Genomic DNA, 72089 nt, shown 5'->3' with positions numbered 1-72089 from the left:
TTTTTCTCTAGGTTATGGTTATGCAGTACTGACTGATATTCTTTCTTGACCTGGAGTTTACCGAGTACAATAGGGATCATCCTGGAGAAAATCAGCCCATTGAAATAAAATTATCAAATTCTCCTAGGCCAAGCTCAAAGTATGCCTGGTTCTTGGCATATGACTCCCATTACCCGACAGGCACAGAATAAAGCATGTTAGGAAAAGTAAAGGGAGACATTAAGAGAAAAGGGCAGAGCCAGGACAGACCCTCTGTGAGCATAGAAGTTTTGTACTCACTCAATGTTGCCTTTTTATCTTCCATAGCACCCCCACGGTCTGTCCAGGTCAGTGATAAACATCGATGCTGAATGATGTCCACTGAATGTTGGCTATTCTTAAACATAGACATTAGTGCCAATTTCTGAATGCTTTCTGAATATTTCTGAAGGCAGGAAGCTTGTGAAGTGTCTCTTTGGAGTAGGAACACCCAGCAGAAAAAATTACTGCTTTTCCCTACATCATTCTATAATATTTCAAAAAAAAAGCTTAAGTAAGACTTAATTAAGGGGAATAAAGGGACCATCTTTGCACTTGAAACATAAGAAAACATCAAAGAGGACCCCAACATTATCTCGCTGCCAGCTGAGAAAGCACAGAGCACTGGAACGTGGTCCTACAGGCATGCTGGACAGCTCCAGAGCAGATGGCACACTTCACAGGAATGGATGGGTGAGTCTGAAGATGACTGAGTCCTGCAAAGGGCCACAATGCCAGCTAAGCAGGCTGGAATTAGATTCCCCATCAATGATCACCCCTCAGGGGGCTTCCATCAATACTCAAAACATAATGCCTTATAGATACCATCTTGATCAGGATCATCACCACCATAGAGGTGCAACTGCTCACATCACAATTACAAACATACAAGAAAGGATCAGCTAACATACTGGGCTCACAAAACTACCCCATTTCTGACCCCACCCAACTCTTGAGTAGCACACATCAGGAAGCAGGTTGGCTACTGCTGAGATGTCCTCACTATTCCCCTGGCCTCCTCTCCACAAGTTCATCTTGTGGAGACAGAGGAAACCTTGAATTATGTGCACAATTGAATTTTTTAATGGACTGGACTTTCTTTAAATAATCATAGGTAAAATTATGTGGTTGTACCAAGATATCATTAAAATGGCTCAGAAGAAAACATGTTTTCAGTTGATAGCAGTTTTGGAAAAATTAAAATCATTTCATGTTTAGATCAAAATAGTAAAATGTATACATATATTGCTATACCTGTTTCTGGGACTTCTAGTCAATCTCATTAAATTATCCCTTTATTAATATCAGAGAACCAGCCTACTTGAATCATTGTAGCTTTATTATGTGACAAAATATGTGCATTTTCACCACCATTAATGTTCTTTTGAAATACATTTCAGGCCAGAGGACCTCAAAGTGTGGTTCCTAGATCAGCAGCATCAGCTTTACCTGGGAATGTGTTAGAAATGCAAATTCTTGTGTCCTGCCTCCCACACCTGCTGAAATAGAAATTCTGGGAGTGGTACTTCGCAATCTGTGCTTTGTCATGCCCTCCAGGAGATTCTGATGCCCACTCGGTTATGAGGATCACTGTTCTTGGCTATTTTTCTGCTTGTTTTGGCTGTTTCCTATTTGTTTATTCATTTGCATTTGTATTAATGATAATACCATTTTGTATTATCTTAGGAGAGGCTGGGTTATACTGCAATAACAAATAAGCCTCAAGTGTCAGTGGCTTAAAATAGCTCAGGTTTATTTCTTCTTCAAGCTTCCTGCTCACTGGGGACTGGAAGGGGACCTGCTAATCATTAGGGACATAGAGACCTAGAGTGTTGGAGAACCTATGATCTCTGGTTTTGTTGGTTGTCTTGGCAGATCTAAAAATCCAACAACTTCAGTAACTCCACAGAATGGAAAGAGATCAAGACAGTCATAATAAGAAGAGGTGGATCTTCATGTCAGTAGAGCTCTTAGAACAAATAATATACCTGCCTTTCTATCTGCAGTATAGCTCAAAGCAACCATCTATTCAATATGTATGTGTCTACAGAACCCAATATAGTATTATGCTTCCAAGTCTTGTTTATCACAGATTCCTCAGTGTGGCATCATGATTCTCAAACGGAAGTGTTATGGCAGATATATTGCTTTTGGCGCTGAAATTTAACCATAATTCCATAATTCACTTCTAGCCATATTTCTAATTTTGCAGCATGTACATTTATAGACATGCTACTACAGAGTAATTAGTTACTAGTGGGCTTTAGATACCTGCCAATATCGATAAAACAGGCCAGACCTGGCCATCCATTGAATCAGTCCCCTTGGCATCAGCTTCTAAGCTTCTCATATGGCATAAAACCCTGTGACTCAGGAGAAAAGGATATAGTGGGAATTCTAATTTTCAGTTGATAGCAGTTTTAGAAAAATTAAAACCATTTCATGTTTAGATTAAAATGGTAAAACATATACATATATTGCTATATCTGGTGCTGGGCCTTCTAGTCAATCTCATTAAATTATCCCTTTATTGATATCAGAGAACCAGCCTACTTGAATCATTGCAGCTTTATTATATGACAAAATATGTGCATTTTCACCACCATTAATGTTCTTTTGAAATACATTTCAGGCCAAAGGTGCTCAAAGTGTGGTTCCTAGATCTGCAGCATGAGCTCTGATTTGAACTTATTAAATGTCATGTGCAATTACCACTTGGCTTTCTTGTCTGGACAAAACACTTAATAAAAATGGCATTTCAGAGACTTGGTTTAGATAGGGGGGACTAGGATGAGACAGATAACACACTCAAAGGCAAGACATATGTTAAGGTAAAAGTACATACTTCATGGTAGAGTGTTGGGAAATGTTGTGAAGGGCAAATTAGAAGGAGGGAAACAAATTATAATCAGCTCTTTGATTCTTTATCTTGGGATTGAATCTTGAATTGTTTCTACTCTATTTCTAAAAGTTTGAAACTCAATAATAATTTTCATAGTAGAGAAGACTTTAATGTTATCCAGAAAAACAAACAAACAAATATTGGAAATCAGGCAGAAAATGTGGATGACACAATCCTTCAATAATATATGGAAGTCCCCCAAGAATTGACTGGGGAAATGAGGCTGAAAAGGGGAGTCTACCATCCCAAGAGAGAATTTTACATTGCACATATTCTTTAGAAAACCAGACCCACTGAAGGCAAACTCTAAAGTAAAATATGGATAGAGTGCACTGAATTAATTATCCTCTAAGGCCTTAGTTAAGAATTGTGCTAAAGGGACAATTCAGTGTATAGCTAGATGGCCGTGGAGGGATTGTGTATCCCTTTGGTAGGAGTCCTACTCTGCAGAGATTGGTGGTTTGAAAACACATATGTCTGGAAATTAATTGGTTAATTATCAAATTAGAGGTACTGAATTCTTGAGAACAATTATGGTAAGGTGATTAAATGTATGAACTTTGCAACCATCCTACTAGGGTTCAAATCTTGGCTCCATCATTACTGGCCTCTTGAGCATGGCATAAAAGTGCCCTCCGCCCTTCTGAGCCATGGATGGGTTTTTATCTAAAGCAAAGTCTGTTACATAATAACTACATATTATTAATATTGTTATTCTCAAGGATGGGAAAAAGATAAAGGCATGAGAAGTGAGGAAGAAACCACTGCCCAAAACTACATGTAACATGAAAATACAGCAAATACAACTAATCCTGAAAGAGGGACCCAAAGACTGCAGAACAGATGGCCTACATCAGGCTGTGGGTAAAATTGCAATATTTCCAGAATCTCTCACCTGGCTTTAGGGCATCTGCACATTGATAGGTGTTTCCAAGGGGTGGAGAAAATTAGTCTATCTACATATCAATAGGTAATTACCAGGGCATAAAGTGGTTTATCTGGACCAGAGAGGTTAGGTGAAGCTCTCTTCAGTTGCAGCCTGGTCAAGAAAGAGACGGGATGACTGCTTGTAAGAAATAAACAGGTTTCTTAACTTTATTTCCCCTCTGACTGATTTTGATTTTAGTAGTATTATGACCCAGGATTTTCTGCACAGAGTTGCAAGGGCAAAAGGGAAGACCTCACAGAAAAGGGTAAAGTAGCAAAGCCATGATCCAGCAAGACCCAAGCCCTCCACACACCCCAGCTCGCAGGTGGGAAGAAGAGAAGTTGAGCAGGGAGGGAGTAGAAATCCAGGGATACTAAACACCCTGCCCTGGAGACCTGCTCTGGGAGCACAAATCCACATTACATGGTGTTCTGGAGATTAGTGGGTTTGGAAAGTAAAGATGGGCAAAATATTCAGAGAGAATGAGACTCAAGCTGCTGTGGAGAATAGGTATGCACAACTGGCCCCTCCAGGACAAAAGAAAGGTGGGCACTTTAAAAGACTTACTAACAGCGAGAGGGGTGCTAAAGGGGCAAAGATTCCACAGAGTTCACTGCTCGGGAGAAAGGACAGGAAGACAAAATTGTCCCAGCACACTCAGCTAAGCAGGTTGGGAACTTTAAGGAGCTTCAGATGCTCCATCCCCTGGCTGGCAATACAGCCCCAAGACACCCCAATAACATATGCAGCCTGCCACTCCTTCCTTGCAATAGGCACTAGTCTCTCACAACTGAGGCTCCACCCATCATGCCAGACAGCTGGAGGGTTGCCCTGGCTATGGCATCAATAGGAGCATAACAAAGAGGCTCCTCCCTACATGCCCATCACACAGAATCTGGCAGAAGAGGCAGGCATTACAGCCAAGAAACAGGAAACAGCTCTTCTAGGCAGGTGCCAGTTCTGCTTGCCTGCAACCCCCACCATGGCTACAGGTGCTCAGCAGCTCCAGAGAGTAGAGCTTCTGTGCACTAGAGGGTGCCACCTACATGAAGTTAGGAACCACTAGAGAACTGAAACGGCAAAAAATTTTGTAGAAACAAAATGCAGAAGAAGACGCCAGAAAAAGGGCTAAGTGAAACTAAAATCACCATTCTTCCTGATAAAGATTTCAAAATAAAAATCATAAACATGCTCACAGAGATACAGAAAAATATTCATGATCTCAGTGAGGACTCCCAGAAAGAGATAGAAACATTGAAAAATAAAGTATCTGAAATGAACATACAATGAAGGGATTTAAAAGTGGATTAGATGAAGTTGAGGAGACAGTAAATTAAATAGAAATTAGAGAAAAGGAAAACAAAGAAGCTGAGGCACACAGAGGAAAACATATCTCTAGGAATGAAAGAATGATAGGAGAACCATGTGACCAATCCAAATGGAACACTATTTGCATTATAGGGGTACCAGAAGAAGAAGAAGAGAGAAAAAAGGATAGAAAGTCTCTTTGAGGAAATAATTGCTAAAAAATTCCCCAATCTAGGGAAGTAAATAGTCTCTCACACCCTGGAAGTACAAAGATATCCCAACAGAAGAGGTGCAAGGAAGGCAACACTAAGACATATAATAATTAAAATGGCAAAGATCAAGGACAAGGAGAGCGTATTTAAAGCAGCGAGAGAAAGAAAAAAGATCCCATATAAAGGGAAGTTCATCAGGCTATCATCAGAGACCTTACAGCTTAGAGGGGGATGGCATGATATATTTAATGCAATAAAACAGAATGTCCTCCAACCAAGAATAGTCTACCCAGCATGATTATCATTTACATTTGAAGCAGGGATTAAACAATTTCTAGATAAGCAGAAGTTGAAGTAATTTGCCTCCCACAAACCATCTTTACGGTGTATTTTAAAGGGACCACTAAAAATGGAAGAGCTCAAAAGACTAAATAGCTGTCACCAGAGAAAATAAAAACACAATAAAGGAATTAGACCAATTAATTACTAAGCAAATGCAAAATTAAATCAACTACCCACAAAGTCAAAGTTTACACAAAGAGTACAGAACATGACACCTAATACATACAGAGTGTTGGAGGAATAAGAATGGAGAAAAAATACCTCTTGATTGTGTTTGAAATAGCATACTAAGTGAGTTAAGTTAGACTGTTAGATAGTAAAGAAGCTACCCTTGAACCTTTGGCAACCATGAATCTAAAGCATGCAATGGCAATAAGTACATATCTACCGATAATCACCCTAAATGTAAATGGTCTGAATGCACAATAAAAAAAAATAGAGTTTCAGAATGCATAAAAAAGCAAGACCCATCTATATGATCTATATGCTGCCTACAGGAGACTCACGTCAAACCCAAAGACCTACACAGACTAAAAGTGAAGGGATAGATAAAGATATTTCATGCAAATAATAGGTAGGAAAAAAAGAACAAGTAGCAGTACTTATATCAGACAAAATAGATTTCAAAACAAAGAAAATAATGAGACAAATAAAGAGAATATATAATGATAAAGAGGTCAGTCCAACAAGAGGATATAACCATTATAAATATCTATGCACTAATATAGGAGCACCTAAATATGTGAAATAAATACAACAGAATAAAAGGGGGAAACCGAATGCAGTGTATTCATTTTAGGAGACTTCAACACACCACTTACTCCAAAGGACAGATCAACCAGACAGAAAATAAGTAAGGAGACAGAGGCACTGAACAAAGCATTAGAACAGATGGATCTAACAGATATCTACAGAACACTCTACCCAGAGAAGCAGGATACACATTCTTCTCGTGTATATGCAATGTTTTCCAGAAGATATCACATACTAGGCCATAAAAAGAGCCTTAATAAATTCAGAAGGACTGAAATTGTGCCAAACAGCTTCTCAGACCACAAAGGTATGAAACTAGAAATAAATTATGCAAAACCACCCAAAAAATCCTACAAATACATGGAGCTTAACAACATGCTCCTACATAATCAATGGATCAATGACCAAATAAAAGCAGAGATCAAGCAATTTTTGAAGACAAATGAAAACATCACCTCAACACCCCAGAACCTGTGGGTGCAGCAAAAGCAGTCCTAAGAGGAAAGCATATTGCAATATAGGCTTACCTCAAGAAAGAAGAACAATCCGAAATGAACAGTCTAAATTAACAATAAGTGGAAATAGAAAAAGAAGAACAGATGCAGCCCAGAGTCAGTACAAGGAGGGACATAATAAAGATCAGAGCAAAAATAAATAAAACTGAGAAAAATAAAACAATAGAAAGAATCAATGAAACTGGGGGCTTGTTCTTTGAGAAAATAAACACAATAGATAAACCCCTAGCCAGACTTATCAAGAAAAAAGAGAGTCTACATACAAACAGATTCAGAAATGAGAAAAGAAAAATCACTATAGACATCACAGAAATACAAAGAATTATGAGAGAATACTATGAAAAAGTATATGCTAACAAATTGGATAACCTAGAAGAAATAGACAACTCTCTAGAAAAATAAACCTTCCAAAACTGACCTGGGAAGAAACATAAAATCTCACAGATGAATTACTAGCAATGAAATTGAACTGGTAATCAAAAAACTACCCAAGAACAAATCCCATACCAGATGGTTTCACTGCTGAATTTTATCAAACATTTAATGAAGACCTAATACGAATCTTCCTTAAAATTTTCCAAAAAGTAGAAGAGGAAGGAATAGTCCCAAACTCATTCTATGGGGCCAGCATCACTCTAATACCAAAATCAGGCAAAGACACCACACAAAAAAAGAAAACTACAGACCAATATCCCCGATGAACAGATGCAAAAATACTCAACAAAATATCAGCAAACCAAAATCAAAATACATCAGAAAGATCATCTATCATGATCAAGTGGGATGTATTCCAGAGATGGAAGGATGGTACAATATTCAAAAGTCCATCAACATTATATACCATATCAACAAAAAAGAACAAAAACCCCATGCCATAGATGCTGAAAAAGCATTTGACAAAATTCAACATTTATTCAATGTTAAACTTCTCAACAAAATGGGTGTAGAGGGCAAATACCTCAACATAATAAAGGCCATATATGACAAACCCACAGCCAACATCATATTTAACAGTGAGAAGCTGAAAGCTTTTCCTTGAAGATCAGGAACAAAACAAGGATGCCCATTCTCTCTGCTTTTATTCAACATAGCACTGGAGGTCCTAGCCATGACAAGCAGACAACACAAAGAGATAAAAGGCATCCAGGTTGGTAATGAAGAAGTTAAACTGTCCCTGTTTGCAGATGACATGTTATTGTACCTATAAAAACCCTAAAGAATGCACCCCAAATTACTATAACTAATAACTGAATTTGGCAAAGTTGCAGGATGCAAAATTAAAACACAGAAATCTGTTGCATTCCTATATACTACCAATGAACTAGCAGATAGAGAAATAAGGAAAACAATTCCATTTACAATTGCATCAAGAAGAATAAAATACTTAGGAATAAACCTAACTGAGGTGGTGAAAGAAGACCTATACTCTGAAAACTACAAGACACTCCTGAGAGAAATTAAAGACACAAAAATAGAAATACATCCCATGCTCATGATAGGAAGAATTAAAATTGTCAAAATGGCCATCCTGCCTAAAGCAGTCTACAGATTCAATGCAATCTCTATCAAAATATCAATGGTATTCTTCCATGAACTAGAGAAAATAGATCTAAAATTCATATGGAACCACAAAAGACCCCAAATAGCCAAAGCAATCCTGAGAAGCAAGAATAAAGCTGGGGGGATTATGCTCCCAAACTTCAAGCTATACTACAAGCCACAGTAATCAAAACAATTTGGTACTGGCACAAGAACAGACCCATAGATCAATGGAACAGAATAGAGAGCCCAGATATAAACCCGCACATATATGGCTAATTAATATATGATACAGGAGCCATGGACATACAGTGTAGGAAATGACAACCTCTTCAACAACTGGTGTTGGCAAAACTGAATAGCTACATGTAAGGGTGTAAAACTGGATTATTGTCTAACTCCATACACAAAAGTAAACTCGAAATGGATCAAAGACTTGAATGTAAGTCATGAAACTATAAAACTCTTAGAAGAAAAAATAGGCAAAAATATCTTGAATATGAACATGAACTTTTTCCTAAACACATCTCCTTGGGCAAGGGAAACAAAAGCAAAAATGAACAAGTTGGACTATATCAAACTAAAAAGCTTCTGTGCAACAAAGAACACCATCAGCAGAACAAAAGGCATCCTACAGTATAGGAGAATATATTCATAAACAACTTACCTGATTAGAGGTTAATATCCAAATATATAAATAGCCCACATGCCTCAATACCCAAAAAACAAATAACCCGTTTAAAAAATGGGTGGAGGATATGAACAGACACTTCTCCAAGGAAAAATTCAGATGGCCAACAGGCACATGAAAAGATCTTCCACATCATTATCAGGAAAATGCAAATTAAAACCACAATGAGATATCACCTCACACCAGTAAGGATGGCCAACATCCAAAAGACAGACAACAACAAATGCTGGCGAGGATCCAGAGAAAGGGGAATCCTCCTACACTGTTGTTTGGAATGTAAATTAGTTCTACCATTGTGGAAAGTAACATAGAGGTTCCTCAAAAAACTAAGCATAGAAATATTGTTTGACCCAGTAATTCCATTCCTAGGAATTTATCCAAAGAAAGGAGGTTAGCTGATTCAAAAAGACCTATGCACCCCGATGTCTGTCTTACCATTATTTACAATATGGAAGTAACCAAAGCATCCATCAGTAGATGAATGGATAAAGAAGAGGTGGTAAATATACACAATGGAATATTATTCATCCATAAAAAAGAAAAGAAGTCCCACCATTTGCAACAACATGGATGGGACTAGAGGCTATTATGCTCAGTGAAATCAGCCAGACAGAGAAAGATTAGTACCAAATGATTACACTCATTTGTGGAGTATAAAACAAAGCAAAACTGAGAAGCAGCAGACTCAGACTCCAAGAAGGGACTAGCGGTTACCAAAGGGAAGGTCTTGGGGAAGGTGGGTGGGGAGGGATCAATGGTACCTTAATCAAAATTACCTTTTTCTCTTCCACACCAGAATCACATGGCAAAGACCAATGTGAACATATTGTTTCCTGGCACTGGTGAGCTGAGCAATGATGGTGGTAGGAAGGTGGAGATACAGTGGGGAGATGATAGAATGACCTACTATGCAGATCACTTTAAATTTCTTTTTTTGTCGCCTCTAAGCTTATCCTGACTAAATGTACCCCACCAGGGTATATTTGATATGTCTATGGAACACTTTTAATTGTCATGAATGATATATGTGGAGCGTTATTGCTAGCATCTAGTGGGTAGATGTCAAGGATGCTGCTAATTATTCTATGAACTAGTCAACCCTCTGTAACAAAAAATTATTAAGCCCAAAATGTCAGTAGGGCCACTGTTGAGAATTTTGATATAGTATTTTGATTTGATCAAACACCTATGGATTAGTGAGGTCAGTACATAAATCTATGAAAGCTGAAACAGATACTGGGAAGTTCCGCTCTGGGACGGAGATTACATCAGTGGTGATTCACTCCAGGCAGCCACAGAGGTCTGGCAACTCCTATAGCAAAGAGACTGAAGGGAGCCACAAGCACCACGAGGTCAGCGAATTAGTTCTCAGGGATTTATTATCAGATCTGCCAATAAAGGCACCTCATCGATCATTATTTTCCAAACTGCAGATCTTGACCCATTGTCTATGACCCACTAATGAAACTGCTTGCCACATTAAGAAAAAAATGAAATAGAAAAGAGAGTAGAAAATATTAAAAGTGATGTTGTGGTGAAAATGGAAATTCCTGTGGCCAGGATTCTCACCCCACCCTGGTAGGCTTGCTCACTGCACACGTGTGGGCAATGCATTGTTACTGTCTCTATATTAAGGGTTCTGCCAGATGCCCTGGGCTGCACAGCTGCAGGAGAGCAGAGACTGACATGGTGGCAGCAATGAGGACAAAGACTGAGATGGCTGCAGGGGCAGAGAGGCCCAGAGGCAGAGACCGGCTTGCTGCATGCAGACTCTCTCTGAGTGGGCGGGATTCTAGTGATTGACTTACCATTGTGGGAATAAAATTGGGTGTAAACCCTTTCACCCCAAGAATGTTCCGTTGTAATTTTTTGGTCTCTCCGAATAAAGAGTGAACTTCCCAGGACTGAAACCTGTTGGCAAGATAGATGTCATTATGATGGGAATGTTTTATGAGACTTAAAAAAAAATGTGTGTATAATTGATCACAATGAAAAATGTATTTCTCAGTATGGGTCACAGCTAAAAATGCTCAAAAATTTCTTTCATGATTTGATAGTTTCCTCAGCATTACCAGTTTATGAATCAATATTTGTCCTCAGTCAAAGACCTGATCTTCATAACTCACAAGTAAAAATAAAATTTGGTACTATATTCAAATTTGTGTAAGAATAGATATTTATACTTAGAAAAAACAGAATGACTACAAGAATATAGGCTATCCACCTAAGTAATAATGGTACATTTCCCTGATGGTAATATTTGCTTATTTTAATTTGTCTGCTTGTTCAAATGTTCTATAGTGAATTTGTGTTACTTTACTAATCAGAAACCACATTCACATACATATGCTGAAAAATCTTTCAATTAAGAACAATTTTTGATGGAAGACTGATGGGGAACATAGGTCTTAGTGGGTTTAAGAGTGAATGTAATAAGGAAATAAGTTGTCTGAAAGTGAAAGAGTAGCACATGGAGGGGAAACTAGGGAAATTTGGGGGGTTTATTTTTAAATAAACTCTGTAGATTTATAGACTAACTCCAGAAATAGTTCAAGTTTATAAAGAAGACAACTCCAAAGAGGATTTCAGGTGTGAATTTTGAAACAAACATTTTCGATAATATATCCAGGTCTCCAAAAACATTATTTTAAAAATAAATGTTCATTTAATTTTGTCAATTATTTGTTATGGTTAAGAATCTGAAATCTCATCATTAATAATCACATCATCTAAAAACTTAGAGAAATAAATATACACGGAATTGCTAAAATGAAAACAAACACCTCCCAAAGCCTTATTGCTATTCGTCCCAATCACAGCAAACTGCAATAGATTGTTGCAGAGCTCAGTAACTTTAAATGAACTTCCAGGAATTCAAATATTTATGGTAAACAGAAGATCATAAGTATGTGGTTATGTATAAATCACAAGTTATTTATTGGCCAATATATGAGATAAATTGTTTGCAAGTATTTGTAAACTATCCACAAGGCACACTAACCTTTTGAAATGATTTATCATGTAACAGAATACATAAAATTATGACAAGTAACAAATAAATCTCTTGTAAAATATTTACAATGTATCAGTTGTACTAATATTAATTAGTCTACTCATTACTTCAAGTAATTGGCAAGTGGTTTACAAGTTAGTTGTCAGCCAGGCAGAAGAAGCTTTAGGGCTTGATACAAATATATCTTAAGAAAGCATTAGACAATGCTCTTTGTAGATCTTCCTTCATTTTTCTGTGGAAGACAGCATTGTTATAAATTGGTGCATAGAAGGATCATTAACTTGTGGGAATCAGTTTGTTGACAATTGGGTAAATGGACCAAGAGTAAGAAGTCATACAATTTCCAGCAAAGGGAGTGAGTGGTCCAAATCACAGTGGATTCCAATATCACAAGTTTATTTCGAGCTTATACTATTGATTCAGTGTAGCTTTGCAGGGATTCTGCTCCTTTGGGGAGAAAACTCTCCATGGTCCACTCCCGTTTATAAGTGTCTGGACTGTCTGTTCCGATAGTTTGTACGGCGAACACCCTTGGAAGATAGAGACAGTGTCTTCCTCTGAACCAAAAGGAATGCTTGTTTACTGTCCAGTATAATCAAGTTAATTTCTTTCAGGAAGGCAAGGGTTGTGCACGTTTGTTCCAGTCCATACTAAAAGATTTGAGTTCCCTAGTTCGGACGGTTCCCATATTTTTCTATTTGACATCACCATCTCCTTATCACTCTCATGGTAGTTTGGAGACCAGGGGAATTGACACGGAACATGGTGCTCATGATGCTTTCCTGGGCTGTGAGTGACTATTTTTTCTCTGTGCCAGGAGTCTCATGTCTTCAACTCTAAACTTTTTGTTTGTAAGCAGGGTAAAATCTCAGACCCTTCATACCTGCTGACGGCTCCATATTGTTTTTAACTCTAGGAACCAGGTCGATGGAGGAACCTCTATTTAAAATATTCTCAAAGAACATAATAACTAATGAAATTACTCTCAAATCTTCCTGAAAGAAGAAATATAATTTATTTTCAACATTGGCACTATTTTGGGCTAGATAATTCTTCTCTGTGGGGAGTTCTCCTGTGCACTGTGAAGGTTTGAACTGCATCCATGGCCTCTATCCAGTCCATGCCAAGAACAACCCCTACCGTAGCTGTGACAACCAAAAATGTCTCCAGATATTGACAAATGTTCCTTTGGTGGCAAAACTGCTCCTGGTTGAGAAACACTGGTCTAAGCAAGTCACATGGCAAGACCTGATTTCAACACTATGAGTATATATAATCTTCCTCTTGGGAGGGGCATTGCATTGAAAGTCACCAATTATAAATAAGTAGTAATTCTGTTTATCACAGGAGTCCACTTATGTTGTTAACTGCATGAGTTAGAGGGTGATGCTTGGCCCTATCTAGCTTTGGCTACCCCCACAAATACGGGAAAGCTTTACTTAGTGGAAAAAGTATACTCCCTGCCTTGACAATTTCCACTTGGAGCCCTCATCAAGATCATGTACATTGCTAATTTTCTCACCGGCAAAATAACATTACAAATATTCTGCACTATTCTCGTGCTCCTTATTCTGCATTAAAAGATACAGATTTTAACTCACTTAATCTTTGGCTCACTTCAGCTTCTCATAGGACAGATATATATATATATATACCTCAGTGAGAATGATCAAACAGAAAATGCCATTAGGTTCAAAGAAATGGAACAACTTGAATTAGAGCCATTTTCCCGCTAAGAAATATGAAGATACAGAGTTTTAAAAGGTAAGACTAAGGGAGAAAAGTTTCTGGAAATCATATGTGTATATATATATAGAGAGAGAGACAGAGAGAGAGAGAGATTGAGAGAGAGAGAGAGAATGCACAGGTGAATTTACCCAGAAGCTAACTGGAACTTAAGCTTCTGGGTTCCACATTATTATGGACCTCAGCTAGACAATACTTCAATAATGTATTCAGTGTTCACTGAATTCTGTAAAATTTATGAAAATAAGATATTTTAACTGTGATTGAATAAATCACTGTGTTGTTCCATTACGACTTTCTCCGGATAAGCCTTCATCTTTTTCTAGTGGTATTGGAGTGGCTATGGACAATTTGGATTGGCCATGAGGTCTCAACTTACAGTTCTATACAATGAGTAGAATTCAGGATATATGTGTGGATTTGGATAAAAAAGATACTTCTTTATGTTCAGTGACATAGCATTTCCATTACTCATGAGTGAAAGCATTAAACTATAATAAATTAACAATACCTGTGACTGTTTTTCCCTTATTGACATTACATATATTTTATATCATCAGAGAAACATTTATCATCATAATAGCTAACACAGCATATCATTAGTTTATTTTTTAAAATCAAAGTTACATCTTTTTATTTAGTGTAATAATACACATACTGATATTAATATATTACAACCTTATCTTATATATCTATTTTAATACCATTGATTTATTTTATACTGTTATTATTGCATGCATTTATTATTTTGAAAAATTCACAGGCTTCAGATTGCCAAAGAGGCCTATGATTCCAAAAATTTAGAATACTTAGGCAAAGAGGACATTTTGTAGTGAATGCACATAGTTTAGGTCTAGAGGGAAGTATTTACATGTTTCACAGTCACTTCAGTGTATAATTAAGTTACAGCTCTCTGCCCCAAAGTAGGAATGGCTTCCAGGGATATTCCTGCCACTCACTCTGCTGACTCACCGATGAATGTGTAGGGCCAGTGTTGAAATCACAAACTGAACATGTCTTATAGGACCTGGCCTTAGAACGGTGTGCACCATGGAGAAAAGTTTTGAAAAATATGGAGCCAAAAACTCTTCTAATTGTCAGATTTGTAAAACTGTATGCCCAAGATTCAGATCTCATGGAGCCTAATTAAAACAGAAGTTTGCTTTTATCAGAATATACTTGAAAATACATCTTAAATATTTTAACATATAATTATAGACAAACATTTTGCTGCAGTTCCATCCTCTGTAGCAACAGAGCCAGAAGGAATGAATGTGGCTGTGAGAACTCTTTCTGCCCATTCCTCAATAAGTCGATAGTCAATTAATGTAGTATAAGAGTAATTTGATTACACAATTAGGTAGCTCAGTACTACAGAGTGCCAATTTTAAAATGAATTTAGATTGTTCCTGTGCCCGACATAGTTTTAGATTAATTTGAATTATTGTCTTCAGATATTGATCTACCAAAATTCATATAAAGGCAAAAACAAAGAATCTTAGTGGAAGCTAGACAAGTGAAGTGAAGGAAAGAAGACTGACAGAAATTATGATATGGGAAACCAATGGCATATCTTGTAGTCACTTAAAAGAATAGCATGGCTGCAAATTAAGAGATAAGGATTAGGTATAACCATACAGCTAAATAAAATACATAGGAAACACAAGCAATGCAAACACATGCTACAATTTGTTTGACAAAAAAGAAAAAGAAAAACACATTTACGAATGTATGTAAATGCATGGACCATCTCAGATCTGAGACAAAATTAGGAGGTAATAGTTTCACCCCTGGGAACAGTAAATAGGTACCTAGAAGAGAGGGGAGGGACACAGATTTATTTTTACTTATATAGATGTGTAGCTTTTGGATTTGCAACATTCCAAACAGGTTATCAATATAATAAATACATGCATAAGTAAATTTTTGTTAAAATATAATTCTCAAAAAAGAGGTCAAAACACATAGTGCATTTATATGGTAATTATGATGCAATCCATCAAAAAATAACCATAAAGGGATTAGCAAAAACATATCAAACAATCCATATTAGCAAATCAATATCGATGGGCAAGTTAATAATCCAGGTGAAGAAAATAGATAAAGAGGATTATATTATTTTGATTAGAATTTCACTCCAGAGTGAAGATGTTTTGTCATAAGCATTTATGCAATGAGATACATAGCCTCCCCATGCAAGAAGATATTGACCGAACACCAATTTTTGGAAAACTTTGACTTAGCTCTTTTGACAAATTAAAAAGAGAAAAACCAAATATGAAAAACCAAGGATGGAATATTATCTATAATAATATTGCTTTAATAGTTTCATATTAAATGCTATGCCCTGCAGAATACATACTATTTGTAAATATCTGAGAATGTTTCTCAATTGTGAGGTAATGAAGAATATCTTACAGAGATCACATTATTTGACTTCCACTAGATGATTCCAGAAAGTAATAATGAAATAAACTAAAATAAAGTACTTGGAAACTAAAAGCACTATCCTTAATAACTCTTTGGTCAAAGAAAAATCAAAACCACAATTACAGGCTTTAAAGAAAAAATGAAGATGACAAGACTATATATCAAAGCGTATGAAATGCAACTCTAGGAAAAATCAGATGAAAAACATTACCAACATATACTTTCATTATGAAACAAAATCACTAATGGATTCTGCATTTAATTAAATAAGTGAGAAGAAAGAACAAGCTCTATATTCCTAAAGACTATAATTAAAAATAGGGAAAAAGGGTTTTAAAATAGAAGGGAGAATAAAAACAAAATGAATACATTGGAAAATAAAAAAATTAAAGAATTGATGAAATCCTGGCACTGGTTATTTGAAAATATTGATATATTGGACAGTCATTTGACAAGGCTAGTTAGAAAGAACCAATAAATGGGATGAATAATGAGGAACACTATATAACCATGGAGATCTACAACTCGAGATGATGTGAAAATTGGAATTTTTTTAAGATGGGAGAAACTTAGAAAACTTGAGGGAAAGAGGCAGTGAGTAGAAATTTATCGAATAAATATGAGAGGGGAAATCAATAGGGCAGGGTCTCCAGGAAAGCAAAAGCATAGGTCGAGAAACAAAACAAAAAACAAAAAACAAAGAAACTGGGCAGCTCTTTTATTGTACCAGAAATTATAAAAAGGCAGGTGCAGATTCTGGTGATTTGGTAGATGACATGGCAGGAAGCTAAGGGAGTTAAGAGAGCCTCTGTTTCCCTTCTGGGGTAGGTAACAGGGATAGTGAGAGTGAATGGGGAAATGACAGGATGGGGGTTTGAGAATAGAGGTGGAGGTTATAAATAGCTTCTGTGAAGAGTTTGGCCTAAGGGCTTCCTAGGGAAACACCGCCTAGTTGCTGAGTAGCGACCGGAGAAGCAGGGGACAGTAGCCCAGGGTTGGGTAAGAGCCAGACTCTCCGCAGGGCCATTGTTTTTGCCAGCCGTGCCTTTAAAGATCCCCTGAGAGGCGGGTGCTCTGTGAAGGCAGAGAAAAGTCTGCTGAGCTCCCCTAGTGCCTCCTGCCTGGGGAGGCTGTCTAGCTCCCACCATGGGTACATTCCTTCTCATCAGACTTGATTTGGTGCAAGTGACTAGGGACCTGTCTGGTAGTATTATCTGGCAAGGGACCATTAGGGGGAGGTGAGAGAGTGCAACTTACAGAATGCCTAGGAATTTCCCCAGCAATAAACACAGGAGGCCTTGTATGAATATCTGTCCACACATACTTTGCAGGACAAGAGATTTGAATCAAAGGAGGAGCACTGGAGGTTACTAAGTGACTGGAATTAATATTGTGATGATGCCAATTTTCTCCAAATTCTAAGTTACAAACTGAATAATGCTGTATTTACAACCCCAATAAGACTTTTATACTTTTTAAATACCACACAAGGATTCAATCATGTGTGAGAATAGAAATAATACTGAAAAAATAGCATTAACAAAGGGAAAATGACATCTTCAGAAATTAAAAATATAATTAAGCACAATAGTTAAGACTACACTGTTTCCAGAACAGAAAAATGGTTCACAGAAAACTTAAAAATCCCAGAATAGACCCAACAGAATATTCTAAGTGTGTAAAGTTTATACGTATACATGTGTCTGTGTGTGTGTATGTTAATGTCCTACAAAGTCATCTTTTTTCAAATTGGAGACGTAGATATATCATTCTAGTATTTATAGCAGGAAAATTGCTTCAACAACAAAATAAAGTTAGAGTTTCCAATTTACAGCACACATCAAAATTAAAACCAATGCGGAAATATTTAAATGTGAAAATTTAAATAATGAATGAATATAAAAATACACATATTAAGTGCAAAAGAATAATAAGGATAAATGGGTATTAGGAAAATGCTCTTTAGCAGAAACCATAAATATTATCATTTAATAAAATGCGAAACTCTGTAGAAGGGATATCTCAAAGAAAATTTAAAGCAAAATGGTCCTTTTAAAGAATTTGCAACACAAAGAAACAATTGCAAGTGTGTAATATCTTTAATCCACCTAGTCCTAAGAAGGTAAGTTAGTGATTCTATTTCTGTAGCATTACTGAAATGGCAAAATTACAAGGATGGAGGACAGATTAGTGGTGTTTAGGGCTCAAGGACATTGCATTGAGAGAGTTGGGAATGATTATAAAGGCTTAGCCCAGAAGTTTTTGAGGTGATTAAATTGTTTTGTACCTTTATTGTAAGGGTGGTTACAAAAATGATAAAAAGGGCATATAACTATAGACATACATTGTTCCAATGTCAATTTCCTGGTTTCAATATTGTGCTATGGTTATTATGTAGTTAGAGATATTGTGAAAAAAAAGGTGAAGTTCACATAAGAACTCTGCATTATTTCTGCAACTTCTCATGAATCTATAATTATCTCAAAATAAAAGCCTAAAAAAGTAAATTACATGAAAAACTGAGAAAAATGGTTAAGGGTTTGTAAATAAACTTTTCATATACATACTCACATACAACATAGAGAATACACACACACACACACACACACACACACACAACGACAAAAATGCCCGATAAGCATGTTATAGCTGCTTGCAATCAAATTAAGTCTAATAATAATAAAACAGCAGAGGTAATCTTGTTTTTCTTAATCTGTCAAAGAAAAAATATACTTTGGTGTGAGAAAGTGGAAATTCATATACTCTATTACTGTAAGTTTAAATTCTGAGAAATTAGAAATCAGACATAAAACTCTAAAATATCCCAGCAATTCCTTTCTTGTCATTTATCATAAAGAAATAAAAAAGGTGTCTTCATATATGTAATCTCAAGGTTATATGTTAAAGCATAATTTGTGAAAGTTAAAAATTACAAAAAAAATCAAATGTGCAATATTAAACATCCATTAGCATGAGAATATATCATAATAATATATATGTGTGCTTATATCTGAAAATATATATGTCAAAAGTTATTTTGTGGTTAGAATTATTAGTAATTTTTATTTTCTTCATTATGTCTATTTTCAACTTGCTTCCAGACTTTCCTTCATGATATATATATTATTTTTAGGACTACAAAAAATAAGAAATGTACTTTAAAATGTATGTAAAATTTAAAGATAGAATATATATCCATATCAAGTGGTCACTAAAAGCACCTATTTTCAAAATGCATTCATGGCTCTCTGCTCCACAAGCTAAAATTACTTGACTTACTTTGTATATAACAACATAATATATTATAAGCAATTCTATACATACTGATCAATGCATGACTGTGACACTGGACATTACCATTTATTTTAATCTTAACTATCAGCTCCAAAGATTTGTTGTATACTTTTACTTATATACTTTAGCTGAATTACTGTGTCTTTCTAGGAAGAAAGGGGAACTCTTCCTTCCTTCTCCTTTTCTTGTCTGAAACAACATCAATCTAGGTAATGGTGAATAAGTATATTAGAGACATGCGTGACAACTGATGTGGAAAAATTAGGTTCCTGCTGGTGATTACCCATCAAGAGCAGGTTGACTGATTGCCAGAGTTAAAACACACACACACTGTCAGCCATCATAAGAGGGCAAATATCCCAGAACCTTGGTGCTGTGTCAGGGAGAGATTCAGTTTTCACTGCTGAGAACCTGCCCTCGATGGCACACATGCATAATCTTCTCCCATCACGTCAGGTCTACACATTCAGAGACGTCCATCATTCCAGCAGTCAAATACATGTCCTGTCAGATACATTCAATGGCTCTCATGATAAGTTGAATGAGAAGTGACATGCTGCACATGATTTGAGTACAGGGGCATTTCATATACAATTCCTGCTGTCATACTTTGTCATTCTATTTCTATATCTAGGTGAGGGGCTTAAGCTTGATGCTTCCTAAGTTCAAATATCATGCCAATTAATAGACAAGACAAAGGCAGAAAATGTTTTAATAAGTTGCATATAAAACATCACTATGATGTTAAAAAAGGGAAGTCAAATATGAATAGAATTAGTTTGATTTTGAATTTTGAAAACAAGTATATTAATATTCAATAAGAATATCAAAATGGGAAACAAGGTGACGTTCAACTTCAAATTTTGCCTAAGTTGCCAAAGGCATCCTAAGGGATTGAACACTGTGCGGACGTATTTATGGGTATTAACTCCATTACTGTGAGGACATGTTTCTCTCACACAAATGAAATACCTCTAAATCAACATTATATTCAAAAAGCATTCATTGACATCTTTGAGCCAAATCCTGGTCTAGAGAAAACAACCTGATTCATCCGTGACAGATATACACTCTAAAATTAACCAAGCTTTGGCCATGAGGAGCAGGTGGGAAGGCTTTTCCTTCACCTTAGATTTTTCCTGAAGTTTCTATCAATGGAATTTGCTTGGTATGGCCACACTAACTTCTCCAGCTGAAACGTCTTCCTCCCTCTAACTAAGGGACGTGACAAAGGAGAAAGTACACACTTGGGCTCTCTCCTCAGCTTCTCTACAATGGTTTTATAATCTTTCATCTAAAAAAAAAGAAAGAAAAGATGGAAGATAAATGATGTCCCTTTCTGACACCCTTCAGTTATTATCCTGGCAGCTGTCACCTGCAGATATTTCCATTACATTTGGGGTCAACTTTGAGATCATATCTGTGACTCACATCCACATGTTAGTGGTCTATCCCCAACACACTGGACTCGGGAAGCCTGGAGTCTTCCCTCAGGAATGTGTACCCCTTCCTCATGGTAGCACCCACACCTGTAGCAGCAGTAGAAACTTTGTCACCTTTTGCCTCTCTCTCCAAAGATTTAAAAAATCTTTCATTTAGACACGCAATTCTGACTACTGTCATCCACCTCACCACAGTTCTAACTCCTGTGCCCTCATCAGTCCTGTATTTTTAGACTCATGGAAAACATTCTTCTTTTTTGGTCCTTGTCTAATTCTTTCATTTTGTTTTATAAACGTGGATCATCCTAATTACACATTCAAATTGTTCCCATTTCTTTATACTACCACTTGCCATTTTATTTCTTTAAATTGACTCATTCATTTTCCTTAAATGAATTCAAAAGAGAAACAAGTGAATTTGGAGAAAATATTCCTAAGTTTAGAAAAGACCCTGGTGCTTGATAGGAAAAGCTGAACCCTGACTTAGAGAACAGAGCTTGAAAATACTTCCTAGAGCTGATGACCTCAGCTCATGGTCTAGATAAGAAAACAAATGGAAAATAAAAATGATGAAAGGTAGCAAGACTTGGAAGAGAAAATCTTGCTCTTCATTCATTCATTCATTCATTCATTCAGTATTTACTGAATACCTACTAGAATGCAGACTGGACCTAGACACTGGGAAACACCCCTGAACAAACCAAAAGTTGTGCTCTCGTGTACTTTACATTCTAGTGCAGACAAAAAAAAAAAACAACAGACATGACAAGTGAGCAAATTATATAGCATGTTAACAAGGAAAAAAAAGTTCTGTGTTGAAAAAATGTAGAACAGAGTAAGGAGCTATGGCTCAACAAATACATTCATTCTGGATAACGGGGCAGCTTGGACTAGACTCTTGAACTCTTCCTGCAGGAGGGATTGGATCTGAATCCAGCTTCTCGCAGTTCTTCCTCCCATAAGGAGGGTCTACAACTCCCAAGGGTCCCAAAGTCTCCAGGTGCTGGGGAAGTGGCTTTGTTAGACGATTCCTGTGGAGCAGCTTTCTAGACCCATCTCCCTGTCATCCCAGAAATCTGCATATCCTCCAGTGACTCAGTTGTTGCCTTGCTTGTCCTACAAAGGAACAGAAACAGGAATGTGACAATCTGCCCTGAATTTCAAACCCAGACTGCATGTCCTGCAGAATGCTCTGGCCCTGCATGCCTCTCTCTGTACAAAATGAGGGCTTTCTGAAGCTATTCCTTCTATTCTTGGTGACCCCAGCTTTATAAGATTTCTGAACAAAGCTTACTCCTTATCTCATGCAATAGGATTGGTGGAATTTGTTCCAAACATGAGACCTGGCAACTACAAAAGGACTTTTTCTTGCATAACAAATCTTTATCTCTTCCCTTCATACAGTTTTGAGATTTAATGGACATAATCTTTATTATTTAAAGTATAATATAGAATACAGAATTATTATGAAATGTTTCATAAATATAAGACTGTATTTAAAAATTTTAAATAAATATAAAAATTACTTTAAATGTCCATGGGGAAAAAAACTTTATCAGGTATTTTAACAGATAATGTAAGGAATTGGTAAAGCAGATTTTGAAGAAATTTAAAAAAAGGAAAAAGGGATAGTGAATTCGAAAAGTTAATAATTACAGGAAGTAGCTTCAACCTCATAGGTTTGAAGGAACAAAAGGAATAGGTTTGGGTTTTCAGGTCTTAGAAGCTTAGAGAAGGTGTTTCATGGAATAGGGACTGCGATCCCTTAGGAAGTTTGCTGTACACCATGGACTGGTTCCTGAGCATCTTGGAGGAGCACCCACACCAAGCTATCCAGACTTCTGCCAGGAAGGCAGTTCTCTTTCCTTAGTTCTTTTAATGTAACTTGTCTACTCAGACATATTTCCTTTTTCCTTTGTAGTTTCTTCTACTGTCAGATTTTAAATAACCTACCTCACTTGAAGCTTATATAAATATTCATAAGCTTTTCTACTAACATGTTTATAGTTTCATTTCTTCTCACCTTTCATTGTTATGTATCTAGAATTCTTTGTGGGGGTAGATCAAATTAGAGATATTACCTTGTTTTCACAAATGCAGAGTCAAGTTTTTCAAGTAACATATGATAATTGTTACTGATGCAAACTACCACCTTTACTGTGTTCTAATTTTATCAATATTTTAAAAATTGTGGTACAATACACATAACATTTACCATCTTAACCTTTTTTAAGTATGCAGTTCAGTGATATTAGTGTATTCATAATGTTGTACAATCACCACCACCATCCATCTCCATAACTCTTTCACCTTGTAAAACTGAAACTTAAAACCCATTCAACAATAACTCCTCATTTTCTCTCTCTTCCACTCCAGGTAACCATAATTCTAGTTTCTATCACTATTATTTTGACTACTCAAAATATATCATAAATGAAATCATAGTGTTTGTCTTTTAGTGATTGGCCTATTTCACTTAGCATAATGTCCTTAAGGTTCAGCAACTCTGTAGCATATGACAGACTTTCCTTCCTTTTTAAGGCTGACTAATATTCCACTGTATGTATGTGCCACCTTTTGCTTATCCGTTCATCTGTCAATGTACACTTGGGTTGCTTCCACCTATTGTGAATAGTGCTGTTATAATCAGGTATGTACGAATATATCCTTGAAATTCTGTCAGTTCTTTAGGGTGTATACCCAGAAGTATAATTACTGGATGCTATTTTTAATTTTTTGAGAGACCACCAAGCTGTTTTCCATATCAGTTTACATTCCCACCAACAGTACACAAGAATTCCAATTTCTCTACACTAACATCTGTTATTTTCTGTTTTGTTCTTTTTTAAATAACCATCTTAATCAGTGTGAGGTAGTATTTCATTGTAGTTTTGATTTGCATTTCCTTAATGACTAATGATATTGAGCAACTTTTCTTGTGGTGATTGGTCATTTGTATATCACCTTTGGAGAAATGTTTATTCTAGTCCTTTGACCATTTTTAAAAATCTGATTGGTTTTGTTTTTGTTTTTGTTGACTGGTAGGAGTTATATATTCTGGATAAAATCCTTTATCAGACATACAATTTGCAAACAAATTCTCCCATTCTATGGGTTACCTTTTTACTCTGTTTATTGTGTCTGTGTTTTTATTTACACTGCCAAATACAGCTCTTTTCAGGTTCCCAGATCTGACTCCAGTGTGTGTGTGTGTCAGGGGGTAGGGGATCTTCTCATGCACAACATCAAACAATTCTCAAATGCCAGCAGTGTATCTGAGATTTCAACTCAGCTTTGATGCTATCTGCCTGGGGAAAGCACCAGACTCCCAGGTTAAGGGACCTACAAGGCTGCTCTCCACCCCCAACTCAGATGCTAGTTGCAAGCAGTTACCTGTGCTTCTGATCAACCAGCTACAGATTGGAGATTCCAATGACCTCCTTCTTAGATTTGATTATAGAGTGGCTCACAGAGAAGTTTAATAAAGTATGCCATAAAGGACAGAAGTCACCAGCCAGATGAAGAGATACATAAGGCAAGGTTCCAAATAAAAAAGCCTCTGTCCTTGTGGAGCTTGTGTACTGGCTCAGTGGCACATGGAAGCTTTCTGGTTTCCCAAGCATGGAAAGACCAAATATGCATTTATTATGACTTATTATATCACAGTGTTCTTTGATGCCACTTTTAAATTATGATGTAGTTCAATTTATCAATTCTGTTTTTATTGTTGCATGTGTGTATTAGTTAGGGTTCTTCAGAGAAGGAAAACCAATGAATAGATAGATGGATATTTGATAAACAGATGATAGATATAGATAGATATTGTTAGACAGATAGATGATGATGATGATGATAGATAGATAGATAGTAGATAGATAGATAGATAGATAGATAGATACTTAAGAGGAGACTTATTATTAGGATTGGATCACTTGATTTTGAAGGTTGAGAAGTCCCACAACTATGCATTGCAAGCTGGAGAACCAGGGAAGCCAGTGTTATGATTCAGTCCTAGTCCCAAGACCTGCAATATAGAAGGCCCCTGGTGTAGGTCGCAGAGTCTAAAGTACTTAGACTCAGGAATTCCAATGTCAGAAGACAGGAAAATATGGACTTTCCAGCACAAGAGGAGAGAGTTTGCCCTTCCTTCACCATGTTTGCTCCATTTGTGTTCCCGGTGGAACTGATGATCCCCACCCATTTGAGGGAGGTGGATCTCTTTGCTCAGTCTGCTGAATCAAATACTAGTCCCTTCTGGAAACATTCTCACAGACATACCCAGAAATAAAGTTTTGCCAACTACCTAGGCATCTCTTAGATCAGTAAGTTGACATATAAAATTAACCATCGCACTGTGCTTTGGTGTAGTATCTGAGAAATCATTGCCAGATTCAATGTCATGAGATTTTCCCCTACATTCACTTTTAAGAGTTTTAGAGTGTTAGTTCTTAAATTTAGGCTTTGATCTATTTTGAGCTAACTTTTCAATACAGTTTTAGGTAAGGCTCCAACTTCACCTTATCAATATTTTTTAATCTCTTCTGGACTTCCTCTGTCTTTCTGTGAATGTCTTTCTGCTCCAGTGCCATTTCCATGTTGTTTTAATTAGTATGGCTGACTACACACAGCACATATATACGTATCAGAATCCCCTTGAGGACTTAGTAATACAGCGAATACTAGGTTTTAGCCCTAGATTTTCTTATTCAGAAAGTCTGTAAGGAGCCTGAAGATTTACATTTCTAACAAGTTCCAAATGATGCTAAAAATATATTTCATTCTCATCCTGCCACAGTCCTGCTCCCAACTTCACCTAAGTCATATCCTACCCAATGTTTTCTGGAATTTGAGGTTCCTACTGATTTATAGGTAGATAAGAGAAAGCGGGATTAAGACCCTATGTGTAGAAATGGTATTCTGACCCCTTCATCACAAAACATCTGGGCAATAAAATTAAAAACAACAACAGGGAAACAGCTGCCTAGCTTGTTTTGTTTTGTTTTTGGATTACAGACCGTCCTGTATCTCTGAGACTGACAGCAGATGGTGGGAGAGATGACAAATGCCTGCTACCTTATTTCATGAAGAGATTCAATATGCGTCATTTTCATAAGTACAATCCTAATACAATTCCATCAGTTGTATACTTCCTGCTAGTTTCCTCCTAGAAGGTGACATTGGGATGCCTGCTGGTCTTCATTCTTGAGGTTGCTATGGCTCCTTTGGCTCTCTCCATGAGTAATTTAATGAGAAATTAAGCGAGTAGACAGTAAGAGTACAGGTTACATACCATTTTCAACAGGAAGTCTCATTCCAAGCCTGGCCCTTCTGTAACAAAAGACAGTTTCATCCTCACCTTCTAAACGATTGTTAGAAACAACCAAAACCTTGGCAAATAAAAATTTGTTCATCAGAGTCTTACTTATTTACTTTGGTAAATGTATAAGTATAGACAGAAAGAGTCTGTTTTCATTGCAATACTTTTGATTGACTTAATCTTTTTAAACATTCTTGTTAATCTCTGGTCAAACAGTTCTTAAAAACAAGAACCAGCAGTCTTTCTAGTACAAGGAGAAACTCAAAACTGAGAACACAGAGTTATATTTGTTTCACCCAGTCTGATATGAACTTGGGTACTTACCTCGGTACATTAGTCTTTCAAAACAAACTTGTTAATAAGCAATTCCCAGGTTTAGTGTTTAATAATCATAAAATGCTTCTTAGAGTAATTTAGACAAAAGACAACTTAGTTAATTAAATGTTTCCTTTAAATCTTGAACTTCCTTATCTTTACCAAGAAATGCAAAATTGGGGAAAGGAGGGATCTCTTTTTATAGTATAAGCATTTTAACCCAAACGTAATAAATTACTCTTTTGGGGCTTTTCTAGTAAGTGAAACATGACCTCAGAATGGTGACAGGAATAAAATTATTGGAAATTTACTTTTAAAATAAGTGTGATTGGCTTGCTTCTATTTTTTAAGCCAATCTTACAGTTTGTACAAAAATTAACTGAAACTGATTTATAGATCTAAAGGTAACCTGCAAAACCATAAACTTCTAGAAGAAATTATAGAGGAAAACCTAGGTGAACTTGGGTTTGGCCATGAGTTTAGATAAAACACTAACCATGATCCATAAAATAAAAAATCGGTTAGACTCTGTTAAAATTAAAAACTTCTGTTCTGCAAAGACATGTCTAAGAATATGAAAAGACGAGTGACATAAGGGAAAACATATTTGCAAAACACACAGCTGATAAACAACTTGCATCCAAAATATCCAAAATCTCTTAAAACCGAATGATAAGAAAATGAATAATTCAACTAAAAAATGGGCAAAAATTCTACACAGACACCCCATCAGAGAACATATAAGCATATGAAAAAAACACTCAACATTGTATTTATCAGGCAACTGAGAGTTAACACAAGAATGGGTGGACATTTATATTGATTAGAATGGCTAAAATCTAAAAATCTGGTAAGACCTTTCTTGTCAAGGGTACATATAAATTCTTACTGAATGCCAGTAGGAGTGCAAAATGGTACAGGTACTTTGGAAGAGAATTTGACAGTTTCTAACAAAGGTAAAGGAAGTTATATTAGACAATCTGGCAAATATGCTCCTGGGTACTTACCTAACTATTTGAAAATGCATCTCCTCATAAAAACCTGCATGTGAGTGTTTATAGCAACTTCATTCATAATCACCAAGAACTGAAATCAACCCAGATGCCCTTTAAAGAATAAATGGGTAAACAAATGGTGGTACATGCTAACAGTGGAATATTACCCAGCAATATAATGAAATGAGTGATCTAGGTATGAAAATGTATACCGTGTGAATTCTGAAAGAGGCAAAAACCACAGTATTAGTGACAAAATGTTGAGAGCATCTTCCTTGATATCAGCAAATGCCTCCAAAGGGAGGAGGCAGACCAATGGGATCAATTCCCTGCACTTCTGTCTGCCACTCCTGAATCTCCATTCAAGGATAATTCACCAACTTGTTGGTTTTCTGACACCCTCACGTAGATTTTTAAAATACTTTGTATAGCCTCTATACTTTCCTCGTAAGAAATGTTGGTTCCAATGACCTATTCTGCTCATAAATCTTATTCAGAAAGCCTATGAGGTAAGTACTCTTGGTTTTTTCCATTTGTAGATGGAGAAACCTAGTCACAGAGAGGATGAGTACCTTCTTCAAAGTCACGGAGTTACAAATGGCCAGCAGAACTAAGAGTGGAGGAGACTTCAACTCAGGTTTAAAAATCTTCAGTGATGCAAAGTGACTTGAGGCAGTTTCCTTACAAAGATGTTGTGGAGGGAAAATCAGTACAGTAGTGGAAGCATAGACCACAACCTAGAGCTGGATACACTTCTGTTGTTTAGACTACCTGTAGTGAAATATTATCTCCCATACTGGCTGAGTGAACAAAGAAGACAGCCACTTTAAAAGAAGCCTCCAAAAGCACTTTTCTTCATCTGTAATTTTATTCTTACAGATACTGCTTAGTGGGCCAAACTTTCAGTTAATCCAAATTGGCTATTACAACTTTCTATCTACTTCTGTGAAGGAGAAAAAAACAGGGATCCAGGTTTTTTATTTGCATGCATGCATGCATGTGTGTATTTATTGCCACTGGTTTTGCTAGTGTGTGTGTCTTTCAAAGCTTAAAACCTGCAAAGTTAAAATCAGTGTGATGGCTCAGAACATGTGGAAGTACTGGGATGAATGAGCAAACGGTTAACTCAGAAGCCTAGAAATAAAAAGAATGATGAAAAGAAGACAGAAACATGGGACGAGGGAGACATGAAGGGATAATTGAAGGAGAAGAGAAAATAGTTACAAGCAGGGGCAGAGAGAGAGAATGAGTTGTAAATAAGTGTGAATGGTGTGGACCCAGCAAAAATAATGGTAGATGGAATAAGTCGGTCAAATTGGGATACCGTTTCATTTGTTCAAATTAAAAGTTCAAAACAAGATCATCTATAAAGATTAAAGAAAAATGACGTTAAGGGAGAGATATATATAAAGGTACCTTTAAGGCTTTGTGGTATAAGAGAATCCCAAAGACACATGTGGTCAGTAGTATTTGATCAGGCTGAGCATAAGATGATAAGAACATTTTCAAGACTTTGTAATATTCATTATAGAACTGAGTGTATAAAAGCGTCAGGTGATGGGAATGGATTTTCTTGAAGGAGTGTCTTCATGTCTTTTAATAAACAACTGAGAAGTACTTAAAAGCAGAGACCTGGAGGAGATATTTTAAATTTTAGTTATTTATAGAATAACTCTTAGAAGGTATTCAAAGATTGGATATAGAGATCGTACTGAACGATACTTAAAGATTTTATTTTCAATTCTGATGTTTTTGATTTTTGTGAATACTGCTATACTGCCTCTTTCAGTATATTCAGGTTATCTGACTTTGTTCGAGCAGTCATCCCAAAAGAAGCTAAAAAAGAAAATGAAAATAAGGCTGGTAGTCTGAATCCATGCTGCCTGACTACTGTATTAAAACACTGCTGAAAACAGTATTATTTTAATTAAAGGGTAAGTACTGGCCTATAATGCACTCCACTCTCCTCTATACCAGTGTCAGCAAATAGTGTTTAACTGTCGTTGTCTCAGCCCATTAGCTTCTCCATCTGGTTGTCTTACTATAGTGGCTCAATAAATGAGTCAATGTTCTTATAACCTCCAGGAAACCCAGAACAGGTCACATCTTTTGCTAGACTGACTGGAAATTGCTATCATTAGGTGGCATGTCTGTCTTCTCTCCAAGAGTTAATGGGCACAACTGCAGATTGTGTCTGGGCCTGTGGCCTGGCTGTTTTTCTCTCTGTGTAGTCCCTGGAGCAATGCAAAGATATATAACCAAGGCTTTTCCAGGTTTATTCCTCAAAATACTACATTAGCCTCAACAGTTCTAACATTATCTTAACACTGAATTGCCCTTGTCCATTAATAGAAAACCTTGACTGCCTTGGTTCTGGGATGTTATGTGACAGGTAAATGCTTAGCAGAGAGCTTTTAAGGCTTTATTATTAAGGGCTGCCACGTGCCTGTGGGTGACATCATTTGAGACCAGATCACTAATAGCCTTTAAGTTCATCTGTGGTTTTCTTCCTCATTTCCAAATGAGCATCTATTATTTTAAATATTTGCCAATAACTGTGATTTTCCTATAGTCATTTTTCTTTTACTTTTAATATCCTCACCCTATGCGCTAACTCCATAAAAGTAGAAAAATCTAAAATCGCTTACAAACTATAAACGGTCAGACAGACACACGATAGTACCTACAAAAAATCTGCGCAAATCTGAGTTGAAATTTAAGATTAAAATGTGTATTTTGTAAGGCTTTGTATTATCATTATATAAAATACCTACCTAGCTCAGTGGTTAAAACATAAAGAGGCAAGACAAGATAAAAAGATAGTTGAGGGGGACTGAGGAAGGTGGTACACGTGGCTGGGTAAGAAGACACGATCAAATGCTGAAAAGTCTCTGAGGCAAAGGAGTTTGGAACCATACTTTAATTTTGGGAAATATACAAGATTAAATCAGTGCCTTGGGAAGAATGAGTGGGCAATCTAGAGGGAATAAAGCTCAGTGTTTTTTCTTCTTTGGCATTCAGGTAGCGTAGCATTACATTTGCTTGGAGCAGTGGAAGATGTAACCTTAACAATATAATTCATCTTGAAAACAAATTATAAAAGTACTCAGTGTGGTGATTTACATGAGTATTAATCACATTTGAAATGCCAATGTACCTTTTATTTCTCAAATTGGTATTTATTTACACAAGAAACCCTTAGAATGGAAAAAAATATATAGTGTCTAAACTCTCTTCTAATTGCACCATTTTCCTCCATAATATCTCTGCCTTTACCTGTACTGATGAAAAGCTTATCACTTAACAAAACAGCAAATCTTAGTGTGGACACACCTGTTTAGGGGGAAAAAAAAGCCCTTTGAAATGTTAAACAGCCACCTACTAATTCTATTTCTTAGTCTGCAACAGAACTTGCATCTATTTTAACCATATTCTGTAACATGGATGTTTTCCTGTGTTTGAATGGATATAAATATATTTTTGATGACATAGCATACTTCCTTGAATGCTTACGGACAGAGAGTAGGAAAGGGACCACATTCTAGAACAGTTTGTTTAGAACCTTCCTGATTCACGTCCTGAAACACTGAGAAAGGGAACAGTTGGCTTTGTTTTATCAAATTGTGTCGAGTAGCTTTACTTCTCAAAGGCTGCTACCTCTGGCGTGCAGGAGCCAGGAGCAGCGGGCTAATGCACTGGAACAGCATGGAATAAGCACAGGGTCAGCCAAACCCTGTAACAATGCCAGCAGGGAAAAAAATCACCTCAACTCAAGGAGAATTCATTTGGCTGTAGCTGCAGCTGTGCTCTAGGTGGTAATTTCTGATTGCTGCACTGGAACGCTTCTTTTGAGTTTTGTTTCTTGGGTGTTTTGTTGTCCTCAACACTGATCAGGTTTGGCATGCTTCATCCTTATTGTCTCATTCGGTTTACCTGCAACTATGCCGCAAAACATCTGGGGGAGGCAGGTGGGATAGAAGACCCCAGTGAGGGGCCGAATATCCCATGGACACGCACTCCTACAAGTCTGCTATGCTCTGAAGATGAGTTCAGAGGGAAAGCAGAGTCAGTGGGGACAAACGGGGGCTCTCTGCAGTGCCGTGGAGTCCTCCTGCATTTCTGTCTGTTCTTTAGTTCTCAGTCCTTCATTCCTGCTGTTGTCCAGTCATTCCTGCTCTGAAGATTTATAATTCAACCCAACACCACCCATGGAGCAATAGAGAAAAGGCAGTGAGCAAGATTTCTCCTGGTCTCAGAGCCCCCACACTCCATTTTTCTAGGGTAGTCCATGATTTCTCATTTGTGGTCAGAAATGAACATGTATGTGGAGAAAACATGGATTTTTATACTTGTAATGATACAATGATGCATTTTACTTTTGCTATGGAACTAATGCTAATCATCATCATAATATCTGTCAATACAATCTCATATGTGACAAAGGCCATACTCAGAATTTTATATTCATTGTTCATTTATTCCACAAAACAAAACAATGATAAGAGGTATAATCACTACCCCATGTTACAAATGAAGGACCCAAAAGGAGGAAATGAACTCTGCTGATCTCCTGATCTCAAGCAATGATTAGGAGAAGTTGAACTGTGCTTATTCAAAGGCCCTGTAATGTGTAAACTCTAAATTTGAGCTCTAAATTCTTCATAGCGATTTTCCATTTGTTAGTCTTCTCTTTTATAAAAGCATTTCATATGTTCAGATTTGTATATTTGTATTATATATAGGCATATAGATATGTTATAAATGTATATGATATTTACCTAGAGTAAATTGTGAAATTTTCTTCTCCCTTCATTGTTTCCTCCAATTTCTCTCTCCTCTTTGACTGTTTTGACCTTCAAATTTCACGTTAGAAGTTTTCCTTGTTTGCTGTGGATTCCTGGGTGTTTCGCTTTTAATCTAGAAAGCTCATTAAAGTGCTATAAATATGGATTGAGATAGGAGTTTCTCCAAAAAAAAAATTGTCTCTTTGGGCTGTTGAGACTTTCTGATAGCGTTTTCCATAGGCGTTTTTTTCTGGGCCACGAACATTCCTCAGGAGGACCTTTCCAAATCCTGCCAGGAAGCTGTAGTATGGACCTGAGGAGCAGAGGGCTGGGTGTCTTACAATTTCAAGTATATCCACTTAATTCCCTCATTTCATGTACAGGTATTTGCAGCCACCTGTACTTTCTATAGTCATGCTCTTGTTTGAGGATGAGGAAGGGGCAGTTCCAATGCTGTACAGGGTTGGGAATGGTCTGTTAAACTTTTTTTAGAGGACCCATATTTATAATAGCCAACTTCCATCACCTGCTCTAATATCTTGTTTTCCTTTTAGCTTTGCTCCAGAAGGGGACCCTGATTTTAGCCCCATCTGCACTTTGACTTCCAGGGGACCTATTGTTAACAATTTCTGGAGTTCTTTTGGTGATTTTTAAGCTTTTTCCACATGGGTTCTATATGGGATAACTCACTCTTTTGTCTTAGCTTCTAAAATGTTATTCATTCCTTTCCCTTTCCTTTATGAGTTTATGACTTTAAAAAATTCCTTTACTGATATCATACGGAGATTCAGGAGAGACTCAAAGCTAATATGAGTGTTTCATCCATCATTTTTTATAAACAAATACAGAAATTCTTCATAATTCTGCAATAGTTTTTCATAAAGCCCCAATTCCATATGGACTATTAATAACATTAAGATATAATAGGCCATAATATTATAATTAATTGTATTTTCAGCTTCAGTTGTAATACAATTATCTCCCCAACCAAATGCAGTCTTGCATGGCTCAGCAGATTAAGAAAAATATGCACTGGACTGAGAATTGGGAGGCTAATCTCTACCTGAATAACTGATAATAGCACCTCAATCTGCTGACATAGCATTCTGGGAAATGCTATGGGAAATAGCTTACATTTCCCTCAAAGGATTTTGCTCTGATGAGGATGGAACGTTTGTTTTGATGCTAGGGAAGTTTCTTCTAGTATTCAAACTGCTATTTCAACTGCCTTTCTTGTAGACACAATCTCATGGAGTGGAAGAAATTAAAGATAGAATCTCATCTGGGCAGGAAGAAGATTTCATTTTAGGATTTGAGGCAGACTTATTTAGGGTCTCGAATTTCAAGGCAGCTGAACGGATGCAGGCAGAGTCCTACATGGAGAGAAAGCCTGGAGGGAAGTAAACTTTATTTCCAGGAACAGGGAAGTATTACCTATAAGACTGCAGTGGAAAGATCTGGCTTAGTGGATCCAGGTACCAGTAGGTGACATTGTTTTAGAATTCAAAATTCTCTTTTCCTTTTAGGGTGAGTGATTGACATGGCAACCCAGAAAATACAGAGGAGTAGAAAAATGAGGTTGGAATAATACATTGCCCTGTCTTTGGACTGGCACATTTCCAAAGCCAAGAATAGGCATGGTTTTAGAAAGGCATTTGATTAAAGGTCACAGCTTGAAGAAGAATCATGAGGAACAGCCCTGGGGTACCAAGTTTTGGGACTTCTCAAAGCAAGAATATTGGAGCAGGGAGGGGTTGCCTATTCAAATTGTAGAGATCTCTGACAATAAAAGAATGAAGGCTGCTTCCTTTATACAGAGCCCACCTCAAGCCAGCACTGAAATGCCAGAAAGATGAAAGCCAAAGGGGGAAACAAAAGCTTTTAAATAAGACAGAGGAACAAAATAACGAATGATATATCCTCAGTAGAACTATTAGCAAACTAGTCTGAGATTTGAACATACAGGATTCCTGTGAACACAGAGCTCATGCCCTGAGATTTGTGTATTTATTGCTTGATTCATTGAAACATCTAAAATGTGGGGGACATGAGCTATTTCGTATTTGAGTGATTATTCATTTCTGAAGGAGCAACAATGGTCCCATTGGATATGGTCCAAACAAGACTCAGTATGGGCCCTCTCCACGGGAATTGGTGATATAAAAGGAAATACAAGTAGAGATTAATTTGGACATATATTACAAGTTTAATTTACCTGTGCAAACAAAATCTTTGCTTGATAAAGTAAAGACCAATTTGAAACATTTTCCAGTGTGTTTATTATAATATTTGGGATATCATGCCATCTAGCTCTTATTGGTTAATGAACTTTGATAATTTAGCCAAGTATTTTTTGAAATAGCAGAAAGAGGCATGATTTCTTGCCTATGAATATAATTTTGGATATTATATCTTATTACATTAATTGAAGACAGAATAGCATGGTGTTTATGAATAAGCACATATCCTGATCATTAAAACTGGGCTTGAATCCCAGCCTAGTAAAGTCAAGTGATTTAAAATATCTCTGCCTCAATTTTCTCATCTGTAAAGTGAGATTATATTTGTATTTATCACATAGGGTTCTAGTGAAGGTTAATGGAGATAATAAACTTCAAAACATTTATGTTCATTCACATGCTAGATAATTTTCCAAAGTCTGCATGCGCAAGAATCACTTCAGGAACTTTCTTTATAAAACTTGCATGTGAACCAAGTGGTTTTCATGAGGCCTTTTTCAAAGATCCAGATTCTTGTTTTCTGTTAGTAAGTATGGTTTGAAAGGGACTTCATTAATGCCTCTTCTAGTGTAAAAAAGTAAATGGTCTAGGAGAATCTCTGTCATCTAGGGTTCCAGATTCAGCAACAAACAAAACAAAACAAATTGAAAAATAGGGTTCCCAGTTAAATCTGAGTTTCAAATAAACAACATATAAGCATAAGTATGTTCTATACAATATTTGAGATGGATTTGGGACTACAGAAAAACATTATTTATTGTGTAGATGAAGTTCACCTGGTAATCCTATATTTTATTAAAAATCCCACCCTCAGTGTATGAAAAGAGAACATCCCAAGAAAAGGACCTGCTGTGTCCGGCTGAGTGAGTCAGCTGCCGTTAACATTAGAGCAGAAGTAGTTACTGGCTTTCTCTACTCAATATTTTATGAGTCAAACATGGTTTTAATTAAAGTACACCTGGAACCCAGCATGTATTCTGGCCCTGAATCTGAGGATATTTTGTACCTTGGTGGCAGTAATAAACTCCAGCATCGTCAGCCTGCACCCTGCTGATCTTCAGGGTGAAATCTGTCCCTGACCCACTGCCACTGAACCTGTCTGGGACCCCAGAGTCACGGTTGGAAACCCTATAGATCAGGCGCCGAGGAGCCTGGCCTGGTTTCTGGAGGAACCAATGCAAATACGTGTTTCCATTACTGTGCAGGAGGCTCTCACTGGACCTGCAGGAGATGGAGGCCGGCTCTCCAGGGCTGACGGGCAGGGAGAGTGGGGTCTGCATCAATGCAACATCCCCACTGGAGCCTAAAGTAGTGAGAAAAAAATCACAACATCAGGTACAAATATTGCAAGCAAATTTATAATTTTCTTTTTGCTATGTATATCAGGTCAAATCATGTTTTTGTGTGATTTTAAATCATATCCCACAAGTTCAATTTTAAAAAGAACCAAGGTTTGCAAGGCCTAGGGAATCTTTCACAGTGTAGTACACCACTGCCCAAAGCACAGGCTCTTGCATTTTCTGGAATCCTCCTCACCCTCCCTGATCTAAGCATTGCATGCCCCAGATCGAGGACACATCATATTATCAATCATGAAGACAGAATTCACATGCAAGGCGGTGGTGTCCCCGAGCTCAGCCTCCCCACACCCCTCTCCTTCTCATCCGCCCTCAGCCCTTACCAGGGATCCAGAGCATCAGCAGCCCCAGGAGCTGAGCAGGGAACCCCATTTTGAGAAGTCTATCTGCTCAGTCCAGATAAGTCAGAGCAGGACTAGAGCTGACCTTTTATCTGAGTCCTCCCTTAGGGAAATATGCAAATCTTCTGGTGGGTGCAGCAGGGTGGAAAGAGTCAAAAAGAGAGTGGAGGAGGAGGGTCTCGTGTGAGCCAAATGAAAAATCATGTATTCTGTGTTTGAAAGAAAACTAATAAGGAAACAGTGTTGATTTGTGTGAAGTTAGGTTCAGATTATGAAAAAATATGAATTCCCGTGTGGCAGAGACAGTGAGTGTGTCCAGGAGGTAGAGGTGTGTGTCCAGAGTAAACCCTGGGCGGGCCAAGTGGCTCTCCCGCCTGGCTCTACCCCGCCTGCCCTGGAGAAGCAAGCAGCTCCTCCCTCTGCTGCTGACCCAGGGAGGCTCCCAGGTGTTTGTCTGTTGGCTGCTGCTCCCAGGCTACCGGCTGTTATGTTAGGTGTTAGATGGTAAGTATCTCTTGCCACTGGTGGATGGGAAGAATAGAAAACAGATAAATAGCTTGTCTTTACTGTGCACTGAGCGAATAAATTCATAATTTGTCAGAACACTCAAACTAAGTGAGCTGGACAGGAAGACATAACTGATTTTTGGAGAAATGCTCGTATACAGACCCTATTGCTTTTTTTAACATAAAAATAGCCTTTTGTCCTTTGGTTGCACCCAATGGCTCCTTTTTCTTCTTCTAAAGAGTTCATCAAGAAAATCTCTAGGGAGAATGCATTATATTAACAACTTGATCCTCTTCCTAAAAGGGTTTCAGAGGAAATAATAAACGCTATGTGCACCTAAAAGAAACCCTCTATGACTACTCCTGTATTTATCAAATTAAGTCTTTGTAATGTATATATAGACTATTGTTTCAAAGGATTATATTACATTTGAAAATAACCCCAATTATACAGATGGGAATTTACTTTGTTTAAAATTGTTGATTTTCTACTGTTAATATAGCAGTGTGTTTCATATTCTCCATCAAATTTTACTTCTATTATCGTGGATAAATTCCCAGGTATGGAATGATCTATTGCAAAACGTAAATACAAACAGATTCTGACGGAATGCTTTCTGTAAGTCTTGCAACATTCCTGTTGTAGCAATGAAGAGGAGTTTTCTTTCTCAGTGCAGGGGTGTCTGAAGAAAGATGGGGATTTCCGGGAACATGGGGCCAAAATAAGTATTGAAAACATTTTGCGTTATATTTCAGGGCGGTGATTAGAACAGCTCATTGCCTACCACAGCTTGCTCACCACGTAATGATTGCTGGTAACCAGGGCCTGGAACTGCCTGGACCTCCTCGCCTTACCTGGAACCAGAGCAGCAGGAGGCTGAGGGACTGAGCTGGTTGACTGGAGAGAGAGGGGTGTGGGCTGGTTATTAAAGATTCCGAGTGTCAGGGGTTGGCTCTAAGGGACTGAGGCAGTTTCAGCTAATTAGGGCAGTGTGCGCTCCCCTCTGAAAGCTGGGATTTCTTCAGTGGTCAATCATCCTGCGTATAATTGTATGCATGATGGTTTCTTCCATAGCCCAAGAGGACCTGAAAAAAGAGATGGCTTTTGTTCCCTGGGCTCACATTGTCTTCTCCTTTCAGGATTAACAGTACAGAACATATCAAGTTATGGGTAGGAAGCTTATATGTACATATATATATATGTACTCATTCTTACAGAATTCTGGATTTGATTTTAGGTAATTCTGAAATTTATGAAGAGAAATAGGTCAGCAAAATATATAACGTAGTTTGTTCTAAGACCACATTGACATTTTAAAATGAATATCACACTGTTGCATTTCGGATCACTGCATTCCCTTGTCTGACTCAGACATGAACTCTGAAAAAAATTTACTTTGCTCTTAGATTGTCTTTATTTGGTTTTTATGATATGATGATGGAACCTGATATTCTTTGATATCTTGAGTATTCAGTGTTTCCAGAAACATGACAAGCTTATAAAACACTGGTAAGCATGGGAATCCTCTACTACATTTTCTTCAAGAACCTGTTTCTCTGAAGGTCCTGAATCCTGAGCCCTGATCTGAAGCCATATTAGCAGTGGAAGCTCCCCCATGGCTGGGTATTTATGACCCTGGGCTGCTGCGATGTTTTAGAGGGACACCCACATGTTCATGCCCCTGGGTTACAGCTGATTGTGTGTTTGCCCCCAGGAATTGCTAGTCTGTCTCCCTGGCTGTTTTGCTGTCTCTCACATATCCTGACAGAAGTTAATGATTACAGGGGACCCTGTGGGCCCAAGAGAGGTCACTGGCTCAAGACTACATCAAGTGGACAGCCTCGGAAGGCAGATACTGTCATGTGCCATTTCTATATAATCAGTTTCTAATAGCATTTTCATTACTATTAAGTATGTGATCTCTAGTTCCTTGTTTACGAGCTATCTTTGTCAGATGTTCTTTTGTCATGGTTAGGATAAGAGTATTTAAGAAATTTGGAAGGTTTTAATGATTTTTATGTCCTACCAACAGCATCTTCAACAATTGGTGTTTTCAATACTGGACAGCTACATGTAAGTGAATGAAGCTGGATTATTGTCTAACTCCATACAGAGAAGTAAACTCGAAGTGGATCATAGACCTGAATGTAAGTCATGAAACCATAAAACTCTTAAAAGTAAACATAGGCAAACATCTTCTGAATACAAATATGAGCAACATTTTTCCTGTACACATCTCCTTGCATAAGGGATACAAAATAAAAAATGAACAAGTGGAACTACATCAAACTAAAATGCTTCTGTACAGCAAAGGACACCATCAGCAGAACAAAAAGGTACCCTACAGTATGGGAGAATATAGTCATGAATGATTTATCCAACAAAGGGTTAACATCCAAAATATATAAAGAACTGACACAACTCAACACCAAAAAAACAAATGACCTAATTTAAAAATTTACAGAGGATCTGAACAGTCACTTCTCCAAAGAACAAATTCAGATGGCCAACAGGCACATGAAAAGATGCTCCACATTGCTAATCATCATGGAAATGTAAATTGAAACAACAATGAGATATCACCTCACACCAATTAGGATGGCCAGTATCCAAAAGACAAACAACCACAAATGCTGTCTAGGATGTGGAGAAAGGGGAACAGTCCCACATTGTTGGTGGAAGTGTAAACTGGTACAACAACTGTGGGAAGCAATATGGAGGTTCCTCAAAAAACTAAAAACAGACATACCATTTGACCCAGTATTTCTACTCCTAGGAATTTACCTGAAGAAAACAAGATTCATGATTTGAATATACATACACACCTGTATGTTTATCACTGCAGTATTTACAATCACCAAAATACGGAAGCAACCCGAGTCCATCAATAGATGAATGGATAAAAGAGATATGGTATATATACACAGTGGAATAATATTTAGCTATAAAAAGAAAGGAAATCCTCCCATTTTCAACAATATAGATTGAGCCAGAGAGTACTATGTTCAGTGAAATATGCCAGGTGGAGAAACACAAGTACCAAATGATTTCACTTATTTGTGGAGTATAACAATAAAAGCAAAACTGAAGGAACAAAATAGTCATGGACTGACAAACACAGAGAAGGGACTAGTGGTTTCCAAAGTGGAGGGGTTGGATAAGGTGGGTGGTGAGGCAGATGGGGATTAAGGGGTACTATAATTTTCAGTCACAATATAGGTCACAGGGAAGGCAGTATAGCATGGAGAAGACAATTAATGACTCTATAACATCTTACTATGCTGATAGGCAATGATTGCAATAGAGGGGATGGGGACTTAACAGTTTGGGTGAATGTTGGAACTAGTGTGTTGTTTAATTGAAACCATTATAAGCGCAGATAAATGATAATTTAATAAATAAAAGAAAAGAATGCATAATTTCAGGAAAACACATCAATTGGTGTGTGACTTAGAAAGACTATTAAGAAAATTCTGCAAACCAGATAAGGTAGTATATCTGGTCCTAGACACCAATTTTTCTTGGGGAGTAACTTGAGTCATTTTAACCCATTTCATTCACAAAATAATTGCATGCACATTAAAAATATGTATGCACATATATATAATACACATATTTACTTATGTACATATGTATTTATGTATTCAATTTTATTAAATTTGGATGTGATCATTTTAATAATTCTGTATTATGTATAAAAACTTATTCTTTACTGTTAAATATGGATAGCTCTAGTTAGATGATTCCACATATGTAGTAAATTATACTCTTTTCATTCAAACATTTATTTTTCAAAGACATTTTTCTATGTTTTTATATTTCTTTACAAATGGATTGCTAAGTGTTGGGAAAATGGAATTTTCAAGGGCAGGACCCACACCTGATCCTAATCTATTTCCCACTGTGTACGTGCAATGAAGTCACATGAAGCCTACTTACTGCACAGGCACATGCTTCCACATGTGTCTGCAATAACCCATTGCAGCTCCAGAGGAAGCATGTTCCCAGGTGAGGTGAATAAACTATTCAAACTGGTGAAGCCAAAAGAAGTCAAGGGAAAAGTTATATGGGAGAAGCTCTTTACTGTTTACAAAATGCCTTGCGTTGTTCATCTCTCTCCTGCAGCTACTCCAGCTTGCCTGTTCCTCTCCCCACCCCTGTGTGCCCTGACCTCTCTCCCTGCTCTTCTTGGGAGAAACTTCACAGGAGGAGCCCCAGTGACTGACAGGTGCCAGACCAATTGCACAACAGAGGGGACGAGAGAACAGCTTCTCTCCACCCCTTGTCCTTGAAGTATGTGAGTGGCTGTAGCAGTGAACACCTATTGTTATGTAACAGGACTGAGGCCAGGCCAGAGGTTCTGGACATATTGCAGTTTTTACCCACACCCATTATTGTCTGTGTTTCTATATAAAGAACTCTGCCTAGTGTGCTGCATCGTGGTGGAGAGGCCTGGCTGGCAGAGACGGAGGCTGAAGGGAATTGCAGATTTGCCAGATGCAGACATGATTCTATTGCTTGAACTGCCACCAGGATAACAAACCTTGGTGTAAACCTTTTTACCCCCAAACATTCCATTGTCATTTTTGGTCTCAGAGAATCCAGAATGAAGTTGCCCAGACCTGGGAACCCTTTCTGGCCTGGACCAACACTAGGTATTCATTTTATGCCATTGGTTTTAATAAAAACTATGCATCTCAAAGTGTGAATGTGTACATGTTGTATCAGTCAGATTTTACATAATATTAGTTTGTAGTGCTGCAGATAAAGAAATTTCCTCTACCCTCAAGGTTCTTCTTTTTGCCTGATCTAAGAATTACATTGACATGAGACAGATTGAAAGGAGAAAAACCCAAAGTTTAATTATGTCCATATGGGGAATCAACAGACATAGTTTCCAAAGATCTGGGAAAATAAGATACATATGTCAGCCTGTACCAAGGGGAAATGGCTAGTTGTCTGAGACTTCAAAGGAAAGGGGACAAAACTCATATGAATATTAGAAAAAACAATAAATGCTTGGCAAACATAATATTTGATGGGCCCCACAGAAATAATGGCACACAGAAAGAAATTTTAAAAGGCTTTGCACATTCCTTCTTGCCATTCACCCTTAGTTTACATTAAAATATAGCTCTCTGTGATGATACCTATCCCCTCCTGGAGCAGTTTCTCCACCTCAATTTTTTGTATGCAGCTGTGGGGATGGGGGAAAGCCAAAGATCTTCCTCAGTCTTTTTTTGCTTTTGTTTTCAGTTCAGAATAATCTGCATGTCACAGTGGCACATCTTAGGGTGGCCTGCACTTGGTCCCTACAGTAAATAACCACTCAACAGTTCTTGGCTTATAATACTAAACATTTATTCCTATAATCAAGGATGTTCATGTTAACCGTTATGTGGATGTTCCAGTCAGGGCTCCGCTGTGTGTTTCTTCTGCAGGCAAATGAGTTTATCTCCAGCCTATGGACTGTGGTTGATCTGGGGCCAAAACTGAAGGTGTGGTGATGGTGACTAACCAAGGCACTTCAACTCATTCAAGTTACAGGAGGCAACAGATTTTCCCCAATCCCACCAAGCAAAAGTAAGCCAAATCATCTAACAACACAATTGCATGTAATTTCAATTTATTCTTACATCTTCATAATTCATCAGGTTTTTGATGACCATTAATTAATTTAATTTTTAAGGTATTTCATCATGGTATTTACTATATTTTCCAATGTTTATAATCCCAAAAGAAATTTTAAACTTATTTTGTGTTGATTAGAAAATACATTTGAAAGTGTTTCAATATGTGACTTTAAATAAAATTTTCTTCAATGGAAATGGGGAAAAAAGCCCCTCTAGCTGACGTAAATATGCTCTAAAACAGATGATCTTGAAACTTACACAGATATGATATCTCATCAAAATGAAGACTTCATAGTCGGTGTCAGGTGGAGCCTGTGGCTTCATGGTTCTAACAACCTCCCAGGGACTTTGACTGTGGTCTGGCGTCTGGAAGGATTTTGACCAGCAACATATTTTCATATTAAGAAAAAGAAATGCTCCATATGCATTGACTTTGTTATTTATTTTAACCAGAAAGGCTTTCAGTGTTTGTCAAACTGTTCCCATATATTTTATACAATTCCCTCCATTTCTATTTACTCATCCACCTAATAGAGTTTTCATGTTATGAAACCCAACTTGATGATGACAGTTGGGAGCACATACAGACATACTCTGGGGCCTTCCACCAGCTGGCAAACTTCTGAGAGAAATGATGCTAGTGACCATGCAGACTGCATGCTGTCCCTCCATCATCACCATCACTTGCATGAGCACACTGCCCAGAATGCTTGTTCCTTTCTGGTTTCCCCTAGAGCTACTCAGGGAGGGACCCTGTCACAAGAGGTGCCTTCAATACCATACATCAGTACCTGCAGTAAGTTACAGGGACGGAGGTGGGGAGTGGAGACTCCCCTGTGGAGGCATTTTGCAGGAAAATAGATATGAGTGGGGTGGAGAGAGAACTAAGGCCAGTAAAGCCCACTACAAGGGACTCAGAAAGTTAACCAGTTAAAACTAGAAACCCAGAAAAGACGCAGTGTTACTTAATTAGTCAAGTTAAAGCTCAAAAGGCCAGGAGTAACTTGGCCTGGAAATGTTTGAATATTCCCCAGATAAAGGAAGGTATCTCAGAATAGCCTATGTCTTTACTGTGTTAGTCATGCAGGCTCAGCTTATTTTTTAACTTTACCTATATGCTGTTTTTCTTCTTTCAGCCCTAATCAAGTAATTTGCAACCTGGGCAACTAATTTAGCAAACAGGTCCAGCCATAAACAATATAGTAAAAGGCAGGAAGGATTCCATCTTAAAGATAAGATTGCATTTTAAAATCCAGGAAGTTAACAAGTATGATTCTTAACTTACTAACAAACACACAATAACTCAGCCCACCTTGGGGGCCAGGCAGGAGATCTTGTTTGATATGCTCCTGGAACAAGAAGCAAGTATCTCAGGGAGAAATCAGAGCAGTAAATTTCTTGTGTTAAGTTAATTTAAAATATTCGGGGACCACTTAATAAGCCTGTGCCCCCAGCCCATTGTCACATTTCTGAAAAATCCTTAAAAGGGGGTACCTGCAACCTTTCAGCATGCTCCTCTCTCTGAGGTCGCACACACTTTCTATGTGTGTAACCTTAAACTTTCTCTTTTCAACCCTTCAGGGTGCTTCTTTCTCTGAGGTTGCTGCACATTTTAAGTGTGTAACTTTGACTTTCTCTCCAATATTTAGAGCATCTCTATCTCTCTGAAGTAGCCCACACACTCCCCTTTCTCTGAGTATGCACTTTCTCTCTCCAGCCTTTCACGGCACCTCTCCTCCCTGAGGTCACCTGTACTTTTTCACTCTAAGTAACTGTAAATAAAACTTTTACTCTGCTTCACTACTGTGTCTCTGCCCTTCAATTCTTTGTTGTGGTGCAAAAAGACTGAGGAAAATACACAACACCCCATAACAGAGGTGAGGGAGCCTCAGCACCTCCACCAGAGAGCCGCCACACAGGCCAGAGCCCACATGGCTAGGAGCCTCTATCTCCAAGGTAACATGCTATTTGGCTTCTGGGGAACACTAGGGAATTGCCCATTCCTACTATATGCTTCTCTTAATAGATCACCAGGCTTTGAAGAAATGCAGTGTAGACATGAATTCCCTATAGGAAGCAGTTTCTGCTTGGAATATATCATTTGCTTCTCTTCCACTGGACTTACAACACTATGTTGAAGAAAAGTGTCAAGAGTGGGCATCCTTGTCTGGTTCCTGATCTTTGAGGAAAAGCTGTGGGCTTCTCATATGTTTAATTCTTTGGATGTATTTTTGAATTTAGTTTGCTAATATTTTGTTAAGGATTTTCCCATGAATGCTCTTCAGGTTATTTGCCTATAATTTTATTTTCCTGCGCTAGCATTGTCTGTTTTGGTATCAGGATAATGTTGGTCTCAGAAAGTGAGTTTGGAAGCATCCCTTCTCTTAAGTTTTTTGGAAGTTGGACTAAAATAGGTATTAAGACTTCTTTGAATGCTTGGTAGAAGTCAGCAGTGAAGCTCATTGGTCCCAGACTTTTGATTGTTGGGATCTTTGTGATTACTGACTAGAAGAGATGCAATTTATGATGAGAAAGAACTTGTGAAACGCAATGAACATAGACAGCTAGTTCAAACATATGGACCACCAGTGCTATCAATTTTGCTACTATTATTTTTATTACAAAACGTGGTTGTACATGGTTTGTGTGTTTCTGATCCTTTTCATCTTGTGAATACATTCCTGGAAGAGGTTTTGTCCCCTCTCAGAGTTGTAGCTAAGATAAAAAATAATTGCATTTATGCCTTAGATTGAGGATTTTTAATATTTTAAAATAAAAAAGAACATTTTTGACAACCACAGGAAAATCGTTAACTTTCCCACAGAAAATTAGAAATATACGGTGATGTTTCCAATTTCAATACTGAGTTAGGTTGGTTAAAACTACAAAATCCTTAGGCAAATTCTCAGCTGAAAGTAGCAGAAACCTCAATTTGCTCTGTATTCGATAATAAAGGTAATACAGATATTTAAGCTAATGAGAAGCCCACAGCAGAACACATAGGAAAGGTTTGATCCAGGCACTTCTTTATATCACTAGAATCTAATTTCTTCTTCACTTTGACTTCCACTGTGCTAGTTCCATGGTAAGGGAAGCTTTAGTGAGGATGCCAACAGCTCCTGTTGCTAAATGTTCTTTGTACTAGATGGGATTCATTCCTCCAACTCTATCAAAAAGTCTGAGATATTCTCCTTACGGTCAAGCTCCAGTAATAAGCATTCTTGGCAGGTCACTGTGGTCTGCTGCTGAAAGCAGTATCTACAGTGGAAAAGCCCATCTACTGTTCTGCATTACAACCATGGAAATGATTTGGAACCAGCATTCTCAGTACTAAAGAGTCTACCAATAGTAACTGAGAGCTTTGGAAGGATAAAATAGTGAGGTCTTGGAGGAGGGAACACACATGTCCTTCTTCCATCTGTGAACATCACTCCTAGTTAAGGATTAGACAAAGATAAGGACTTAGATGAGGAGTCACTATAAGTGTGAGGCATTTATAGTGGTAATTACTTGTCCCTTTTATCAAAATGGTAAATGCTTGTCCCTTTTATCAAAATGAATTCCACTTGTTAAGAAAAAAATGGAAAAGGATAAAATGGAAATGGTTCTTTTCTAGTAATGAAAATTAAAATACAATTGTGCTCTGAAAAAACTGTGACCAGATGATTTTTGTATACAGTGTCCAAGTACAGATCTGTCACTCACTTGTGCCTTGGCGGTTTCCTGCTGAAGGGATGTGATGAAAGGAACCAGCACTGTCTGGGAGCAGATTATGTGGGCACCTGACAGTTAAGGGAGATTACCATTGACTTCATTTTCCTAGAAAGTCGTGTTAAACCACACTCACTCATTCTCTCTTCCTCTGATTCTGCTCATGCTGTATGCTAACGATACACTAAATCATCTGCACACCCATGACCCCATTTTTCCTGAGCAATCACATTGCTCTAGGGAAGAGACTTCAGAGGGAGTGGATTAGGAACAACTGCAGAAATGTTGTTTCTTGTCTGCTCCTCTCCAAATGATAGTTCCATGGGGTCAAGGGTTCTGATGGAGTTCACAATGCCCTATGCCTAGGAGAGTTTTCGATTCTGCTATTTGTGTAATTCTGTAGCTATATTTGATTCGGAGCAAGAAATAAAAAACTGTTCTAGAGGTGCTTGGGGCTGAAGCTATTTCACTTTTTACACCCAGGGGGAGCTGTGCCACCTTAGGTTGGTTGGAGACAGAAGGCTTAGAGGACTTCAAATGATGTTGAAGGAACTGGTTGACCCAGAGATTAGTGACCAGGGTGGTTCCTTGCTATGCGTGGGTTCATTTTCTTATACAGTGTGTGTCTTGAAGAAAACATGAAACGTCTGGTTGGACTTGTTGAGATGCTTATGAGTTGTCCAAGAGGAACTTCAAAGACGGATTTAAACTCAAAAAAGAATCTGAGATCAAGACATGAATGTGTGCAGTATATCCTCATTCTGTCCTGGGACATGAATACGTTTCATGTACTGACACCAACTTTTTAGGTTCCAAATGTGTCCTGCATACCTCCTCACAATTACATATATTCTGTTACAGTTTGGGTTTTCAAATTTGCTCAGCTGGTTTGAAAAAAATAAATTTCATACTGAAAACATATTTAGCAATTTTTCTGGAGTGCTTGAGAATCACAGCTTTAAGTTGCCTTTGGGACTTCTGTAGGCATACCATCAGATTTCCTGGGCAATGGTATTTTTGTCTCCTTCTTCCCACTATTCTCCTTCACAGCTCACTGAACAGGCACTGTGCAATCACACCCCCAGCTGCTTTGCATGGGCCACTGGGGGCCCAGCTGGCTGCTGAAGCCCTATTAAAGGGGCCTCCTGCCGGTGGGGCCTGAGGGTCAGACGGTTGAGCAGCAGCAGGATGGTGCTCCAGCTCCAGTTCCTCATCTTCCTGCTGCTCTGGGCCTCAGGTGAGATCTTAGTGGGGAAAGATTTTATATCGGAAAGAGATTTTCCCATCCAGAACAGATATAATATTTTATCTAAAACAGTCTCATTGCTTATGATAAATAAGAAAACCAATACACATAAATTTGTATGTATTAGTGATGGCATGTGTAGTCACTGCTCATTTGTGATTGCAGGCATCTCTGGGGACATCGTGATGACCCAGTCTCCAGGCTCCCTGGCTGTGTCTGTAGGAGGGAGGGTCACCATCAACTGCAAGTCCAGCCAGAGTCTTCTGCAGAGCTCCAACCAGAAGAACTACTTAGGCTGGTACCAGCAGAAACCAGGACAGGCTCCTAAACTTCTCATCTCCTGGGCATTCACCCGGGCATCTGGGGTCCCTGACAGGTTCAGTGGCAGTGGGTCTGGGACAGATTTCACTCTCACCATCAGCAGCACACAGGCTGAGGATGTGGCAGCTTATTACTGTATGCAGCATTATAGCTATCCTCCCACAGTGCTTCAGCCTCAAACACAAACCTCATCTCCAGGGCATCCCCAGGGCCACAGGCCAGTGCATCTCTGCTGCGTCAGCTGCACCCTTCCTGCTCAGCCCTGTGTCCCCACAGCTGAATGAGATGCTGGTCTGGTGGCTCTATCTTGCAACAATAAAGATTAGCCTGTCCTGTGTGTCTTGCACAGGGAAGTCATTCTAGGAAGTCTCTATAATAACCTGTTGTGGATCCTTCTCTCCACTGTCCCAGATGTTTTGCATCACGTGAAACTGTGCTGTCTCTACAGATGAATCTACATTCTTGACACAGCAATGACTTCAACTGCATCTTGTGAAGAAGGGCTTAGTGTTCATCACTCTGATGGATCAGCTGTCCCTGCTCTGTGCCTGATGACTCTGAACTTCCCGTTTTATTCATTTCTCTGTCCCACATTCTCATGCTCATTTCTTGGCCTTGGGAGCTTCCCAGGGTGCAATGATCAGTCCCTTATTGTCAAGTGCTTCCCCATCAGACCTTAGCCTGCTTCTCTAACTCATCTGTCCCCAGCATGCTAAGCGTTTTCTATTCTGAGTCTCCACATTTTCACCTGATAGTTTCTGTTTCTGAACTAGCTTCTTTACTCCATTCTATTCTTCTTGGTCCTTCTTATTCTAAAAATAACATTCTCATACTCCATTTCCTCCTTGTTTTGTTTTTACAATTATAGATCCCGGTGCTCTAAATCCTTGACAGCACAGCAGCCGTAGCTGTGAACTCTATATGTGTGCCACCATCTCTGTGACCTTGATGTATGAATCATTGATAACCTGACTTTGAAAAATTAAATTTAAGCCATAGTTTTTAAAATCTTATGTTACCTGACCTCACTCTCCTGTTAGATACCATTATTCATATGTCATACCACCTGTAGGTAGTGTTCTAGACGATCAATAAGTGTTAGAACATTTAGCAGGCTGCACTGTGACTCTTGTGTTTATGGGGACATGGTGAGTAAGTGGTCTTCAAATGCTGGCTTAATGACCAGTCTTCAGGCAATAGAAGAATAATTTAGGGGTGCTGTTAAGATGCAGGATCCCATATGTCATGTCTGAAAATGATGCTCTTTAAGAACAATTTACATCTGGAAAAAACATTTTTTGCACAATACTCTCAGGATTGCACTGTTTATTCAAGCTTGAGTAACAGTAGTTACTAAAAAAGTAATGCTGTTTGAAAGAAGATAGGTGGACATTCAAATAGAATTCTAGATTTTACGGGTGCTAAGAAAAATTCCAAGCTATAATCTGTGCCTCAGATTACTTGTATGTAAAAGAGTATATAAGACCCCATTTACGAAATGATGAAGATCATTAAATGTGATTTTGTATGACTATAGTTTTCAAAATGTCTGTGCCACATAGTACATCATTACCAAAAGTGAATTTCTTTTCTGTGTTTAATAATACTCTATATTTGCAACTCTTTTCTTGGCTTATGACATAACTTATCCCATTATCTTCTTTTACCTTTCTGATACTCTTTTTTTCTTCATTAAATTATTGATATGAGGGCATAATGACTTCAAAGAGAGAGGGGGTGATAGGTGCCATGGTTTAATGGCATGATACTCAGATCTGAGCATCCTTAGGGGTGAAGGATGAGAATGGTCTGGGAGGGGCCACGGGCAGCAAGGAAGCACACTTATTGGCACTGTGTAGTCAGTGGTCTTAGGATGCGCGAGAGGAAACGACCCCATGAGAGGGCGGCAGGGGAATGAGCTTCCTCAGGGAGAGCCAGGTTGTGGAGGTGAGGAGAAATTTCAGAGAAAGGGTTAATCTCTTCAGGGCTGAGGTAACCAATATCCCTCAACTTCTCGTCATATGCAGTTATTCAAATTTAAGTTTAAATTGATTAAACTTTATGTTTAAAAAACATGAGTCCTCAGGTATGCTGGGCACATGTCAAATGCTCCATTGCCACAGGGAGCTGGGCTCCAACAGCTGCGATGTTGCTCAGCACACACCGAGAGTACGTCTATCCCTGCATACATTCTACTGGGCAGTGCTGTTCCTGGGATGGTGTGACAGCAAAGGAGAGATTTCATAGATGTGTCAAATATAAGTGGTGGAGGTTCAGGGATGGGAGAAAGATGGGGACGTAGGAACTTTATTTTAATAATTGATTTTTAAGAATATACATTCTTTATCTGTCAAGGCACGAATGTCACAATTCTTTTTTGAACAGCAACTTGTTTGATGAGCTTCTCCTATGCAAGGCACAATTCTTGGTTTTTCTATGGTGCAAAGAAATGTGATGCTCCAAACCATGTCTGTGCTGAGAGTTCTGGCAGTGCAGAAAGATAACTCAAAAAAGCAAGTTTTCTTTCATATTTTATTCCTGGGACAAAGGCTGACATGTGGACACAAAGGCTCTCATCATGGTTCAAAGCTACGGAGCTGCAAATGCTCAGTGCAGGTCACAGAGCACATCAGCAGAACCAGACACCCAGGTGTGTCTGAGCAGCAGTGAGGAGGGCAGTTGGGAGGGAAAGTTGGTCTGCTTGGACTGGCCCATGCCTGCACATGGACTAGACCTGCATCCTGGAGTTCAGGGTGATTTCTCTTAAAAGCTGTGCCAAACATTTTTAATAGACACCTGCATCATGAGCATTGGACTCCATCTCCACTGTTTGTTTAGGGTGTGCTGGGCCTCCTGGCTAACACGCCACTACTTTTTGCATCTCCCCCAACACAACCACTTGGTCTCTGCCAGATCACTTCTTAGGCAAGAATAAGTTTTCAGAAGCTCTCTTCTCCTCAGTCGCGTGAATGCTTCAGATGACCACAGATCTCCTTACACACGAATGTTAATACACTTTTAATGACTGCAAACAAAAACCACTCTCACTGCTCTACTCTTCCATGAAACCTGCAGTGGGTCAGGGTTCAACAAAGGAAGCCAGGCGGGAGTCCCATCCACTCTGTGAGTTTCCCTGGGAGGCAGAGCTGGGCTTCTTCCTGCTTTCATATCATCAGCACACAATCTCATTACCATCTGCAGCTTTGTCAGTCATAAGCGAAAGAGCAGAAAAATTGTCCAGTAGGTGATGTCTCCTATATTCCCTTCCCATTCCCATTTCCTGACACCTGTCCAGAGTATTAAAATTATTACATTCTGAAGAAAAAAAAGAAGCCTCATATACTTCTGTGTCCCTCCATGTTATATAGCTAATTCTGTGCCTTCTATCTTCCAGCTTATATTTTTTATTTTTAAAACCCAACTTTTGGAATTTTTAATCTCACTTTAACTCTCAGGAAAATGTTATTGAGGAAAGTCAAAGACCTTTTCCATTTGCATCTTTTGTGTCCTGTGAAGGTACAAAAACCAAGGCTTTACTAATTCTTCTGTGCCACTAGCCCTGAGGTGAGCCTGTGTACAATAAGAACCCAGACCAGCTTCATGGGGAGAGGGGATAAGTACTGAAAAAGAAGAGTAGTAAGTAGGAAACCTGGGAAAATACCTGTTTCAGACCCTGACCAACAACTACCCCTAAAGATGCCCTGCGACCTGCCTGAGCCCAGCAGCTGTGCAGCCTGGGGTCCCAGGAATCTCCCTGTTCTCTGGTGGTTAAGGAGACTGACAGACATGGTGAGTGTAGGCAAACCAGGAGGGTCAGGATGTGCTTCCACACGAGGTGATGAACTCCCCCTCTCAGCAGGTGTGGCGCTCAGAGGGCAGGTGGACCCACGCCTCCTGGGGCTTCTGCCACGCCAGGGCTGTGCAGCTGCTGGGCCATCACATGTGGTGGCAGACGTGTAGCCACGGCCTTTATGATCCAGGGCCCTCAGCTGCCACCTCTCCCCCTGATTCCCCAACATCCACCTCTTAAGCAAACTCAGAGAATTGGCCATGCCTGCTCCCCAGATTAAAAAATGTATTTGGGCAGCTGGGCCACCCGGGCAGGGAGGTTTGTGTTCAGGGCTGTATCACTGTGGGAGGATATTTTGTACCTTGGTGGCAGTAATAAACTCCAGCATTGTCAGCCTGCACCCTGCTGATCTTCACGGTGAAATCTGTCCCTGACCCACTGCCACTGAACCTGTCTGGGACCCCAGAGTCATGGTCGGAAACCTTATAGATCAGGAGCCGAGGAGCCTGGCCTGGCTTCTGGAGGTACCAGAGCAAATAGGTGTTTCCATTATTGTGTATGAGGCTCGCACTGGACCTGCAGGAGATGGAGGCCAGCTCTCCAGGGCTGACAGGCAGGGAAAGCGGGGTCTGCGTCAACAAGATATCCCCACTGGATCCTAAAGTGTAGAAAGAAAATCACAAAATGAGGTACAAATATTGTAACGAATTTATATAATTTTCTTTTTGCTATATATTTCATGTCAAATCACGTTTTTGTGTGATTTTGAATCATACTCCAAAACTATCAGATTTCAAGAGTACCAAAGATTTGCAAGGCCTCGGGATCTTTCACAGTGTACTACACCACTGCCCAAAGCACAGGCTCTTGTTCCTTATGGAATCTTCCTCACCCTCTCAGATCTATGCGTTGCATACCCAAACTGGAGGACACGCCATATTATCTACCACATAGAAGGCAGTGGCACCTTTAAGCTGAGCCTCTCCACCTGCCTGTCTTTCTCATCCACCCTCTGCCCTAACCAGGGATCCAGAGCATCAGCAGCCCCAGGAGCTGAGCAGGGAACCCCATGTTGAGAAGTCTGTCTGGTGGTTCCTGATAAGTGGGAGCAGGACTAGATCTGGCCTTTTATCTCTGGCCTCCCTTAGGGAAACATGCAAATCTCCTGGTGGGTGCAGCCGGGTGGAAAGAGTCAAAAGGAGACCAGAGGTGGAGCATTTCACATGAGCAAAACAAAATAAAATGTATTCTGTGTTTGAAGGAAAACTAGTAAGGATACAAATGATGACTTTTGTGTTGAAGTAGGGTCAGATTATGAAAAAATATGAATTCCACTGTGGCAGATACAGTTAGTGAATTCATCTTATTCTTAAGAAATTGTCTATTGATGATCTATCAGAGACCCTGAGGATGTAGAGGTGTGTGTCCACAGTAAACCCTGGGCGGGCCAAGTGGCTCTCCCGCCTGGCTCTACCCCGCCTGCCCTGGAGAAGCAAGCAGCTCCTCCCTCTGCTGCTGACCCAGGGAGGCTCCCAGGGCAGGAGGGACGTGAGGTGTTCCGGGTGTTTGTCTGTTGGCCGCTGCTCCCAGGCTACCGGCTGTTATGTTAGGCATCAGAGGCAAGTATCTCTTTCTACCTGTGGACGGGATGGATGGTAAATAGATAAATAGTGTGTCTTTACTGTGTGCTGAGTGAATGAATTCATAATTTGGTCAGAACACTCAAACTAAGTGAGCTGGACAGGGAGAAAAAGCAGATTCTTGGAGAAATGCTGGTATAGAGACCCTGTGTTTTTTACACAAAGATAATCTTTTGTGCTTTGGTTGTATCCAGTGGCACCTCTGTCTTCTTGTAAGAGTTCATCAGGTAAATCTCTATAGTGAATGTGTTATATTGTCTACTTGATTCTTTCCCTTGAGGGTTTAAGTGGAAATAATAAACAATATGTGCACCAAAAAATCTCTATGACTAATCTTGTATTCATCAAAAAAGTCTTTGTAATGACTGTAGACTGTTGTTTTGAAGGAATATATTATATTTGAAAATAACCCCATTTCTTCAGATGGGAATTTATTTATTTTTTAATTGTTGATTACCACCCATCATATAGCTGTGTGTTTTTATATTCTTAATTAAATGGTGCTTTTATTATAATGGATAAATTCTCAGGTATAGAATTATCTGTTCAAAAACAAAAATGAATAGATCCTGACAGAATTCTTTTCATAAGTGTTGCAACAATTTATACCTTCTGTAGCAATGAATGGGAGTTTTGTTTTCTCGATAGAGGGGTGTCTGAAGAAAGAGGAGACTTACAGGAACATGGGGCCAAAATAGACATTGAAAACAGCTTGTGTTATTTTTCAGGGCGGTGATTAGAGCAGCTCATTCTCTACCACAGCTTTCTCACCACGTAATGATTGATGTTAACTAGGACGTGGAACTGCCCCAGGCACCTTTTAATTACTTGGGATCCAGAGCAGCAGGAGGCTGAGGGACTGAGCTAGTTGACTTGTGAGAGGGGTGTGAGTTAGTTATTAAAGATTCCCAGTGCCAATATTGTAGGGCTTAGAGATGGTGGTGGGAGAGGTGAGACAGACAACTACTCCAAAAGCCACATATAATATGAAAATATACTTAATACAACCAATCCTGAAGGAAAGAAGGTAGTGCCAGACTCCATACACCTGGAGAAAAGAACAGAACTCATGCAACAGGGTAATGTACCAAAGCTGTGATCTGGCAGGACCCAAGATCTTCCATCACCCCAGCTCACCTGTGGGAGGAAGAGAAACAGAGCATGGAGGGGAGAGAGGACTAGGACTGCTGAACACCCAGCCCCAGAGATCTGCTCTGGGAGCATGAACCTACATTGCAAAGTGCTCTGCAGATTAGGGGGGTTGGAAAGCTAAGACAGGCAGAATACTTGGACAGACTGAGATTCCAGTCACTTGTGGAAAACAGGGATCCACATCCCGCTGCTCTGGGACAAAAGTAGAGCAGGTAGTCCAAGAGACTTCCTTACAGGGGCAAGGATGGCACAGAGCTTGTTGCTCAGGAGAAAGGACAGCTGAACAAAATTGTCTGGGCGCTGTCTGCCCAGCAGTTTGGGAACTTTCAGGAGCTCAGGTGCTCCATCCCCCTGGCAGGCTACACAGCTCCAAGGACCACCCCGCAAGATATGCAGCCTGCCGAGCCTTCCTGCCTACCAGCCAGCAACAACTGGCAATCCGGCATCCCCTGCGCTGGTGTCAGGCCAGCAGAGGGAAGCCCAGCCTATGGCAGCCAGAAACACAAAGCATAGAGGCTTACACCTGTGCACTCTGCTCACTGGTTCTGGCAGTGGAGACAGGCACAGCACCCAAGAGGCAGGAAACATTTCTTTCCTCCCCCGCTCCAGGCACCAGCATCACTCCCTGCGACATCTGACATCACTCCAGGGGCTGAGAAGCTCCAAAGAGTAGAACTTCTGGGCACTAGAGGTTGCCACATACAAATATGAAACATCCAAGGAACCTAGTTCAACCCAAAATCCCACAAAAAAAGGGACAAGTGAAACTAAACTCATCAATCCTCCTGAAAGAGATTTCAAAATAAAAACCATACACATCTCATGGAGGTACAGAAAATATTCAAGAACTCAGAGATGAATTTAGGACAAAGATTCAATCATTAAGATATTCCATACCTGAAATGAAACATACAATGAAGGGATTTAAAAGCAGATTAGATACAGTGGAGGAGACTGTAAACGGAATAGAAATTAGAGAAGAGGAATTAAAAGAAGTTGAGTTACAGAGAGAAAAAGGATCTCTAGGAATGAAAGAATATTGAGAAAACTGTGTGACCAATCCAAACAGAACAATATTTGCATTATAGGGGTACCAGAAAAAGAAGAGAGAGAAAAGGGATAGAAAGTGTCTTTGAGGAGGTAATTGCTGAAAAATTCCCCAATCTGGGGAAGGAGAGAGTCTCTCAAGTCATGGTGGTGCACAGATCTCCCAATACAAGGGACCCAAGAAAGACAACAGTATGACATAAAATAATTAAAATGGCAAAAATCAAGGATAAAGACAGTGTTAAAAGCAGCCAGAGAGAGAAAAAAGATCACATATATAGGAAAAACCATCAGGCTATCATTAGACTTCTCAATGGAAACCTTACAGGCCAGGAGGGAGGGGCATGATATAGCAAATACAGTGAAGTAAAAGGGCCTCAAACCAAAAACACTTGACCCAGCAAGATTATCATTTAAATTTGAGACAGATTAAACAATTTCCCAGAGAAGCAAAAAGTGAGAGAATTTACTTCCCATGAACTGTGTCTATAGGGTATTTTGGAGGGACTGCTATAGATGGAAGTGTTTCTAAGGCTAAATAGCTGTCATCAGAGGAAATAAAACTACAGTAAAGAAAGTAGAACAATGAATTACTAAGCAGATACAAAATCAAATCAACTACCCAAAGTGTCAGTCAAGGAATAGACAAACAGTACAGAATATTATACCTAAAATATAAATAATGGAGGAGGAGAGAAAAAAAAGAACCTTTAGGTTGTGCTTGTAATAGCATACTAAGTGAGTTAAATTAGACTGTTAGATAGTAAGGAAGTTACCCTTGAAATTTCATATCCATGAATCTAACATCAATAATCGCCCTAAATGTAAATGGTCTGAATGCACCAATCAAAAGACATAGAGTCTCTGAATGGATAAAAACACAAGACCTATCTATATGCTACCTACAAGAGACTCACTTCAAACCCAAAGACATACACGAATGAAAAGTATAGGGATGGAAAAAGATATTTCATGCAACTGATAGAGAAAATCAGGGGTTGCAGTAGTTGTATCAGACTAAATAGACTTCAAAACAAAGAAATTCACAAGAGACAAAGAAGGACATTACATAATGATAAAGGGGTCAGTCCAAGATGAGGATATAATAACCATTATAAATATACATGCACCCAACACAGGAGCATGTACATATGTGAAACAAATACTAACAGAATTGAAGGGGGAAATAGAGTGCAAGTCATTCACTTTAGGAGACTTCAACACTCCACTCACCCCAAAGGACAGATCAACTAGACAGAAAATAAGTAAGGAGAAAGAGGCACTGAACAACATATTAGAACAGATGGACCTAACAGAAATCTACAGAACATGCCACACAAAGGCAGCATGAAACCCCAAAACACATTCTTCTCAAGTGTACATGGAACGTTTTAAAGAATAGATCATATACTAGGCCAAAGAAGAGCCTCAATAAATTCAAAAATATTGAAATTGCACCAAGTTTTTCAGACCACAAAGGTATGAAACTAGAAATAAATTATGCAAACAAAATGAAAAAGCCCAAAAACACAAGGAGGCTTAACAACATGCACCTAAATAATCAATGATCAATAACAAATTAAAACAGAGATAAAACAATATATGGAGACAAATGACAACAATAATTTAACACTGCAAAATCTGTGGGATGCAGCAAAGGCTGTGCTAAGAAGGAAGTATATTGTAATACAGGCTTGCCTCAGGAAAGAATAATCCCATATATAACAGTCTAAATTGACAATTAATGAAACTAGAAAAGAAGAACAAATGAGGCCCAAGTCAGTAAAAGGTGGGGGATATAATAAAGATCAGAGCAGAAATAAATAAAATCCAGAAGAATAAAATAATAGAGAGAATCAATGAAAGCAGGAGCTGATTCTTTGAGAAGATAAACAAAGTAGATAAACCCCTAGCCAGACTTACCAAGAAAACAAGAGAGTCTACACACATAAAGAGAATCAGAAATGAGAAATGAAAAATCACCACGAACCCCACAGAAATACAAAGAATTATTAGAGAATACTATGAAAAGTTATATGCTAACAACTGGATAACCTAGAAGAAATGAACAACTTTCTAGAAAAATACAACCTTCCAAGGCTGACCAAGGAAGAAACAGAAAATCTGAACACACCAATTACCAGCAATGAAATTGAATTGGTAATAAAAAACTACTTAGGAATAAAACCACTGGACGAGATGGCTTCATTGCTGAATTTTATCGAACATTAAGAAATGATGTAATACCCTTATCCTTAAAGTTTTTCAAAAAGGTAAAAGAGGAGGCAATACTTCCAAACTCATTCTATGAAGCCAGCATCACTCTAATACTAGAACCAAGCAAAGACACCACAAAAAAAGAAAACTACAGACCAATATCCCTGAAGAACACAGATGCAAAAATCCTCAACAAAACATTAGCAAACCAAATTCAAAAATACATCAAAAAGACCATCCATCAAAATCAAGCAGGATTTATTCCGGGGATACAAGGATGTTCAATATTAGAAAATCCATCAACATCATCCACCACATCAACAAAAAGAAGGACAAAAACCACATGATCATCTCCATGGATGGCTAAAAATCATTTGACAAAATTCAACATCCATTCATGATAAAAACTTTCAACAAAATGGGTATAGAGGGCAAGTACCTCAACATAATAAAGGCCATATATAACAAACCCACAGCCAACATCATACTTAACAGCGAGAAGCTGAAAGCTTTTCCTTTAAGATTGGGAACAAGAAAAGGATGATGATTCTCCCCACTTTTATTCAACATAGCTCAGGAGGTCCTACCCATGGCAATGAGTCAACACAAAGAAATAAAAGGCATCCAGATTGGTAAGGAAGAAGTTAAACTGTCAATGTTTGCAGATGACATGATATTGTACATAAAAGAACAAGGAATCTACTCCAAAACTACTAGATCTAATATCAGGATTCAGCAAAGTTGCAGGACACAAAATTAATACACAGAAATCTGTTGCATTCCTATACACTAATGATGAACCAGCTTAAAAAGAAATCAGGAAAACAATTCCATTCACAATTTCACCAAAAAGAATAAAGTACCTAGGAATAAACCTAACCTAACCAAGGAAGTGAGAGACCTATACCCTAAAAACAAAAAGACACTGATGTGAGACATTAAAGAAGATACCAATAAATGGAAACACATCCTGTGCTCATGGATAGGAAGAATTAATACTGTCAAAATGGCCATCCTGCCTAAAGCATTCTACATATTCAATGCAGTCCCTATCAAAATACCAACAGCATTCTTCAACAAACTGGAACAAATAGTTCTAAACTTCATATGGAACCACAAAAGACCCCGAATAGCCAAAGCAATCCTGAGAAGGAAGAATAAAGCGGGGGGAATTGTGCTCCCTGACTTCAAGCTCTACTAGAAAGCCACAGTAATCAAGACAATTTGGTACTGGCACAAGAACTGACCCATAGACCAATGGAACAGACAAGAGAGCCCAGATATAAACCCAAGAACATACAGTCAATTAATATATGATAAAGGAGCCATGGATATGCAATGGGGAAATGACAGCCTCTTCAACAACTGGTGATGGCAAAACTGGACAGCTACATGCAAGAGAATGAAACTGGGTTACTGTCTAACTACATACACAAAAGTAAACTCAAACTGGATCAAAGACCTGAATGTAAGTCATGAAACCATAAAACTTTTAGAAGACAACATACACAACTTTTTCCTGAACGCATCCCCTCAGGAAAGGGAAACAAAAGCAAAAATGAACAAATGGGGCTACATCAAGCTAAAACATTTCTGTACAGCAAAGGCCACCATCAGCAGAACAAAAATGCATCCTAGAGTATGGGAGAGTATATTTTTAAATTACATATCTGACAAGGGGTTAACATCCAAAATATACAAATAACTCAAATGCCTCAACAACCGAAAAGCAAATAACCCAATTAAAAAATGGGTGAGGATATGAACAGACAATTCTCCAAAGAAGAAATTCAGATGGCAAACAGGCACATGAAAAGATGCTCCACATCACTAATTATCAGGGAAATGCAAGTTAAAAGCATAATGAAATATCACCTCACACCAGTTAGGATGGCCAGCATTGAAAAGACTAAGAACAACACATGCTTGTGAGGATGCAGAGAAACCCTCCTACACTGCTGGTGTATTTACTCAAAGAATACGTGTTCTCAGATTCAAAAAGACATATGCAGCCCTATGTTTATTGCAGCACTATTTACAATAACCAAGAAATGGAAGCAACCTAAGAGTCCATCAGTAGATGAATGGATAAAGAAGATGTGGTACATATGCACAATGGAATACTATTCAGCCATAAGAAAGAAACAAATCCTACCATTTGCAACAACATGGATGGAGCTAGAGGGTATTATGCTCAGTGAAATAAGTCAGGCAGAGAAATACAAATACTAAATGATTTTCCTCATTTGAGGAGTATAACAATTCAGCAAAACTGAAGGAACAAAACAGCAGCTGACTCACAAACTTGAAGAAGGGACTAGCGATTACCAAAGGGAGTGGACGGGGAGTGCGGGTGGGAAGGGAAGGAGAATGGGATTGAGGGGTATTATGATTGATACACATGGTGTGTGGGGGGATCATGAGGAAGACAGTGTAGCACAGAGAGGACAAGTAGTGAGACTGTGGCATCTTACTATACTGATGGGACAGTGACTGCAGTGGGGTATGGGGGAACTCAATAATATGGGTGAATGTAGTAACTACATTCTTTTTCATGTGAAGCATTCGTAAGAGTCTTTATCAATGATACCTTAACAACAACAATAATAATAAAAAGATCCCAAGTGGCTGGGGTTGGCTCCAAAGGACTAAGTTATGCAATTTCAGCTAATTGATGTCATTCTGAGCTCCCATCTGAAAGCTGGGTTTTCCTCAGTGATTAGTCTATGTATAATTATATGCAGAATTGCTTCTTCCATTGCCCAAGAGGACATTAAAAACTAGATGGCGTTTGTTCCCTGGGCTCACATTGTCTTTTCCTTTCAGGATTAACTGTACAGAACATACTAAGATATAGGTAGGAAGCTTATATATACACTCATTCTTAAAGAATTCTGGGTTTGATTCTAGTTAATTCTGAAATTCATGAAGACAAGTATTTCACCAAAATATGTATTGCAGTTTGTTCTAAGACTATGTTGACATTTTAAAATGAATATTGCAACATTGCACTGGAGATCATCGCATCCCTTTGTCTGTCTCAGACATGAATTAGAAAAAAATCTACATTGCTCTCAAATTCTAAATACTTGGTTTTTAAGATATGATGATGATGGACCCTGATCTCTATTGATACCTTGAGTATTCAGCATTTCCGGAAACATGACAAGCTTATAAAACACGGGTAAGCATTGAAATCCTCTGCTGCATTTTCTTCAGGTACCTGTCCCTCTGAGGGTCCTAAACCCTGACCCATGACTTGAGTATGTACTAGTGGTGGAAGCTCCACCAGGGCTGGGTATGTGTGACAGGGGACCTGGGCTGCTGCGATGTTTAGAGGGACACCCACATGTTCATGCCCCTGGGTTACAGCTGATTGTGTGTTTGCCCAGGAATTGCTAGTCTGTCACCCTGCCTGTTTTGCTGTCTCTCACATACCCTGACTGAGGTTATTGGTCACATTATCTTATGGGGCCAAGTGTGGTCACTGTTCTTGAGTACGTGAACTGCAGGGCCTAGGAAGGCACGTAGCATCATGTGACATTTCTAGATAATCAGTTTGAAATAGCATTTTCATTACTATTATGTATGTGATCTCTAGTTCAGTGTTTACAAGCTATCTTTGTCAGATATTCTTGCCACGGTTAGGATAATAATATTTGCGAAGTTTGAAGGCAGGAGATGGGTCCCAATCTGCAGGAAAGCAGGGTATCCATGGATGAAGTAGGGCTTCCTGACTGAAACCCAACTCAGGACCTCATGGCTCTTTGATCACACGTCCTGACCCCAGGCTCTGCAGGCCATGGCCACGCTCTGAGGTCTGAGTTCTTTCCCTCACGAGCACAGCCTCCCAGCACTTTCTCTGGCCGCTCCGTGCTGCGAATCCAGAACCATCACCCTGCTTCCGGTCCCAGGAATCCTGCACCGCCGGCCTGGGGGCTTCTCTTAGACAATCTTCAGGATGCTCCCTCTGCTGGGCGGCTGGCTGGCCAAGTCAGCAGCTGCCCTTCCCATACAGGTGAGAAGAGGGAACCTGCGAACACATATGGGGGTTGATGTATGCATAATCCCAACTGTATTTTCTAGCTTTTCTTTTGATTTTTTGACCACAACCCTATTTTAATGACCCTTGGTAAGCAAAGGAATTAAGAACCAGAAACTACTTCATGCTTAGGAGACATGATAAGCAGAGAACAGACCAAAAAAAAAAAGACAGATAAAAAGAGAAATAGAAGCAGAGAGAATAGTATTCATGAACTACTCAGAAGTGCACCCGTTTTCCTTCGTTTGTGGCAAGAAGCAGCTTTGGATGTGCCGCTGATGTGAAGTAGTCTTTCTTGCCATACCTCTCCCAGAAGAAGAGGAGGTTGCTCTCATCTTTGATGGTTTTGGGTGTCTCAGGCATCTCCTATGATAAGGACAACAGAGATCTGTTAGAGAAAAAGGAGATGCTAGAAAAAGAACTAAAGCTCAATCTCTTCACATTTGGCCTTTGTGAGAAACATAGCACTTTAGGACTATGGCTCTGTAATATGATGAGGTAAGCTCTTCATTCATTCGTTCACTCAGTGAGCATTTATTATATGCCAATTAGATGCCTGGCCCAGCCTATACATCATAGTTTATTTCCTTAGTTAACTGGAGAGAAATCCAAATTAGTCATGAAGGTTGCCAGTGGCACTAGTGTCTCACTGTACTTGGCAGGTGGGGTGAAGCATGGGTCTTGTCCTGCCTTCAGCGTAGCCGTAAGGCCTTTTGAGTACTGGCAATTCTATGACCTCTAAAACGTTTTGACCTCTAAGTGTGCAAATCATACCCTTGGGAAAATAATTTATCATTTTAGAGATGTTTATCTGCATGTTTAAGCTGGCAAGTAAAGGTTAATTTAACTAACCTCCTCCCTCGCCCCACCCCAAACACACACACAGACTTTGTAGGTAGATTGGCAGTCGAATCCTTTCAATACAAGTTTTGATAATTGTGATCTCTTCAGACTGTACTTTCCCATATGTATGAATAAAATCTAACAACAAACACTTTCACGCAGTAAGATTCAAATTCCAACTTGGGATGCTTCCCTACTCTTTTTAATCTAAAGCAAATAATATCCTTTTGAGGTTTCCTTGGGGTTTTCAATGTCAACATGGATTTCATTTCCCAAGCCTACTCCTCTCCTAGTCTCTCCCATCTCAGTAAATGGAGTTTCTCCCCTTCCTCCTGTTGGTCCTGTCTCTGAAATACTTCTTTCCACCTGTCTCACCCTCCCCACTCTCCCCAATTGTTAGGACCTCCAAATTGGGTTCTTTGCTTTCTCTATTGTCTTCCTGCTGATCTCTTCTCCATTTCAGAAAATATACATAAAGTCATGGCACTTCCCTGTTTGAACCCTTTAATTAAGTAAGGCTTTTCACTGTCCCTCAGATGGAATCCAAATAGAAGGCTCTGCAAACTAGCCTCTGCTGATCTGTCCTCCTCTTAGTGTTCCTTCTGGTCTTGAAGCTGGCCATTCAACCCTGGAAGCTCAGCGCCTAGATGCGATCAGATCCCTTCGAGTAGAATGCCCAGCCTGCCCCTTTGCCTGGTATGCCCCCTCCTATCAGCAGCTCTCACCTCTCAGGAGCACTGCTGTGCCATGCTACCTAAAGAGCACTCTCCCCTTTTTCTCTATCTTAGTGCCTGTTCATTTGCTTTACAGCATCTGGCACTCTTTGCTGGTTGTTCGGCTTGTCTGTTGCCTGTGTTCCCCACAGGACTAAGTTCTGTAACGTTAGGGACTTTGGCTCGCCTCTGTCCACATGGCTGTTGACACTGATTGAAAGACAGAAGGCTCCTAATGAATAATGCTTGTTGAATGAATTCATGAATGAAGCTACTGCCCTACTCTGTGGACGTCACTTTCACCTCCCTTGTTCCGAGGAGAGAAACACATGCATCCACATAAATACTACTCAGGTGGGGTGGGTTTGGATTATTTACTGAATGAGAGTCACCTGCTTATCGGTGGTGAAGGCACTGAAGGCTGTAGTGGGCATGTGTGTGTCTGTATGCTTAAGAGGTAGCGGAGATGGGCCGGGATGAGGGATCTTTCTAGCCCCATTGAAGGAGGGGCCCTAGAGTTGGAAGGCTGGATTTTGAGTCTTGGCACCCAGCTTTTGGCTTTGTGCCCCTTAGCAGGTGACTAATCCTCTTTGATCTCAGTTGGTTTATTTGAGTGTCAGCTCAGGCCCCATTGTCCTAATGCCAGTATTGTCAGTATTGATGCCAGTATTGATCAAACATGGATGCCCTGGGATGGGAGGTGAATAAGATTAGGCAAGGAAAGGAAAAAGAAGGAAGAAGGTAGTTGACCTTTACCTCCTGCCACCTCCATTTCCCTCTTGCACAGACCCTGCCTAGAATTGCCTCTGGGGATAGGTGAGAAGGATGGGGGTCATGTCGGCAGGTGAGGGCTGTGGTAATAAGAGAATAGGACTGTACTACCCTGCTGGGGTGTCTGCCCTTTGGGATCACTTACAAATGTATGGGGTGTAACATGAAGATAGGTTGGAGACTAAGAACAACTGACCTTTCGCAGTACAGGCTCATCTTCATTTTGAGCACTCAAGAACAGCCAGGTTTTTGAGATTCTTAGAGTCACAGGAAGTTTAGAATCATCTTCTGAATGTATAAGCACCCATGTGAAATCTCACTGGTGAAGAGAAAAGCCAAAAAAATGTAAATGCATTGTATTTGTCTAAAATCAAGTGTGTTTATGCAGATATTTTGGGTGTGGATGCATGCGTGGGCACGTGTAGTTAGGTCCCCAGCTATGGTGTAAGTACCAGGAATACAATTTGATACATCTTTGTATCCTTCACAATGTCCACTACATTGGCTAGGCAGCTAAATACTTGGTTCTTTAGAATTTTTGGCTCTAATTCTTCAGAACTTTCTGTTAAATGAATGCTCCAGGGCCGAGTATCTGTTGAATCCCTTATAATTACATCGGTGAGATAAGACCCTTCTTATTTGTGAGGCTGAGTTCATAATGGCCTAATATGCAGGACTTTCAGGAATCTGGTACGCTTACACATTGCTAGTGGTAATGAAAAGTAGCTCAAGAAGTTAAGAGAACAATGCTTAATAAGAGCTGCAAAATTACTGATGTGTAGGAACCCAAGAGTTCCACTTCTGGGATATGCTCCAAAGAAATCATCTCCTAGCTGAAAAACTGTATGTACAAAGATATTTGCAGTAGAGTTCTTTAAAGCAAACACAGGGACCAGCATAGCAATATGATGAAATATTCCAGTGCCACAGAATATGGCAAATATAGTATGCAATGTCAAAGTGCAGAAAAACTGTATCAAGGAATATTAAGTAGGTACATAGAGCACAAACCAATGTACAAGTGTCATACAGTGGAAAGCATGTTAGTTGAACTATTTCCAATGAGAAAGGGCCCACTTCGTTTATTGTAAAGTAGCCTCTTTGGACCTCTGAAAATAATTTTGTATACTGATGACACAGCCTGAGGCTAAAATATGTTCACCACGGCAGCTGGATCTCTGTGACAAAATTTCTGGGAGGCTAAGTTCATCCTTCAGAATATGTTGCAGCTGACTGGCTGTTTTGCTCCTAATTACGTTAAAAAAGTTAATGATTCTTTCTTGTTGGGCATTATTTCTATGTTTGGTCCTCAGGCTTTCTCATAGACAGTGATTGCTCCTCATCAGCTTCTGGGTAAATTCATATTTCTGAGACTCAATCTCCTCATCCTTAAAACCGAGGATAAGCACAAATGAGAGAACCAAAGGAGGTTCTGCCTCGGAAAGCTTTACACCCCATTCAGTGCTTTCCAAGGCTAGAAGCCTTTCTCGTGGAGCTTCCAGATTTGGCTGCAGCTTCTGTTCTTGCCTGGTTTTTCATTGTTTTTTATAACCAGGGGTGATGTGCTTCATCTCATTGTAGAAGAATTGTGAAAAGCCAGGAATGTACAGAGGCTTATTCTTTGAAATCAGAAAGCTTGAAAGAAATACAGAAATAAATAACAGAGACATCCACTCACCTGCATTTTCCATGTTTTGTAATGCAGTCGCTGAGAGGTATGGACCCCATGTGACTCGAACAATGCTTTGATTGAGGAGGATGAATTGGGACTTGATGACCCTCATAAAGTTGTATTTCACGTTGTTCTGGAAGGTGTAAGATGCCGATCTTGGCTTGATGATTTCTAAAACCATTATCACAAACTCAGATTAATGTCTAGGTACAAACACAGGTGACAGATCTGCCCCAATGCAAACAAAGAAAGTAGCTAGGAAGGGACATTAAGGATATTCTGATCCAGGTGAGAAAATTGAGACAGAAGTGAAGCCACCCAGTCAGCAGCAGTATTGGATCTAGGATTATCCCAGTAGTTATTCATTTCTTTTTAAACTTAAACTCCTTAGGTAATATTTAAAAAAATAAATAAATAACAACAAGATTATTTGTGCAACTTTCTCAGTTTTGGTTTGGAGCTTTCTAAGACATCAGGAAGACTCCTAGTATCCCCCACCTATATTTTCAAATGAATGCACACTGGGAAAAAAAAAACCAAACACATTAAGAATTATACATCATGGAGAATGCAGCTCTAAATGTCTCCCCTCCTTCTTCACAGTTGTATATATCGGTAGTAGTTCTACTTTTAGGAATCTAATCTAAGGAAATAAATGGCGACAAGAATGAACATTTATTGATATGAATGATCAATGTTGCATTAGTTATGATGGTGAAAACTTGGCACTCTAAAATGCCTGATGACTCATGAACACAGCAAACAATCGGGTCACCACAGGAGAGGGGGTGGGTGGATGGGTGAAGTAGATAAAGGGGATAAAGAGGCACAGACTTCCAATTATAACATAAATTAGTCATGGGGATAGAAGTACAGCATAGGGAATATAGGCAATAACATTGTAATAACTTTGCATGGTGACAGACTATAACTACCACGATGAGCATTTCATAATGAATATAATTGTCGAATCAGCATGCTGTACATCTGAAACCAATATTTCATTTCAATTTTATTTTAATGAGAAAAAGTGAAAGAAAAGCAGTGAAGGTGACAAATAAAATGCCCTTGATATACTGCTAAGTGAAAAGGCTGGATATAAAATTTTATATAGTATGATCTTAATAATGTCAAAGGAGTATGTGTGTGCATACAGGACTTTAAGGGGCAAACCACTGTGCTGGCCGTGGGGAGCTCTTAGTGGCAGTACGAGCAACTTGGGTTTTCTTTCTTATATTTTCTTGGGTTCTCCAATTTTCTATGTGAACATGTATTAGTGTTTAGCTGTTTTCTTAAAAAGCTGTCACATTAAAAATGTTGGGTTTGTGTTTCATATAGAGGCTTGAGCAATAGAGGCATGGGAGAAAAATGATGATTTTTATAGTCAGACTGTATTTGTTTTCCTAGGTTTTCCCACTTGTACACTTTGGTGAAAGCGGTATAACTTGGCCGGGTTACTTACTACTTCACTGAGCTCAGATTCCTCATATGGAAAATGAGAATGTAGGGCTGTTGTCAAGTTTAGAGATAATGGAGCCATGAACAAACCAGCCGTGCTGGTAGTATGAAGAGAGGCAGTAGTGGTAGGAATAACAGAAATAACAGCAATACTGAACATTGGTTGGATATTTACTATACGCTGGGCATTATTCTAGTCCAGAAGCTTGTGAGTATCGACTCATTTAACCTCACTAGCAGGGGTTCTGATTATCTCTGTTTCACAGTAGAGGAACCTGAAGCAAGAAAGGTTAAGTGACTTGCCCAGGGAGCCATGATTAGCGGCAGGAGGAACACAGCTTATACGCTGTCACCTACCAACACTATATGACTGCTTTCTGCCTAAAGGCTAAAAGTCATACAGCCTTTATGATATGGCCATGAAATGAGTCTGTGAGCAAGTATTCTAGGTCTGAAGAAGGATATAAATTAATTTACCTTCCTTATAGGTACCAGACTAATGCCTGGGTGCCCTCTTGTTACTCTGATTCTAGGTTTCATTACCCCCGGTACTCTGTTGTGCCGGTTGCATAAGAATGAAAAGGATATTATTTCTACTTGACCCCTTACCTTCTTCTGTGTCACTGGCAATGGCTTCCAGGTCACTGTTGGTGATGAATTGATTTAAACTCAACCATCTCTTCTTCAGGACCTTCCCACTGGCTGTAACCACCACCATGCTCTCACTGAAGGTAATCACGGATGAGGCAGAGGTTTCAGAGGTACTCAGAGACTTAAATTTATCCCTGCAGTCCTCATGAAGTGGGTCATAGTTTGCATCGTAGAAGGATTTCTGTGAGGAAGGAAGATGGAATGAGGCCCTTTCAACAGGAGTTTTATTCAACAGACTTAGTGAGAAGGATTTCCATTTTGGTCTCATCAGTACCACCCCCCTTTCCCCTTTCCACTTTCTCTGCTTCCCTCCCTCCTTTCCTTCATCCCTCCCACCCTCCTTCTCTTCCTTCCTTCCTTCCTGGGAAATCCTGAAAGGACAGACTTTTGTCAACCATGTGCAGACTCAAAACTGAGATATTGCAATGAAACAGGATTTCAAGTGACCTTAGTGTGTGGTAGCCTTCCAGTTCCCCCACCGAAGGGTAAATATCCATTTGACATGTGCAGACATTTAAGAAATACTCTGTTGGGAACAACTTTTAGAGCCAGTAGCTATAATACTTGTTTATGGCCTCTTGGCACAAAACCCCGGCTTGATGTGACTGCAGACTTCTAGCTTTCCATTGCCTGCCTCCTCCACCTCGCTTCTGGGGCTGTTCCATTTGGAGGGCGACACTAATCTCTGGAGATGGTGTTAGAGAGGGTGATCACAGCACATCACTGCAGGAGGCAGACCCCAGCGAACTGGCCTGAAGGGGCTGTCTCAGCAGAGCATAACCAAATTGTGAGGAAGCTGTGCCAGGAGACTCCAGGTTTGAGGACAGTTCTGCTCTGTTCTGGGAAAATCTGGTGAGCATGGAGAATGCCATTCTTGCAGAGCAGAGAGCCACTGGGTCTCACTTAAAATAAAGAAAAGCATGTCTCTGGGCCTCTAGGAACCATAACACAAAAGCCTCTGGGATTCAAACCATTGCTATTCTCTTCATGTGGAGAAAATACTGTGTCAGAATAGCAATCCCATAAGAATTAGGATCATTTGCTTACCTGATTTAGAGAGAGATGGTCAATTTCGGTACTGTAGTCTTCATTTTCACTATCAAACAAGACAATGAGAATGTAATTCTGTTTGTTATGTCACTACAGTCACTGGGCATCATGATTTTTAATGGCCACCTTAGCTTTGGGTAACACACACTGTACACACTCATACACACACACACACACACACACACACACACACAGTCACTACTGTCATCTTGGAAAATAAGGACTTCTATGCACACACATCCATACAGTCATTTGGGTCATTACTAACTTACTAGTTTGGAGTTAGTAATCATCAGGACACAGCTTGAACTTTACTTGTGCTTTATCTATAATGATTGGGCCTGGCTAATAAGTTAAAGACTTGTAATTGAATTTCAGGAAAAAAGGATGATCTCCTCAAGTGAGAAGTACTTCTGAAGCAATCACTTTAATTTTAACCAAACAGATCCTATGTTACCCATTGCTTTCATATATTCACTAAAAAAAGATTAATAATATATACTTGGCAAAATATCCAGACGACACTTTGATAGCCTAGTTTGTGTTAGTGTATACTAACAGGTAATGGGAACTCCATGTTTGGTTGGAGTATTGTATGATTTGAACTTCTTATTCATTTACTTTTCTCCTACATCTGAATGAGGTTTGACTGTGTTTGTGTATTCATATGCTCAAATTGCTGCAGAGCTGTTTTCTATTCCAGACTGAGAACAGGAGGTTTTCTTAAGAATGGTTTTTCTTTCTCTGACAGTCCATTAAAACCCATTACTGTATCAGAGCATGTGAGCCCACTAAAGCCATGTCTAAGTAACAGGCTCAAATTCACTAGGACTCAGCAGACCTTAGCAACCATTTTTCTACCATGGTTGTCTCCCTGTTCCTTCATCTCAGTGTAACATGCTGCATGCTTAGTTTCGTTGGGTGTCTGCTACACCTGCCCTGACTCCAGATGTAGGACTCTTCTGAAGCCCCTGCCAATCTGGGCCCGTGCTGGTCACTGTAACTCCTAGCTGGGTTCTCATGCACCTTCATCCCCTCATGAAATCACAAGAGAAAGAACCTATTTCCTACCTGTAACAGTGCTTCAGGTCTTCAAAGAGGTCAGGGACTTTGGCCATCTTCACTTCTGTAACAGAGAACATCAGCAGCTGTCAGCCCAGCCTGACTCTGAGCAGATGCCCCCGAAGGGAGCGCTGCTTCTCTGAGCTTCTGAGAATCTTAATGAATGACTTAACCCGCACGCAGCTATTCCCCATTCTTCTTGAATTAATTACAAATGTATCTGCCTCTTCGACTAGATTATGAACTTCTTTTAGAATCTTGGCATCCCTTCTGTCCCCAGCCCAATGCAGTACACATAGTAAGTATTCAATGACAGTTATAAAAAACCCTCATGAGAATGACGTATTTGCCATACGTCAAAAAAACAGGAAGGCCTCCACCGAAGCCCCAGATGGAATGTATAGCACCTCTTTGGCAATCCGGGAACACGTCTTCGTTCTAGCATTAGGGTGACACCCATCCTGCCCTATGTCACTCCTCTACAGGGGATTCCCCAGATGGGGATGCTGAATTACTTGAGGAAAGTTTGGGTCTTTTCTAGATAGCCAATTTAACTTTCTTCTTATCATGACCTTCTTGGACACTTGTTTTTTGTTTTTTTTTTTGGAAACTGGTTTTTAAAGGAAGAACACTGTGGGCAAGGCTTAGAGAGCAAGAAGTCCTGTTTTGCTTTGGGGAGCCTACTTTTCTGTGAGTGTGAACCAGGGCTGGGTGAGCCTCATCCCCAGACTGCCTGCTTCTAGGAGCGGAGAGAGGAACGTACTAGTGGGGCTCTACTGGAGCCCAGAGGCTGCTGGGGGGCTGTCCTGTGACAGGGGCTTTGAGTGGCTTCATGCACCTTCCTTCTGACTCTGAGGAGGCCTCAAAAGCCTTCTTTAGTCATTTTCATCTAAATCATCCAGAAAAACATTTATTGTACCCTTGCTGTGTGCCAGGACTTTTGCTAGGCATCAGTATCTTACTTTCATGATTCACAAAACTAGGTGTGCAGGATGAGGTGTGCTCTTTTGGTAGGTGAACAGATCAGCTTTATGAGCATGGAGGTCCTGAGTCCAGAGTCACAGATGCTTTTCATTTAGAAAGTGCTTTACGGTCACATTGGGCTCTGACTGCACTGTCTCACTGGCTCCTCACTTTACCTACAAGAGGTGGTAATTGCCACCCCCTTCCACAGCTGAGGACCCTTAGAGGTTAAGTGACCAACCTACAGTCACAAAATGGGCAGAGCCAGCACTTGAACTCAGGTTTCTGATTCCAAGTCTGATTTCCTGCTGCCTAGAGATGCTCAGGTCTCTCACCACCACTGCCAGGTGATAGGGCTGAAATAGGGCATCAGTAAAGGTCTGAATAGTCACCATCTCAAATACCCGACCATCGGCAATTCTAGGATTCCTTGTTAAAAAACAACAAAAAACCAGAAATGGCTTGCAATATGCCCCCTCCGTCTCCTTCCCTCTTCCAGTGCAATCCCATTTCATTCTGGGGCATACAGGGAGAGGGTCGAAGGGTTGAGTCCATGGTCAGTGGTGGATTCTGGGTGTGGACTTTAGTCTGTTCTTTCCCTTGTGCCAAGAAGACAAGAAACATCTGGAAATGTCTTTGGAATCAACCTGAAAAATTACTGCATGTAGTTAGATCTGACAGGATTGCTTGAAGGAAGAGAGAAACACTACTCTTGAGTTTTCAAGGGATATGACTATTTCTTTTTAGGTGGTGGAAAGTCTCTTCAGAGGAATAAAGCATGCATAAACCATCACAGACAGAGTTAATTGAGTTTTTTTTCTCAACTCATACCATATTTGGTCATAAACTGCTTTTAAATTCCATGAAAGTTATTAGGAAGGTAGAAAAGACCTAACATGGAGCATAATCTTCCATGTTACAGGTGTCATCTGTATCTCACTTAATCCTTGATGAAACCTTTAAGGGTTCTTATTGCATTTTATAGAAGAGGAAGTTCATAGTCCAGGGAGACTGAGCAAACTGTCCAAGGCTGCAGGGCGACCAAGAAACTGAAATCAGATTTAGACACCAAAGCACAGCCTCAGTCAGCCCCGGGTGTCTTCTTTCCGTAGTGAGT

General features: G+C 39.2%; 1 pseudogene and 1 gene segment (V, D, J or C); both read right to left on the bottom strand.

The window, feature by feature from the left end:
• Positions 1–35731: 35731 nt before the first annotated feature.
• LOC130682670 (immunoglobulin kappa variable 2-30-like) lies at positions 35732–52776 on the bottom strand. The segment is given in 3 exon segments: positions 35732–36005; positions 52268–52349; positions 52714–52776. Coding segments are annotated over 3 exon segments (405 nt in total).
• An 8537-nt stretch (positions 52777–61313) lies between these two features.
• Positions 61314–70065, bottom strand: LOC130682554 (interleukin-1 alpha-like; annotated as a pseudogene).
• Between the last annotated feature and the right edge of the window lie 2024 nt (positions 70066–72089).

This window comes from Manis pentadactyla, chromosome 2 (genome assembly GCF_030020395.1).
Source record: "Manis pentadactyla isolate mManPen7 chromosome 2, mManPen7.hap1, whole genome shotgun sequence".
In the NCBI taxonomy this organism is placed as follows: Eukaryota; Metazoa; Chordata; class Mammalia; order Pholidota; family Manidae; genus Manis; species Manis pentadactyla.
This window is presented reverse-complemented; position numbering and strand designations above follow the sequence as displayed.